This window comes from Castor canadensis, chromosome 13 (genome assembly GCF_047511655.1).
Source record: "Castor canadensis chromosome 13, mCasCan1.hap1v2, whole genome shotgun sequence".
Lineage (NCBI taxonomy): Eukaryota > Metazoa > Chordata > Mammalia > Rodentia > Castoridae > Castor > Castor canadensis.
In genome coordinates this window covers 3,058,200-3,119,147 of record NC_133398.1, presented here as the reverse complement: position 1 = coordinate 3,119,147, position 60,948 = coordinate 3,058,200, and the positions used below count along the sequence as shown (strand labels likewise).

General features: G+C 55.2%; 2 long non-coding RNA genes across 3 annotated transcripts; one reads left to right on the top strand and one right to left on the bottom strand.

The window, feature by feature from the left end:
- Nucleotides 1-24,913: 24,913 nt before the first annotated feature.
- LOC141415752 (uncharacterized) lies at nt 24,914-30,846 on the top strand. 2 transcript variants are annotated; one of them, XR_012440707.1, is made up of 4 exons: nt 24,914-25,338; nt 27,698-27,831; nt 29,528-29,672; nt 30,713-30,846. It is a non-coding gene; the product is annotated as an uncharacterized lncRNA (long non-coding RNA). The 2 variants fall into 2 exon arrangements; XR_012440706.1 differs by lacking the exon at nt 27,698-27,831 and having other exon boundaries at nt 24,920-25,338.
- A 606-nt stretch (nt 30,847-31,452) lies between these two features.
- On the bottom strand, nt 31,453-41,230 carry LOC141415750 (uncharacterized). Its single transcript, XR_012440705.1, has 3 exons — nt 40,868-41,230; nt 34,898-40,404; nt 31,453-34,776 (listed from the first exon to the last, which is right to left on the bottom strand). It is a non-coding gene; the product is annotated as an uncharacterized lncRNA (long non-coding RNA).
- Between the last annotated feature and the right edge of the window lie 19,718 nt (nt 41,231-60,948).

The following is a 60,948-nucleotide window of genomic DNA, read 5'->3' as shown; positions in this document are numbered from 1 at the left end:
TAAATTTTTGCTTACATCTTTGTGGAATGTAAATACTGTTGCTTTGAACACTTTGCTAGCTTGCTTTACAAAATCAGTTGTTCTCTCCTCCTTCTCTTCTTGTGTACTATAATGCTAGTGGAGTCATTTTGGTTAGGGGAGTTTTTATTCATCCCTCCTGGCCAGCCCTGGCTAGTTTGGTGCTTGCCAATGCAGTCCCTGGGTCCCTCACCCAGCATCAGGAGTCACCATGGTATTGCTCCATCACCACTCAGGGCACAGAGGAGACAGTCCTGCAGGCAGAAGGCTTTGAGGTGCTGTCAGCCTTCCCCTGTCCCCACACTGCCAAATCCTCAGGTTGCAGGCTTCCAGAATTTCAACCTTGGGACCAGGGGTGCCAGGTTTTCCTTGCCCCCTTTCACAAGGCCTGAGTCCTCACTGGCCACTGTGTCTCTTGACCTGGAGCCCACCAGGCTGTGATGTTCCCCCTTCTACCCCTGGCCATGGGGAGGCTGGTCTTGCTCTCAGCCTCCCATGTGTCAGAGTTGCCTCCTTTCTGTGCAGGTGTCATGCCTTGAGTGTTTGGGTGGCCATGTCACCTATGCTTCAGGGATGTGGCTCGCTTTGCCTTGGCCTCCTCAGTCCCAGGTGGACAGCCCTACTCCAAAGCTGAAAGCTCAGTGTGGTTTCTGGAAATAGCAGCTTCCACGCTTGGACGATGAATATGCTTAATAAATATGACAAGACGGGGGAGCAGTCTCATGAGTGACCTTCTGGTCACCCTCAGACTCAGGGCACTCTTGTTCCCCGACTCTGACCTTCCTCCCTCAGGCCCTGCTCTGCCCAGTGACCTCCCTGTGTTCCAGTCTCATCTAAAACACGCTCCCTCAGAGAGGCCTGCACTCAGTCCCCTCAGTGCCAGGCCTCTGCTCTTCCAGTGTCAAGGTCAGCCCAGACCTGGGGCAGCCCAGAGACAGCCTCGGGGGCGGGCCGGAGGGACAACTGAGGACTCCATATTTCACATCCAGACACTGCATGGTTTCCCTTTGCCTTTGCCATGGGGCCATGGCTGCAACAACACTGACTTCATTCTTCCCCACTGCTGGGCACCTGGCCTCACACACCTGGTCAGTGTCCACCCTTCCTGAGTGCCCCTCGCCTTCTCCTCTTCTTGGCCCCCTCTGAGGGCAGCAGCTCCAAACTTGGAATTCGGGCCGTCTCTGAGGGGTGCCGAGTGACTTCCTGCTTGAAGATCTTCTAAGTTTATGGAATTTCAGAACCGCTCTGTTAATGAGGACGGGGTGACCTTTGACCCTCCCATCCTGTAACAGGAAGGAGGGGGGCAACAAAACATCCTTGGTAGGAAGCTCTTGCCTTTTGCTCTCTACCCTCACTCTGGAAAGTTCCAAGCCTCCTGGGGGTCTGTGAGACAGCCTGCAGGGCCTGGGATGTCTACCAAGCGTGAGCTCCCTGGGGAAACAGGACAGGGTGCTCCTGCCATGGGGCGCTCAGGTGGAGGTGGGAAGCCATGGGAGGTGGCCACCTCCAGCAGGACCCGGGGAGGGGCGGTGGAGAGGCCATCAATTTAAGAGTTTTATTTACCTTGAACTGCTCAGCCAAGCAGACACATTACTTAGGACTGGAATAAAAAGCCATTCACTTTACTTCAATTGACCATTTAGTTCAATTTGCGTGTTACTGCAGGTAATTACTCCCGTAATAACACGCGGTAATCGGCGCTGACTGGGAGCCGGGCGCTCCGTGGTAATGCCGTGCACCATATATACTAATTACCCATGCGTTGCCATGGTTATCCGCACGGACGCCGTGTTAACGACACCCTGGAAACATAAAGCAATAGCGGGTTTTGAATTAAATCTTTGTGTTCTCTTGGAGCTAAAAGTGCATTTCACATAAAATAATCATGAATAAAATGAAACCATCTTGGCCGAGTTGCCAGGAAGCTGATTAACTGAACTGCATCAATGCGACTTTCCCCGCTCGAGAATCAGAGCCTCCCAAACAGTGTCGGGGTTGCTAGGCAACGCCCCGAGATTACATCACTCACAGGGCCGCGCCGCGCTGCGGGCCCATGTCCTCTCCGCGTATTTACAGCGCCTCTGTGAAGAGGGCGTGCGTTCCCGAAATTACTTCACTTCTCTCCTGGATGAGTATGAATGGTTGGCGGGCCTCCCAGGGTCGCAAGAATGAGAATTTGGGAATACCTGTGTGACACTCCCGGGGGCGTGATTGATGCGCCCTTTCCACCAGGTGACGCTAATGGCTCCAAATGAAAAGGGGTGCGTGTGTCACAGGGATGAGAGGGCTGGAGCTGGTCTGCAGAGGCTGCTGTCTTCTGGCCAGTGAATGGGCAGTCGGGAGGCAGAGGGGCAGCAGTGCTGGAGCTGGGGAGAGTCCCTGCCCCTCCCCTCCTAGAGCTGGCACGGGGGACAGGCAAGGCAGGTATGCCGCCTGGAGTGGTGCTGAGTGCCCCATCGTGGGAGACATTCACAGGGAAGCTGCAGAGAGGGGTGGAAAGGCAAAGGGCACGGGGTTGGCCTGGCTGACCTCTCCCTGATCTGTCCTCATCTGCTGGTTCCTTAAATGGTCCTGTCATTTGCCATCTGGTCCTGCCGACCTAGTTGGTCCCCCCTGTGACACCATCCTCTGCTGGGTTCCCTCTGTTCTGTAGCTCATTCCTACCACAGGGCCTTTGCACTTGCTGCCTATGTGTCTGAATCCCTCCCCAGATGTCCTCGAGGCTTACTCTCTTACTTCACTGGCTCTCAGCCCTCCTGAAACCCTCCCTCTCCTCCATCCCGCACTCTGTGGCCATTGTATGAGTCAGAAACGAAGCTCTTTATTTACTCAGGAAGTTGTTGATTCCCTGGCACGGAGTCCAGCAAACCACGGAAATTTCCATCTTGTTCACGTCCAGGTTCAAGGTGGAGCTGTCAAATTAGTAACACAAATTGGAGTTGGTGTTGTGACAGGTGAAACACCTACATGGGCATTTGGGCCCAGGGGGATGGACATCATTGGCCCCACTGCTGTCTTCTGGCCAAAGCAGGACAAAGACCTGCTGTCCTCATCCTTGGGAAGTGGATCGTGGGTGACTCAGTGATGCTCTCTGTCCTTGGTGCCACACCTGGACCCAGGGAGGAAAGGGCACCTGGGCACAGGAAGCCGATTTGCCTGGGCACTCGTACCTGTCTGGGGAGACGTGCAGTGCTGGCTGCTGTGTGCCAAGTTCTCTGAGAGGCTGGATGTGGCTCTTGGCCCCCATGGCTCTTGCTGGGGGGATGTCCTCAGCAGTGACAGCCCAGCCCAAATGTCAGGGAGCTTGACACCCACACAGGGCACTCGCTTCCTGTGTGTGGATGGCGGGTTAGCTTTCAGGGTGGGGCTTGGTCCGAGGTGGGGTGTGGGGATCCTGGACCCCTCAGGGAGGGCCCTCCTCAGGTTGGATCCTCAACGGAGGGGCAGATGGCAGAGCATGGGCCTCTTCTCACTCCCTGTCCCTGGGCTCGTGCCCAAGGCCTCAGGGTTCATGGCCCCATGATGCATGGGTGCCACACTGACGTGGTTCTTGTCCCCTGTTGGCTGTGCCCAGTGTAGTGCCGTACTGTTTTTGGTTGGTTTGGGGCGCTAGAGATGGAGCCTGTGGCCTCCACCATGCTGGCCAAGCCCTCTACTACTGGAGCCACACCCCCCCCAGCCATTTTGTTTGTATTTTGTTTTTGACACAGCCCTAACTTTGCCTGGACTGGCCTCAAACTCACAATCCTCCTACTTCTGCCTCCAGAGTAGCTGGGATTACAGGCATGAACCACCATGCCTGGCCTACCATGTTCTTCTTGAGGTATGTCTGAGTTCCCTGTCCTCAGGCAAGTCCTGATGAGCACACATTGCTTGCTGAGCCTCGAACCCTTGGCTCCCAGACCAATAGAGTACAAAGGACCATACGGCTGCTGACTCAGAGTTGTCCACTTCTTAGGAGCTCAGACGAACCTCTGCCATCTGCAGGCCAGGCATAGGCCTCTGCCATCTGCAACCGCCAGGATTGCACCAAATGGGACACTTACATGCCCCAAAAATGACAGCAGTATGGACTCCACAGAAAGCCACCAACACGCTTACTTTTCTTGTTTGGACCCCATGGAAGAAGATCTTACAACAACTGGCTGAGCCCAGCTTGGGGATGGGGCATCAAGAGGCCCTGGTACCAATGGTGTACGGGAGGTCTTGGGAACTGGGCTGACAGCTGGGGTCCCAGGCTGTCCTGTGACATGGTCGGAGAATGCCAGGCCTCCTGATTACCAACAGCTGTGCACAGTTGTAATCGCCGCTATCTCTCCCATGGTAGCCAGATTGCGCCTCCCCAGTGACTTTGGAAACCGAGCCCCAGTTTCCTCATCGTGTCACCCATGAGCACACCACAATTCCATGCACGGGGCTGAAATGCTCTACAGGGGTCAAAGCAGCCCGGCGAACGCTGACTCTCCATTTTCCTTTGTCTCCTGGACACTGCCAGCTCTCTCCTAAACCTGCTTGGGAAATGATTTTGCAAGGAAGAACTTGGCACGTGCTGGCTTGTAAGCAGGGCAAAGATCCTTGGGGTCTCGTCTCCCGGGTCTGCAGCCACTGCCAGCATTCCTCCGCCCGGGGCCTCCAACAGGCAAGCTTTTGGCCTCTAGTGGGCCAGGGGCCTTGATCAGCCCCAGGGACCCCTCCCCACCTCCTCCGTGGGCGCTCACCTTTCCCATTCTGAGCCAAATTGTTCCACTCATTGGAGATTTCCTGTTCTGTCCTGGGCTCTGGTCCATCGTCTTTTCTGCCACAAGCCAATCCAACCACGTGGCCAACTAGACCACAGCCCACGGAGGCCTCCCTTGCCCGGTGCTGCGCTGGGCACTGCTTGGATTGACAAGGCGAGGTCCGAAGGGTGCCTGTGCCACCGGCCAGAGCCGGTTCTCAGCAGTACTCAGAGGCTAGGGGAGGCGTGGGGACCGGGTTGGGGGACAGAGTGAAGACTGGGAAGTTCTGGAATGAGGAGGGGGGACCCATAATTCTGCTGCAGGGAGAGCAGTCCTGTGGCTGGTGCCCTAAGGTGGCAGGCCGGGGCTGAGCAGGGAGCTGGGTGAAAGGACAAGGCCCTGAATGACACAGTGATTGACCTGTGGTGGTGATGGCCCCTCTCAGGGCATCTCCCAGCCAGGCTTGTGCCTGCTGTTCTGCCTGTCTTGCCTTGCACCCACCCTACAGATGAAGAAACTGAGGCTCCAAGAGTCCATCACTCATGCTGACCATTAGCAGAGTTGGCTTCCAGGTTCCAATTCCTCACCCTGACCTTTCTTTGCTGTGCAGACAGAAGGCAGGAGGTGGACCAAAGCAGCCCCCGCAGAGGGGAAGGTGAGTCAGGGGTTCTGAAAGCCAGCTATGCCTTACTCTCCTGTCCTCCTGGTACCTTCCCACTAGGTCCACCTGGCCAGCGTCCGAGGATGGATGCCCCAGGCCTATGGGCGTCAGCAGTGTCCTCTGATCCCCCCAGAGATTACAGCCCTGCTGCCTTCCAACCCCGGCGTGGTCCAGATCACCCCAGTGAGGGTGGCACTGCTGGTGCCATGGCAGGAATCACCAACCACAGCTCATTCTGGACCAAGCACAGCCCAGCAATGCTGCCAACACTGAGTTAATCTGCTGAGTGGAGGAGGCAGTGAGTCCAAGACCCACTTTATAAATCACGTCTGTGCTGCGCTCACACGCGCTCGCGGGATGATTAAAAGCCCCCAGGGCTTCAAGTCGCCAGCTGCAGGGACCAGGGCAGCTGTGTCCTTGCACGCTGGCCAAGGACATGCCCTCCAGGGCTGTGAGGGCCAGGCTTGTATTTGGAACAGTCTGTAAGGGTTTTCTGTGTTTGTTGAGTGCCTGCTCTGTATATGGTGGAGCTAGTGTGGGGTGATGGCAAGACCCAGGTTCAAGTCCAGCCTTGCCCCGTGCTCACAGGTGACCTTCCTTGTGCAGTTTTAGCTACGAGAGCCTCATTTTCCTGATCTGTAAACAGGAAACCATGTGACAGCCAGGTGAAGGTCACAAGGACGGAGCAGGCAGCACAGGCTGAGCCCCAGGGAGCCTGGGGGTGCTGTGCCTCTGGCTCCACTGTAGGGGGGTCTCTGTGACCCTGGCACAGATCTCTAGGTGAGCATTTTTGACTGCCTACTGCATGCCTTCGTCTGCTGTACTCTGTGTCAGGAGTAGGAGAGGGGGTGCAAAGACAATGGCCTTGGGCCACCCTCCTGGGGGCAAGGGTTCAATGGTCCCAGCTTCCGTGGGCACATGTTGGGCTGTGTGAGGGCCTGGAGGGATGAGGAAGGATGTGGAGTGTGAGTGGCATAAGCTAGGAAGGTCCCCTCCACGTGGCACGGGACCACTTCTTGCTGCAGTACCTAGTGGGAAAAAAAGGGACTTTTCATTACTTTTGAAAAGGATTAGGAAGTTCTACAAAACCCAAGAAGAGAATGGTGGAATGTGTGATCTCAGGGCAAGTGTGGCAGTGCGTGGGTTCCAGAATTCCCTGTCTGGCTTTGCATCCTGGCTCTGCCACCTGGCAGCCATGTGCCCTTGGGAAAATCACTTTACCTCTCTGTGCCTCAGTGTTCTGGTCTGGAAAGTGGACATATCGACAGCCCTTGCCTTCTAATGTGGCTGTGGGGATGGCAGTGTCAGCTGACTTAGGACATCACCACTGCAAGGCTCCTTTCCCCACTAAGCTGGGAAGGTGTAGCCTTCTTGGGGAGCAGAAGGTTCCCCTAGCCGGAGCCCGAGAGGAGGCGCTCCTGAGCCATGCTGAGGGCAGGTGAAGCTAACAACAGCAACCCTTCCTGAGCCTAGCAGAGGCCAAGGATGAGTGAGCAGATAGCTCAGTGGTGACATGATAGCTGTGGCAAAGGTCGCCAGAGGGTTTCCTGTAGGAAGCTCACTTCAGTGCCAGTGGCCCATCCATGAGCCCCTGCACTGTGGGGGAGGGAGGAACCCAAGGAGGGGACCAATCTGGGAGGTGTCTCAGACCAGGGAGCCAGAATCCTGGGCCTGGGGTGCAATGGACCTCAGAGAATGTCCTAGCTAAGTACCCCCCCCACCCTCTAAGGCCCAGGTCTCATTTCTAGGCTCTGCTGGTGCTGCTGTCAGCACCTCTGGAGAGGTGAGAGGTGCGGGGAGGGCCCCACTCCAACCTGGGAGGGTGGTGGGCGGCCCCACTTGATTCATTAGCTCCTGGTGAGACACAGCTGGCCAGGGACCTGGTTCAAGATGGGGGTCACCCTGGGATGCCAGACTTTTGTGTATGTAAGGGGGTGGCTGTCTCCCAGCCCAGTCTTCCTGCCAGGCCCCCAGGAGGGGAGGAGGGCAGGACAGGAAGGGAGGGAGTGTGGGGCCTCCCCAGCAGAGAGCTTTATTTGTCCTTCACTTGATGTTTGGATGCCATGAGGGCCCTGGTACCAGTCAGAACTACCTGTGGAATGGGTTTGGAGGTGCTACCGATTCCAGGGAGGCTGGCCTCAGCAGGTGGGCCGCACGAGTTGTTGGCACAGTAAGAGCTCATGATGTGATAAGGTCATTTTGGTTTGCTTTCCCTTCCTTCCTCCCTCCTTCCTTCTTTCCTTCCTTCCTCTTTTTGGATACAGCATCTCGCTACATAGCCAGGTTGACCTGGAATTCAAGATTCTCCTGCCTCTGCCTCCAGAGTGCTGGGATTATAGGTATGAACCACTAGGCCTGGCAGGACGAGGTCTTAGAGGTGGACTTGGGAGTCTGGGAGGAGGTATCTGGCTCTACAGTGGGAGCTCTGAGGCTGACTCTTAAGAAAGAGCCTGAAGAGGTGGCTGGAGAGGGGAGAGGACACACCTCTTCAGCGGTAACGCTCACAGGTCACCTGGCCTTGCTGGGTAGACTTGGAATGCTCAGTTTAGCGACCGCTCTGCAAACAGGCTGAGTGCAGCGTCGTGGGTGTGGGGAGGTGAGGACAAGGGATACAGTAGCTGCACTATGGAGACCCTCAGTTCCTGTGGGGTGAGCCCCAGGGGTCGAGCTACTGAAGACAGGGAACAGTTCCACAGGGGAGTGGCTGAGTGGCCCAGCGTAATGGTCGGCAGAGCTCTGGTGGGGTGTCTCTTTGTCCCTGTGTCCTGCCTGTGAGTCCCCGTATCCAAACCCAGGCTGTTAATTGCATTCCTCCTCCCTGCTCCACCAAAGCCCCCCCACTGCCCTCATCACAGTCTGGATCCATGCTCCACCAGGGGTGGGATCTCTGGTCTCTTCACTGATTCCCAGGCCCACCTAGGAGGGACCGTGGTGTGAGAGACAGAGGGATGACAGGGTGCATGGAGCCCCCTGCCTGGCCAGGCTTTCTTTCCCTCTTCCAGGCCATGGTTATTTCCCGAACTCCCGATTTTTCATTAAAACAGCACACAGGCTTCTGAGCTGCCCAAGGTCACGGGGCTTCGAGGGGAGCTGAATGAGGCCATTATGCTGGCCTCTAATGTCCCTGCAGCCGGGCCACGAGAGCTGCCTCCATCAAGCACCCAGGACACTCCAATTTCCGCCTGTCCCGTGGCGATCGTATCAGGGCCTGAGTGATCTCTTCGCCGGCGGGCGGTGAGATGCAAGGGCAGCAAGCTGGCTGTCCCCCTGCATCACCACCCTTGAGCCCAGCCATCCTCTCCCTTGGGAGCAAAGAGGGAGGCACCAGCCCAGCCGAGGCTATCAGGGGCTGAGAAATGATGGTGTAGAGCCATCTCCCCGCATCTCACCCTTGCCCCATGTGAGTTCAGGTGCAGTTCACCGGCTGGCTGGCTGCAAGTGACCTCTCTGGCTGGAGGGGTTGGGGCCGAGCAGGTGCAGCTCAAGACCCCACACAGGGTAGGTGGGTGAGGAGGGGAGGGGTGTGTGCGTATGTGTGTGTGTGTAGCGCCCTTAGGTGTCCTTAAGACCCCAGGCCTCCCTCACCCCGTTTATGAAAGGCCCACAATCACGGGGTGTTGTGAGTGGCTGAGCCTCATAGCACCCCCTGGCCTGTTAAGGACAAGAGCTGGAGGCCAGATAGCATAGGGTTGGGGGACAATCTGGGTCCCTGTCCCTCTTCCCTCAGAGATTTTTACAACAGCCTGCACGTCAGCACACATGACCAACTTGCAAGGGGCTGTGGTGGCTGGGAACCCTTTTATTAGAATGTGGCAAAGCTGAGTATGGTGGTGTATATGATGCTCCGAGTTCAAATCCAGTGCCCCCCCCCCCCACAAACCTGCTGACTGAGGGCAAGTGGGAGACACCCAAATGTCCCTCTGCTGGGGAATGGGGAAACTAACCTGTGACAAATACTCCAAGAGCAACAGAGGAGTGGGGAACACAGGGACCCTAGGCTGCCTTGCACTGAACCAGGTGGCACTGGCTGCACCCTGGGCAAGCTCTCGCACAGAATCTGGCTGCCATGCCCGTGGAGGGGGGCCCTGGTAGCACTGGTGGCCAAGGAGATGGGAAGCTGTGAGCGTGCTGACCTGAATGCATGCGTTTGTCAGGCTCAGGACTGTGCTGGAAGGGGCGAGTTCACTGCAGGGGACGATGCATAATGAAAACACCAAGCTCTTTCCCCATCACTAGGCACAGGCTGCAGCACGGGTGGCCATGGACACTAAGAAACCAGTGTGGCCAGGACATGTCCCTTTGTCCCTTGCTGGGTCTCTGGTGCTGCTGGTTCTGGAGCCCAGGCAGAACTCTTAGGGTGGGGTTTCTTCCCACAGTCTTGACTACCAGTGGGCACCACGGGGTCATGGGTACCATAGGGCATTTGCCTCTAAGGACACCTTGCAGTCCTTCCTGGCTGGGAAGAGCAGCCAGCGGGGCCAGCCACTAGGCAGGCGTACTAGGGCTGGATGACAGGATTGTGTTAGGGATGGCCTGCCTTTCTCTTGGGATTTTCACCAAATTTGTAAACAAACTAACACAGGAAAGATTAAACCCGCAGGGGAGGATGATGGGAGCCAGGAGCTGGAAACTCAAAGCCACACAGCACTGCTGTTTTTCCTTCTGTGGCAGTCAGGCGCCTAAACAATAGCGGGCTGATTAAACATGGGGCTTCCCCAAGGGAGAAGGGCCCCCTATGTCCCCCCACCCAGCCATAATGGATATCACAGTGGGGCTCTGGGGAGCACCCATGTGTCATTTCCCAAGGCTGGCCACCCTCTCCCTCTTCCCCAGCTTGGACTCCTTTTTACTGACAGCCCTCTGTGAGTGCATGTGCCCTCTGGGGGCTTCTGTGAATGGGTCTCCTCCTCTCTGGGAATCTTGGGGCTTTACTGTGGCCCTAATGATACAGCTACTCACAGTGGGTCCTGTGTTTTCCAAGCGTGTTGAACTAGTGGCCAAGTTAGGCCAGCTGCCTATTACTCGGTTACTTCCTCCAAGAGAGAATGGGGACTCCCAGGCTCTCTGAGAGGCAGCCTCTGGCCTGCTCACAGCCTCCAGGGTGGTGGTCAGGGGAAGAGGAAGCAGATGAAACCAGCCATGTCCCAGGACCTGTGTGCTGGCTCTGCACGTCTGGAATGTTCTCATTTGACTGCTGAGGAAACTGAGATCCAGCCCCCTGCCTCCATATCATTCAGGCTTGAACACCCCCTAGAGGCTCTTGACCTTGGTACTTGACCCATTCTTCCAAGGTGGCCTGGACCAAAACTATCAGCATCCTTGATACAGCCTAGTACTGGCATATTGTGACCTCCCTGGTGATGTGGGGGCTGCTTGGGCCACTGGATTGACTTGTGGCTCTCACCTCCTTGGGCCAGGGGTGGCTTCCTTCACTGCCTGAAATGAAAATTACAGGCAGTATCACCTGGCTCACACATAACTTCAAAGAAAAAAATCAATATAATGTCCTGACTGTAATGCGAAGGGGAAATTAAAGAGAATTCACTGATAATAAAATAGCACATATCTCAATATGTAAATGCCTGACCGATCTCCACCAGGAGCCCAGAAGCCTCTGAGACTTGTCCCGGTGATCAGATCCCTGCTCCTGCCCTCATCATGGACAGGCATGAAAGAGGGTTTATTTTTCAAGGTTCTAGCTCAGGTCATCAGAAAGTCTTGTCTCTTACCTGATCCACTGGCAGGGCCAGGCAGTGCTGTCTACAGGGCTGGTTTGTGATTAATGAAAGTCATTGCAAAAACCCCAAACAGCACTTACTGAATTTCCAAAATGCCCCGTGGGGCTGAAGCCACCGAGGGTGGAACCATCCCAATACATATGGTCTGGGGTGGCAGAGGGCCAGAGAGGTGCTCCTGCTTGCGGCCTTGCAGGTCATTGAGTACAGCTTGTGGCCAGCAGTTGTCTGGAGGGTGGACAGTGGGCAGGGCAGCTGCATGTCTAGTGAGAGGCTGGGCCAGGGCCAGGGATACAAGCACTCGTCCAGGCTCCAAAAATCTCCGTCACAAGAGAAATAATGTTTGAATGTAATATCTTTAAAAAGCAAAACAGATCAAAGTTTATGCAAGATGTCCGAAATGAGGGACAGATGGAAGTTTAAACAAAGAGGGTCGGTTTTCCTGATTTTGCCTTCTGCCTCAGGCTCCCCGAAGGACTCTCTCGTTCGCCCAGCACGATCCTATAGCCATCCCCACCATCTGAATACCTACCAAACTGCTGGCTTTGCTTTGCTTCTTGGGTCAATGTCTGGCACTCAGAGCCCAGTGGCTTGAGGCAGGAAGTACCTCGTCAAGTTCCGAGAATGACAGGGGCCCCCTGGACCATGTGGGCACTGGGCCTCACAAGTACCTCTGGGATCTCCCTTGGGAAGGTGAAGAATCCCTGCAAAAAGTGCCCGACTCTGACTTACCTGTTTATGGCATCTGCTGCTAACCTGCTTGGCTTGGTTTGCAGCCTCAGGGTCCCTTCAGTTGGTCACAGAGGTGAAGGCCCAGTTTGGGACGTCCTATAGGGCACAGGCCTTAGTTGCTCTGGTAACCGGTTCAACTGTCCCTCACTCAGACCCAGAAAACCCAAGTGTCTGAGTGTGAGGCCTGGGTGTGGATATCAGTCTCTCCAGGTGACTGTCCAGCTAGGATGCAGAGCCACTGTGACCTTACCTGGCCCGCCCACCTTTGTGTCTGTGGCAGAGCTTTGTGGCTATGGCAAGTGCCACCACCGAAATGGCACTCCCTTTTTCCAGGGATTTGTCACTGTGTGATCCTTCCATGATGCTTTTCCCACTTTCCCTTGTTATCATCTGAGATTGGCAAGCTGATACCTGTTGTAAAAGGAAGGATGGCATGAAGGTTCTTTCTTGGTCTCACCTTGTGCCAGGACTTCCCAGGTGTGTTCTCAAAGCCTCCCTGGGCAGCCCCAGTCACCGGAACTTGCCTCATTTTACAGACCTGGAAGTCCACTGACAGAGGAGCCAGGTTGCCCAGCCCAGCCCCTTGCCAGGACCTAGAGTTGGGTCTGAAGCCAGATCTCTGATACATACTCTAGCCCTGCCCCCACTCTGTGTGTGACCCTCTGTCTCCTTCAGGGTGAGACTTTCATGTGCCCTTTCCTTGTCACCCAGGGCCAGTGACGCCCACTTAATCCGTCTGGCTGGAATCACCGCCGGGCCCCTCACTGTGGTTATTGCATTTCGCGCCGAGTTGCTCAGATTTACTGGGTTATTGGCTCATTTTTCATTTTGCATCTGTAGTAACCAGACTTGGAAATGAAAAGTCGTGTGGTGCTCAACTATGATGAAAGAGGGTGGAGTGTGATCGCCTGCAAATCTGAGAGGGCTGTTGAGAGGCAAGGGGCAGAGGAGGGCAGCCACCGTGACCAGCCAGCCTGTGGCTCCAGGGCCTGTGGCTGGGGCCCTGTGGCTAGGACGCGTGGCTGGAGTCCAGCCACACAGAGCCACAGCTTCCCGAGTGTGCCTGGGAGAGGCAGTCCCACCTGGCAGAGCTCCTCTGCGTGTCAGAACGTTCTATATGTGTGGTTGTACAGGGGAGGCACATTATAACTGACGTGGATCTGTGAGGCATAAAATAATAGGACTATTTTATTTTGGGGATCTGTCAGAAAACACAAACAGCGCAAAGAAGCATGAAATTGCCAACTTGAGAATAGCTCCTGCTAGTTTTCAGTTACCCTTCACCTCTCCCTGCCTCCCCGCTCTGTCCCTTCCCCTCTCCCTTCAGCAGTTTGATTATTTTGGTGCCCAGATGTATTTGTGCAACGCCCTTGCCTCTCTGGAGACTGCATGGAGCCATCTGAGGCCTCCATCGGTGTGTGTGTCGGGGGGTGAGTGGGCATCAAAACCTCTAAAAAGCCATTGCTCACTCCTGTACTCAGGAGGCAGAGATCATGAGGATTACGGTTCAAAGCCAGCCCAGGCAAATAGTTTCCAAGACTCGGCTTCGAAAAAATCCTTCACACACACACAAAAAGGGCTGGTGGAGTGGCTCAAGGTGTAGGTCCTGAGTTCAAACCTCAGTACTGCACACACACAAAAAATTGATGCATGATCAGATTTGGGGGCAGGCAGCGGGGGGAGACATGGGCTAACCAGGGTGCCCTCCTGTCAATCTCTGTTTAAGAGACGATGCAACTCGTACAAGGTCATAAGGAACTTGGTAGGTTGGGATGCGATTCACACTCAGGGGCCGGACCTTGCAATTCCGGCCATTACTGCAACGCTATCAGGGGCTTCCAGGAGCGATGGGGTGGGGCTCTTCGGTGGGCGTGCCCCGCAGTAGGCGGAGCTCTGTGGTGGGCGTGCCCTGCGGTGAGTGGGCCATTTATGGGGCGGAGCTCTGCAGTGGGCGGGCCGTTTGTGGGCGGGGCTCTGCCCTGTCTTGAGGTCTTGAGCAGGACTCCTAGGGACAGGACGTCTGGAGTGGGAGTTGGGGTGGGGGAGGGCAGCAGAACTGGCTGCTGTCTCAACAGTTTTCAAGGCTCCATTTTGGAATGGGGAACTTGTCCTCTGCTTGAGCCTCAGGTTGCAGCTGGTGCCAGGAGCCAGTGCTTGGCTCTGATGGCCAGGGTCTGTGGTGAGGTGGCCATTATCCAACACCTGTCCTTCACTGGCCAGACCCTTGGTAGGGACCTGGGCATGACGAACGGATGGACTTTGCCCCTTGTAGTACCTCTTTTGGGCTTCTTGTGGACCTAAAACAACTCTAAAAATAAAAACAAACCCCTCAAAACATCCTCCCTGGACCTGCTGCTGGGGGAGAGTGGGAGGCCCATCCTAGGAGCAGAGGAGGGCTGTGCACGCCGCTCCCGTTCTGCACGGAAGGAACTGCGGTGAGAAGGCAGACGGCATGAACTTTCCCGTGGTGTACTCTGCACTTGCAGGGTGGCTGCGCTGGAGGGGCGACATGAGTTCCTGCACTTCCAGAGTCCTTAGCAGGAGTGTTGCTCGCCAGTCAGGGAGTGGGTGGGTGGGGGTCCTCAGACAGGTACATGACTGCAGCATGTCACAGCTCCTCAGAGCCTGGAGACCTGAGGCCCAGCTGCCCACCAGGTAGCAGGGTCGGTCCCCTGTGCCTAACTGGCTTCCCTCTGGCTTTGTTCCCTGGCACCTGAAGCCTGTGTTGACATGTGGCTGCACTGTGTGGGATGGTTGCTTCCACGTGGCAGGAGACAAAGGTTCCTCGGCTTCTTTTATCCTTTTTTCCTGGTGACAAAAGCCCAGGGGGTCAGGCCAGTGAGTGGTTGGGCAGCAGGGATGGCGGGGCGGTGGGGGCATGAGAAGTGCCGAAAAGGGAGCCTAGGACCAGCCCCATGTGTGGCAATCCCTTGTGCTGGGACTGCTCGGTAAGGCAGGCCTCTCTAGGCAGAAAGCCTTACACCCTGAGAGCCCTCTCTGGGTGGAGTGAGGGGTGGGAAGCCTGGGTGTCCAGAGAAGGCAGGAACGGGGTATGGCTGGAGGAAGGTACTCAAGGAGTGCCCCCCCAGCCCCCACAGTCTGGGGTGATGGGGTCTCTGCCTCAACCCCTGTGGGTTGGATCACACAGCCAATATGCCTGACAGTCTGTCCTTAGCTGTTTATAACATGTCCTTTGTAACGGCTCTCTCATTTGACCAAGCCTGCTGTGTCCATTGGCTCTGGCCCCTCGAGTTCTCTGCTGTCACCATCAGATGGCAAGGGGACCCTGCAGCTCGCACTGCTCAGCACGCAGGGTAGGGGAGGCTCGGGGTCTGGTGAGTGTCCCCTGAATCAGGTTTGTTGGAATGAGTTTCCTTCATTAAAACTGTTTTTATGGAGGTGAAATTCACACCACATAAAATCAGTCATTTCAAAGTGCACAACTCAGTGGTTTTCGGTACAGTTGCAACGTGGTGCAACCCTCACTTCTTTGAATTCCGGCACCTTTCCATCACCCCAGAGAAACGCTGTCCTGTGAGGCAGCCAGCCCTCGTTTTCCCCTCCCCAGTGCTGGAATCCATTCTGCTCTGCCTAGGGATTTGCTCATCCTGGTTATTCCATATAAACGGGTGTGGTGGTGCACACCTGTAATCCTAGCACTCAGGAGGAGGAGGCAGGAGAATCATGAGTTCCAGGCCAGCCTGGGTTACACAGCAAGACTCCCCTGCCCCCCAAGAAAAAGGAATTATACACTATGTGGCATTTTGTGTCTGGATTTTTTCACTTAGTGTTATGGTTCCAAGGTCCATACGTTATAATATGTGTCAGAGCTTCATTCCTTTTTGTGGCTGAGTAATATTCCATTGTATGCATGGAGCGCTCTTTGTCCTGTGTCTGTCAATGAGAGAGAGGGTTGGCCATTGTAAATCGTGTGGTTGTGAGCCTGCATGTACATGGGTTTGTGTGAGGCCATTTTCAGCTCCTCTGGCTGTATATTTAGGAGTGGAATTGCTGGGTCGTATGACAGTTCTGTGTTTACCTTATTATTTTTTGTGGTGCTGGGGGTGGAACCCAGGCCTTATGCATGCTAGGCACTGCTGTGCCACTGAGTTCTGCTGCACTTCTTCAGTCTTTCTTTTGGATGACATGTCTCATGCACACCTCACTTTGGCCTCATACTGCCCTAAGATGTAGGTGCTCACGTGACTCCCATTTGAAAGTTGGGGAAACTGAGGTTCCCTGAGGTCGGGTGACATCCTAGTGAGTGATGCAGCTAGGACACGGGCTCCTCCATTGCTTCCTCCCAGCTGAGCTCTTTGCAGAAGCCTGTAGAAGGGCAGCCTGCTGGCCCATGGCTGGGCACAGGGCTCCTTCACTCTTCTGCTCCTAAAGACACCGAACTGTGTCCTAGTTCTCTGTGGCCCCTGACCACGCACACAGTAGGTGCTTTGTAAATCACCAGGTTCCAGCTCGTCCCAAGATGTGGTCTTGACCTGAATAGTTCAGCTCAGCAGCTGCTGTGGGGGCCTGACACCTGCTGCGGTGCTGGGTAAACTGTGGGTCAGCCCAGTTTACAGCACCTCCTGTGACTTAAAGGAGAGCGGTGTGTGTGGGGAATGGGTGCTGCAGGGGGGCCTGGATCTTACCTCTTTCCTGGAGAAATAGGTCATTTTTTCTCTCTTTCCTCCACCCCCATAGCAGAGCAGATGTTAACTTTCCAATAAATGGGAAAAAATAGACGAGAGACATTTAGCGAACGAGAGCTGTGCAGGCCAGAGTTATCATTCTGATTTCAACTGGGACTATAAAATTTTATGAGCTATTAAGTTGTCCTAAACCTCCTTTAACATACAAAGCCGAGAGTCTGTGATTACCCATTAGGAAAAGTGGGAGAAAGCCCACTGCTCCCTGGAGATGTGTTCAGTTAATGAAACTTTGAACTCACCGTGGGGTCTGCAGCAAAGTAGGGATCTTGTCTTGGGCAGGCAGCTGCCCTGGACACGGCCCTGACCTTGGCTGTGGCTGGACAACAGGGCTGTGTCAGGATGGGTGGCTCACCTCGGAACCTTGCAGAAGCTCTGCTTCCTATCTGGGGTTCTGTGACAATAAGGTGCTCCGAGCTGCCTGGTGGAGCCCGGAGGTCAGCACTGCCCACCCAGCACACAGCGGAGGGCCCAACGGGTGTGCTGTGGCCTGCGTGAACATGGGGCCCACACTCTCCTGAGTAGTGGGGGCCAACAGAGGGTAGAGTGTGTGCAGAAGAGGCTGGGCTGCTACCCCAGGAGGCAGGGGTCGGGGACCCCTGGGTGGGGAGGATGGCACTGATCCTGTCCTTTGCTGAGTGCTGAAACCCGTGAACTTGGTGCCCCGGAGGGTGGTGAAATGGTTCCTATTTGCAGATGAGGCATGGACCTAAGAGGCACCTGATCCTCCCGGGTACCTGGCTTGTCCCTGGACACCTGGGGAGGTGTTCTGAGGTGTGAGGTCCACGAGCACCTGGAGGGACACTTGCCTGGGGAATGACATAAATGGGGGCCTTTCGGGGGTCAGGCCCCACTCTGAAGTAGAACTCATCTGAAGGCCTGTAAACGAAACCTCACAGAGATGCTCCCCAGAACATTTGCAGAACCCCAGCTTCCAGAGGGTCTCCCCTCGGACCCTGGGCTGAAGAGGCCTAGCTACAGCAGCTCCACCACCAGGGCTTTTTGCCTATGTCTGGTCTATGGCCCACGGGAGGGGGTGCCTCAGAGCAGAGCAGAGGCAGGAACTGACACACCTTTTTGAGCAGAGGGCAGGGAGTATACATTTTGGCTCTTGCTTAGACCAAGGAGGATGGATGTGAGAACACCTTGGGGCTTGGGGTGTGGCCCAGGCTGGGTCCCTTCACCTCCGAGCCGCAGTCAGGTTTTTCATCTGTCAAATGGGTGAGAAGATCTTCCTGGTGGGGTCCAGGAGATGAGGTGAAATCATGGCCACTGCTCTGCAAAGGGTGGCTGAAAGGAAAAGTCATGGAAGACTTTGACTTCAAAGGGGAGCTGTATAAATGACAATGTATGTGTGTGTGTGTGGGGGGTTGGTTTTGCCTTTTGCTGGGGGAGAAGAGTGGAAAGGGGTGCTCAATGTGACCTGTCCCTGTTGTGACAGAGAGGTGAGACCAAGCATTGGAGGCATGACTGGGACACAAACAGAGGAAACTTACAGGAGGCCGGAACCACGCCCCTGCTTAGACCTTTCCTGCTCCCGACCTGAGAAAGAGGGATCCCCGCTCACAGTGCAAGCCTGGGATGGGGGCTGCCAGGCCTCACAGCCTTCCAGGGTGGGCATGAGCTTGTGGCTTCACTGATTCTTGGGAACAAGTGAGTGACACCTCCAGGACAGGTCCAGGGATGAGAAAGAGTTCATCCCTGAGCCACTTCTGCAAGCAGGGCTCCATTAGCCCCTGGCCTCCAGTCCCTGCTCTGTGGCCATTGTCCCCCAAACCTCAGGAGCACTGGGTGGCCGGGAGGCTTGGTCTGGCAGCCATCTATCTGCAGAGCTGGCGCCGGAATTCAAAACCATTGCAACAGAGCCCTTGGGCAATTCCCATGGGGGCTGTGCTGTCTGCCGGAGCAGTCTTGCGTTGTTGCAGCGTCTGGAGTCCTTTGTGTATTTATGTGACTGTCTCTAATCCCCTGGCCTGGGAGCATGCATGGCCCCTGGCCGGCTTCTCTGCCATGCTGGGCGGCTGCTGCCCCCAAAGGGCAGCCCTCAGCCACCCTGGTGCCTTTGGAGGGAGAGGCCTGGGTGATGCAGCCGGACGTGGTTCAGTCTGGATTTGGGGGGTGTGTGGGGTGTCAGCCTGCAGAGTGAGGCAGGAAAGCAGCTTGCTGTGTGGAGCCTGTTCTGCCAGAGGCCAATTAGCCTGGTATGTGGGACCTGTGGCCTCTGCCTGCCTGGCGATAGGGCCATGGGATACCCCGCTCTGCCCTTGACAGTCAACTCCCAGAGTCCCACGACCCAGGGACATTTCCGGGGGTCAGAGGCACCGAGTCTCTTTCTCGGCCTTTGGGAAATGGGGGAGGGTGTCCCACCCCACAGTCTAGGCCTCTGGGATCTCAGTCCAGCCCTGCCTCCAGCTAACTGATGGGCTGTTTGGGTCCTTGTTGCCTTCTGAGAAAGGAGGGGAGTCTTGCAGGCTTGGGGCTTACATAGTGGGCTAGCAGTGGACGTTAGCCTAGATCCCTCCTCCAGGTCTGGCTCTGCAACTCCATGCCTTTGTCTACAGGTGACCCCTTGGAGCCCCATGTAAATAAGTGTGCGTTTCCAGGAAAACGTCACCAACCCGCTTCGACACGGAAATGGGAAGGGTGGGCTGAGTGCAAGCCATTTATTAGGGAGGGAGGAGAAAAAGCCAGAGGTGGAGGTGCCTTTGGGGAAGTTGAATAGCTTGAGGTCTCTGGGAAGAGAGCCCAGGAGGAGGAGGTAGGACCTCAATTTTGGGAGCAAAGCTGGGAAAAGAAGGTTGCCGTGGGTGATGGGGCCTATGAAGGGCTGAGGACAAGCGCTGCCTCAGAACCTTTGTTTTAGGGTGATGGAGCGCTTCGGACAGTCGCAGGCCGGGAGTAGTGGGCTGTCCTTTCAATTTCGGAGGTTGGCACCAGTACCATCAGGGAGTATATAATGGACTGGTGATGGGGCCTAAGCTCTTACATGTCTACTGAATTCCACGAGAAATGCCCAGTAGTGAAGACGGGAGTCGGGGGGCTTGGATTGTTCCACAGCCTCTGGGGAGCTGAATCCCCTCTGGGTCACCTCTTTGCCCTTTAGCTGAGGTTGGCCCTGTCCACAAGGAAGGAGTTGGGGTGTAGACAGTGGTAATAGAAGAGCACTCAGGGGATCTGGTGTACCTGGGCTGGGGTGTGAGGGGAGCTGGAGCTAAGCACATGCATCCCAACCCACTGCTATCAGCTCTCTCTGGGGCCTCGTTCCTTCGTGACTGGTGACCCTCAACCCTGCTGCTCTGACTTTGGGATACACAGATTCCCTGAGAGCATCTCCTTCCCCATCTTCCCTCAGCTGCCCCCTTTCCTTGGGTCTTTCTTAGAGGAGTTGCCTTGGAAATGCACCCACACTGTTCACTCCCACAGGCTCTGGCACTTGATCCCTGCTGGTCCTCCAGGCCCAGCTGCCCACAGCCTCCCCATAGGGCAAGGGCTTGAACAGGGGCTCATGTGGTGCTCTGGTGTCAGGGTGCTGGCTCTCCCATTACTCTGGGAGGTCCTGGCCCAAAAGTCTGGCCCCATCTCCTGGGAGCATCCTTGTGGTTTTGGGGATAGGTGCAGAGGGCACCAGCCCAGAGTGTCCCTGTGCTGATCGTCTGAGGGTAGGAGCAGAGCTGGGACAGGGCCTGGCTCCCTCTACTTTACTGAGGGGCTGACCAAACTTCTCTTGCCTGATCTAGAGGCAGAAGGAACCCAAGGCCAGGTCCAGCCTGACCCTCCCTTTGCCACAGGTGTGGGAAGGGGAGCTCAGGGCCACTCTGCCCGCCCCTGTGCCCTCCCAGGGCCCTTGCTGCTCTGGCCCACGTGGAGAGGGCTCAGCTTCCCGGGCATGGTCTCCATGCCCAGCCGACTGTCTGCCTTTGCCCACCTACCCACCCTGGTCCTGCTGCTCCACACTGGAGCTCTGCCCTTGTCCTCCCTCCCTGTGGCCCCCGGAAATTCAGCCCTTGCACACAGGAGCGGATTCTGGGTTTAAGGCCCATGTGATCACGGGTGCTTCTAGCTGACCTCCACTGGCCTGGAGGTGGGCCCAGATGGGGACCCATCCTGGGCATTCCACTGCCTGGGCACCCACTCCAGGGAGGAAGCTTTGGCATGGCCTGAGGTTGGGTCCCATGGCTGTCTTGGTGGCCTTGGCCTGCACCTTTCACCCCATCTTCCCAGCTGTTAAGCCTGGCCTTTGTGACTCTCCTAGGATGGGAGCACCCAGGAGTTAGCAGACTTCTCAGGGCTAGGACTCATGCTGGGTGTACAGAGCCCTCACAGTGTGCCTGTCATCTTCAGTGTGCCCAGCTTAGGACATGCTTACCCGCCTCCCTGGCCATCTGCTGTTTTACAATTTCCAGAATGGGGCTGCAGGAACCCCACTATGTGGTGTCTCCCTCCCTCTGGGCACTTCAGAAAGTGATTCATCTGGCCTGTGGTTTCTGAGTAGTTTTGGCTCACAGGTAGCCAGAGGCTCAGCCCTACTGGGGAGCCCCCACCTCTGCCGCCAGGAGTCCAAGGGGTAGACAGCCTGGCTTCCCTGGCATTGGTTGGCTTCGTGACACCCACTTCTCAAATGGCCTTCCTGGCTGGGTTGCCTCCTGCTGTGGCCAGGCAGGAGGGTGCTGCTCTGCCTCCTGGGGCCGCCCCTGACTGTGGGCAGGAGGCCAAGGGCTGACCAGCTCCCCAGCAGCTCTGAGGACAGAGTCCACTCCTGGCCATGAGTTCAGGGATCTGAGCTCCCATGGGGAGGGGGCGGGTGGAGCAGGCTGTGGGAGCTACCAGTCTCCCGTCTCTGGAAGATTGTCTTCTGGCCCAACCTGGGCTGGGCTGAGCTAGAAGTCAAGCCAGCACAGGGCTGGCTGTCCTGGCTCTGCCGCCATTCCAACTCCTCTCTGGGTTTCAGGCTTTTTCTGCCTCACAGGGTTCATCCACACTCTGGCATTAGTGGAGCACCTACTGTTAGTGCCTGGTGCCATTCTACTCCCTGGTTGATTGGTTCAGCCTTTCTTATCCCTCTCTTTCAGTCCTCTCTCCTACCTCTCTCTCCCTGTCTCTCCACCCCCAGGTTGGCCTGGTGCCCTGCTGTGGCCCCACTCCCACGCGTGGGTCTCTCCCCCAGCTTGACACCCAGAAGTTCCTGGTTTGTGCTTGTCTGGGGAGGGCTGCTCTGTGCAATGTCACATTCCCACCCTCAGGCTGTTCCATGGAGAAGGTGGTGAGGTTGTGGAGTGACTGTAGGTGGTCTGGCATAGGTGTGATTTAAGGGACAGCCCCTGCGTGGTGCAACTCTCCAACTCCAGGGCAGGGCAGGCTGAACAACCTGACCACAGTCAGAGGACAGGCTGTGGACCTGGCCAGGTTTCTGTAGCCAGCACATCGGTGGCCAGTGGGAGTTGGTTTCTGGCACCTTGCCTGCCTGCGTGGGGCTCCAATCCAATCTTTACTGCGGCCTTTTGCCCGTCTCACAGATGACAAGACTGAGCTTCAAAGAGCTCCACAACGTGCCTAAGTTCAACACTTTGGAGTGGCTGAGCTGGTGTCTGAACTTCGGTGTTGGCACCGTGTGATGGCCATACCGTGCCAGCACCTGGCAGATCCCTGGTAGGGCTCCTAAACCCTGGGCACCATCATTATGGCAGAGCTGTGTCCCAGGTGAGCTAAGCAACAGGCCCTGGGAGAAGGTCCTGGGGAGCGGCTCCTGGGCTCTGCAGATGTCTTGCCTCAGTCACCAGGTCCCCATGCTCCCCACAGACCTTAATTAGCTCTCGGGGGTGCCAGGCTCTCTGCTCCCTTTTTTGTCCTGGGTGGGGGCTCTGCAGCAGCCTGGGCCAAGGAAGGCGTTAACCTGGGCCTCCTCTGTTCTTCTGGGCTGGTTCCAGGAAGAGCTGAAGCGAGGAGGGCTGAGGTGCCCACACGTGTGAACTCCCTGTTTGCAACTCGTGACCACACTGCAGTCACACGCACGGTCAGGCGTGTGTGCACACACAGAGGTGCCTAATGTACATGCCGCCTCACCTACACACACACACACACACACACACACACACACACACGAGTTCACACGCATGCATGTGCACAGGCACAGCTCCCTGGAGCTGCACGCCCCCGTCCTCCACCCGCCACCCGCCACCCGCCACCCCTCCCCGCCACTGGGAACCTCCTTTTGCAACTCTTGCATTTGTATCACAGTCCTTTGTATCGGCAGAAGCTTTCAAAACACTTTAGGCTTGTTTACTGAGCTGTGCAAGAACATTTTGTCTCCTCTCCAGCTCAACCTTCCAGAAGGACCAGGAACGTGCCAGGCCTTGCACTGGGCCAGCTGTGTGCGTGCCAGCAGTGCCCCCAGCTTCTTAAAGGGCCAGCTGGGCACACCGCAGATAGGGACAGTGGGGCTTGGACAGAGGCCAGATGGCCAGCTATTGCTACCCAGAAGGTTGCTGGTCCTGACACAGGGTCCATGGTGAAAGGAAGTGTTTAGGGTCAGAGCCTGGGAGCCAGCACAGAGGTGACTAGAAGCCACCTCTGCTGAGAAAACGGCCCTGGCTTTATTATCATGCCTTCAACTCCAAGCTTAGAGAGATGGCCCTACCTGGGCACCCCACACTCCTACCCCCTGAGATGGGGTTGGAGTCATGGGACGGTGAGACCGTCTCTTCTGTTCCCATCTGTTTAAGGTCAGGCTATGGCAGAGGTACACACGGGGTCCACCCTGCAGAGGGGCCTACAGGGGAGTTGGTGAAGTGATTGTCCCACAGGGGACAGGTTGGCTGCTCAGCCCTAGGTATGGGGTGTTTGCTGGAAGGTAGGGTCCCCTAGGGCCCCCATGTCCCCCCTGCTCTAATTGCTGGTGGTTTGGAGTAGTGACCTTCACCTTGGTCTCTCCCTGAGCCTCTGTGCTTCTAGAGCTTCAGGTTCTAGCCTTTACAACAACCAGCCCTTCCCTTTCCCTTCACCCCGTCCTGCTCCTCAGGCCTGCCACCTCCTGTGCTCATGACCACCACTTGGCCACCAGCCTTCCTGGTGGATGTCACTCTACCATGTGTAGCACTAAGCAAACGAAGCCAGGACCACATGCATCCTGGGGACGTAGAAGGGAGATGGAAAAGCAAAGCCAGCCTGAGAGGTGAGGCTGGGTGAGGAAGCATGCAAAGTGACCACATAATTGGGCCCAGAGTGGCATCTCGAAGTGGGGACAAAAAGGAAAACGTGAAAAGTCTTTTATGATATTATCTGTCAGAGGGTCCTTCCATCTAGGCCGTGGGGGGAGACGCAGTCCAGACTCCTTGGCCCTCGCTGAAGTGGCTGTGCGTGAGGCCTACTGAAGGCTTGAGCTGCAGCATCTGAGAAGGAGGCTCCAGCACACAGTGGAGCTCCAGGTAGGGGTAAGGACAGGGACAGGACACATTTAGGCAGAAGGTATTTGAGGCCCTGAGGCACAAAGCCTGGGAGTGGGGAACCTCCTGAGGACTAGGGCCCTGGATGTGTGAGCAACTCCCAGCTATGGCTTTCCAGGAACTATTGCAGGGACCCTGGAGCCCCCTATAAAGTGCACTCTCAGAAGAGTGGTGGACAGTGACTGGCTCCAACCTGGATACCTGGGAGGGCAGGCCCTGGGTTAGGCCCACATCCTCTGGGCATCTGGGTCTCTGAGCCCTGCCACAGGGTCTCCAGGCCCACTGCCTACCTGGGGCTCTGGCAGAGCTGCATTCTCTATGTACTTCCAGTCGTTTGGTTTCGGAAGCCCCCAGCTGGCCTGCCAGCTGCATTGTCATAGAGCCTTCTCTATCCACATACCTTGTGGCATCACACTGGGAAAGGTCCCAGGCAGGGGTGGGATGGACCCAGGATCCCCAAGCTTTCCCTTTGTTCCAGGTCTGGGTTGGGGTCAAGGTTGGTCTAAGCTCCTGCTTCCCCAGCTGCAGCTGGGCTATGGTGGCCTCTGGTTTGGCTTGGCTGTGGTCCAATGACCCCTGGGATAGGCCAAGGCCCTGCTCTACCCCCAACAGGCTGAAGCTCTCCAGCCTCCTCCCCTCATTGGCTAGGATCAGCTCCCTCCTGTCTTGAGAGGTGCTGCCCTGCCCAGCCCAGGGCCCCCATCCATGGGCTCCAGTGCTGATTCTCGACGGCAGAGGACAGCATGGACAATGAGGTCTGTAGGGACAAGATGCCACACAGTGCTCCTGTCATGGATGGGGCTGCCACCTGAGCACTGTGGTAGCCATGGGGTATGGCATGCTGTGGACATAGGTCAGCCCACAGGCTGTGAGTCAGTGGCTGCCTCCTTGTATCTCAGTTTCTTCATTGGGAATAGAGAGGAAGACTTGCCCAGTGGCTGCTAGGGTGACTGTCACACACAAAACGAGGCACCATCAAGGATAGCCATCATGGCTCTTGTTGGAAGGCTGGGGCAAGTGCCTGTCTCTGTCCATGGGAGGTGGAAGGAGATGGACAAGTGAAGCCCACCCCAGAAGGCAGGAGCTCTTCCGCCTCCTTCTCTGGGAGTCCGCTGCTCTGGGCTCTGGGGCCAGTCTGGGAGGGGCAGAGCTGCTGCGCCAGGCTCTATCTTTGGCCATGGTGAGGGGCCCTGACAGGACATTGCTCCCTGCCCTGGTGATCCCTGCATTTAGGGCTCCCTCCTGGTGCTGCTCAGAGTCCCACTTGCTGCCAGGTGGTAAAGACTTCATTCCAGAGTCGGCTGGGTACCTTTCCTTGGATGCAAGGCCCTGGTAAGGGAGGCTCCACTGCAGAGCAGGCACGTGGGATCCTGTGGGGTCTGGAGAAAACTGGAGGACAGAGAGACCTCCTGCCCTGCCCCCACATGCCTCTCAGGAATGGACCATGGGCAGGGGCTGTTCTGGGTCATTGGCAAGGGGCTCTGTCCCCTCTGGTCTGGCTCACCCTGTGAAAGCACTGGGTAGTGACAGTGCAAGGTTGTAAGACACGGGAAGGATGGGCTGGGGGGTGGAAGAGGCAGGAGGGAATTCAGACACTTCATAGAGCCATGTCCCCATCACTGATCTCCTTGGCCTCCCTGTGTGACGAGTCAACCCTTGGTGGTCACTTACTTCTGGCTGTCACATTTCCAGCCTGCCTCCTACAGCAGCCAGAGGATCTTTCTAGAACACAGATCCATCTGAGGACATCTTTCAGGGTTGTGCAGTCTCTTCACCTCTCCTTGCCCCTGGAGAACATTTAGAGGCCTGGGGTCCCCACCTGCATCTAATTCCTCCTTACCCTCTTCCTGGAGGCCTGGCCCATAGCTGGGTCTCAACCCCCACTGCCTGTACCTCTGTCCCTGCTCCACTCTGCCCAGCACATTCCATCTTCTTCAAGTCCAGCTCAGGTATTGCCTGTCCAGGAGCCTTCCGTGTGCCTGCTTTGACACAGGGGCAGCTTCTGGGATTCTGGTGCCCAGGGATTTTGTTTGTCCTCCTCTCTGTGTGAGCAGTGAGCTCCTGGTCCTGGCCCTCAGCCCAGCATGTCCCAGGCCTGGCAGGTCTGTGATCTCAGGCCCTTGGAACTGGTCCTCTTGCCTGGCTGTGAGCCGTGCTAAGGCAGGGTGGGTGCCAGCCTCTCAACGTCGTGGTCCTCAGAGCCTCTCAATGGTGTTTTCATACCCAGTGCTGCTGTTTATTTCTGTTCCTATGGCAGTGCCCTGGGAGGGACGTTCCAGGGCAGCCTGGGCTCCAGGGCTGAAATTTTCCTCTCCAGGCTCCTCCTCCCACTTCCCTCTCTCTTTTGTGCCCAGACCGGGGCTGGGGTCAGGGTGCTGTGCCTTTCAGTTGGCCATGCCATGCCTGGGGCTTCCTGTTTTGGGTACACGCCACTCCGACAGCACCCTGCTCTTTCTCCCAATCCCCACCACCTAGGTAACCCTCACCCCATCCCGCCAGTTCCTTATTGTCCCAACCTGGAGCTCTAGACTCCCATGTCCTTTCTCAGAGTCACAGGATCCCATGATCCTGCCTGGATCCCTGAACCCACCGTGCTCCTGCCTGACAGCCCTCCCCCCATGCTTCTTTCTGGAGCTCTGGACCCCTCGTGCCCCTGCCCAGAGTTCCAGGAGGCCCCAAGACACTGCTCAGAACTCTGGGAGCTCCTATGACTCTGCCTGCGGTCCTGGAAGCCCTCACAGCCCCTGTCCAGATCTCTGGACCCCACCCCTGCAGTCTGCACACCAGGGGTGTGCAGTGACTCCGGCCTGGAAACAGGGTAGTCGTTTCTGCGTGGTTGAGGGGCAGAGTGTTTTCTAGCTGGCTTCTGTGCTGCTCGGGGCGCAGGGACTGTGTTTGGGGAATTGCTCTTGGCAATGCCAACAGAGGCAGGTTCCATAGTCCTTGTGATGGAGCAAAGTCGCATGTGGTGAGGAGATAGGGTCCAGACCACTGGCATGGATGAGTGTGAGCTTCCTTGCAGTCACAGGTGTACCCTCCACGTGACTGGCCTCATGTGTAGCCCTTTGGGCTGTAAGGTTGCTGTGCCTGTTGGACAGGCAGGTAAACTGAGGCCAGGAGGAGCAGGGCAGAGGCAGGAGTAAGCTTCCGAGCAGACTCAGGACAGAGGCCAGGCTGCAGCCACCCGACTTGGCTTGGGGCTGGGCTCCTGGGCTGTATCCAAGGGTGAGTCACCATAAGCACCTTCGGCCAAGTTGGCTGCACATCTCTCACCCTGGGCTCTGCCCTGAAGCTTCTGCATCCCCAGAGCAGGCTAGAGGCCTGGGTCCCCGGGGAGCTGTGTCCGGGAACCGGAGCCGGCTCTGAGGCCTTTTATCCTTACCACATTTGCTCTGAATTGTCACCCCCAGGAGACAGGGCCGGAAAGCATTTCCTCCAAAACAGCAGAACCAGCTTGCCCAGGCCCAATGGCCACCTGAGTCTTTTTCTAGAGAGACAGGAAGCTGTCATTTGTGCCAGAGTGAGATGAGGGACTCTTCTTCAGATGCTGCCCCTTAAAGTCCACCTCTAGGTCCAAGTGGCCTCCAGGTTGGACTCAGGGCTAGTCCTGACTCCAGAGGAGGGAGGTGGGGGTGGTAGGGTCAGGAGCCAGCATCATGGTCCATCTGCTCCCCTGGCGTGTCCTGTGTAGGTCGTTTCACGCACCTAGCTGTGCCTGCTGAGCAGCCTCCTGCAATACCCAGCCGGGATCAGACTGAACGCATGAGGCCGGCACAGGGGTTCCTGACGGTGGTGTCTGCTGGGCAGTGCCTATTGGCCCGAATGGTGAGCACTTGCTGCCCATTCACTGCCCCGACAGGGTAGCCACAGCCTGGCCTGGTGGGGTGGGGCTCTGTGCAGTTCAGCACATGGAGGGAGTGGCAGAGCTGAAACAAATGTCGTCTGCTATTACAGATGGGGAAACTGAGGATCCCTGACTCATGTACTGGCAGTGGTTGGCCCCACCACAATCACACCTTTGTCTGTGAGGAGTTCTTCCATTCAGAAAAAGGAGTGGCCCTTGAGGCTTGGTGGGGGTGCTGGACGGGGATGGTGAGACTTCCACATGGGGGGCCTTGTGGCCACTCCCTTAGGGGGGGTCTTGAGGTGGTTTCCAGGGAGGCAGAGCTGAGTGCAACTCTTACCTCCCACACTGCTGGGGTTCTGGATTATACGGCTCTCATGGAGTCTGGAACATGTGGCTTTGGAACCCCAGGGATCTGGATTCAAATCTGGTCTGCTGCTCCTTCGGAGAGGCAGGTCACTTAGACCCTCAGCTTCGCCACCAACAGTAGAGGAAAATCACATGTGCTCTCTGTGACAATGACCAGGGTCAGAAATGACCCATGTCATACCAGGGGGGAGCATTGGTCTCTAGGACAACCCTGTAGGGGCAGAAGCATCCTCAAGACCCCTGAATTTGCCCACAGGTCTCCCCACAGCAGCAGGCCAGCTCTGCCACCAGCAAGCAGAACAGCTTGAGGGTGGCAGGGTGAAGGCCCGGTGACCATTGCCTACAAGGCCATTGTCTACACTGTCCATTTTTGGTTGGACAGCTTGTAAAACAAGCAAACTGGCCCAGTGTGCAGGGTGTGTGTGTGTGTGTGTGTGTGTGTGTGTGTGTGTGTGTGTGTCACAGGAAGAGCCTGAGCCCCCAATGGGCCCTTCAGGGAACAGGTGGGATTGGTTGTCACATTCCTTCTGGGGACAGAACACTGGCTCCCCAAAGCCAGGGGTCAGGAGGGCCTCCTTCCCTGGAGCAGCTCCAGAAACCAGTTCTTCCTGGTCTTGTCCTTTGGGCTCCCTGACTGACCTCGAGGCAGGAGCCCCTACTTGGTTGGTAAGGCCAATGGAGGACAGGCCAGGGTGTACTCAGACCCTGCATGGGTAACCCTTCCCCTTTGTGGGAGCCAGTAGTGAGCAGTCATGGGGGGAGCAGCTAAGCTAGTATGGCCTCGGGGTCTGACCAGATCCTACTCAATCTGGGGAGCCTGCCCTTTGGGTGGGGTCCCTATCTCCTCCATGACACCTTCTCTTCCTTGCCATCCCATCCCAGCTCGGGGGGGCAAGTGACTTGACTGCTCCTAGGGGTTTGCAGCTGCTGTTCAGGCCCTTTCTGCTCTGGGCTGTCGATCTGCCACGTCAAAGATGTCCCAATGACCAGGAGTCCTCCGGGGTGGATGTCCCTGGGGGCTCCACCCTCCTGCATCCTTAAACCATCACGATTTCCTGGAGGAAGGAGAGCTGCTGGTCCTTAGGCGCTTGGCTCCACACTAGACAACTGGACAGCTTACTAGCTGGTTACCTCTGTAGACTCAGTTTCCCCCACTGGGGTAATGATTTGAGCTGACCCCAGGGTGAGGACTAGAAAGAGACTAGGGTACTTGTTATGATCACTCACAGTGATGAGCACCTGATGGGCTCATTTCTCAGATAGGGAAACGAACCCACCCTTAGGCTTCTACTGCTTTGCGTCTTTCAGCCCGGCAAAGGGCAGCCCCGAAGGAACTAGTTAAGTGACGTCATCATCTACCAAGCAGCGTGTGAGCAGCCTCGCCAGGCCATGACGATCCAGTCAGGAAGAAAGCGTGGGCCGTGGGTGGAAAGAAGTTGATTAAAAATTCACAGTGAGTCCATCCAAGTGGGGAGGGTTTGGGATGCCTGAGGCAGTGACCAGAGCTACCTGGTGACGGCCTGGCCTCCCAGGCACATCCTGGCTTAAGGCCTGTTCCCACCCTCTGCAGAGGGGGTGCGTGTGCATGTCAGGCTGGGCTCATGGCTCCACGAGGTGCCCTGTGGTTTGTAGGCCAGGTAGGGACCTGGTTAGGAACTAAAGTCCACCAAGGGCCCTGAGATAGAGCTGTGGGAAGGGGCCCAGGAGAGCCAGGTAAGCCCACTGACCCCTTCCTGACCGTGTGTCTGTGGCCAGTGTCCTCATTCCCTCCATCTCCCTTTCTCCCTTCTAAAATGGACTAAGTCCTCTGAGTGGGGTGAAGGCAGAGCCTGTGTATGGAGTTGAGGTCCTCTGAGGGATGGCTACTGTCCCTCTCTGGGTGGCCCTGGCCTCAGCAGTCAGCACGGGTCAGGGCTGTGAAGGTCAGGCATGGCTCCCCCTGGCTTTCCGCAGCCCACTTGCTTAAGGGCACTTCCCTGACGCCGCTGCTCCATGGGGTTTGGGGCCCTGAACTCTGTGCTCCGACACCCATCATTTCACTCCTGGGCTTCAAAGAGTACTGGGTTCAAGCATGCCCCTGCCCACACCTGAGGGCACCCATGCTGCTGAGGGCTCAGAGCCATAGTGGAATATCTGAGGAAATGGGTGACTTGCTGGAGGACCAGGGCCCCTCTGCTCACTGCTGCATGTAGATTTGACTGCTGTGTGTGGTTGGGGCTTGTGTTGTAAGAAATGGCACATTTGGTGGGGGGCAGCCGAATGTTCTTCTGTCTGGGGGTCTCGGGCAGGGGCTCAGCTTCCCCACGTGCTCCCTCTCGGCAGCAGAAGCTGGAGCTGGAGGTTGGACCACAGCCACGAGAGAGTTCAGTGAGGGAAAGCTTCCTCCTAGCGAGGCCAGCACAGGGCTTGATCTCCCCCACTCCCTTCAGCTCAGCGAGGGCTAATTAGGCACCTACTGTGTGCTGGGCTTAAACTGGCTCTGCATTTCTGCAGGGCACAAGGACACCAGGCTTCCCTGGGGACAGGACGGGAGGGGAAAGGAGCTCCACAGTGGAGGGACCTGGCCAGCACACCTCAGCCAGCAATGAACGTCCCCATCATCTGCAGTGAGTCATGTGAGAGTGTGCTCCCCAACGTGAGGGACGAGAAGGCACTGGTCACCTCTGCAGTCCTCCTCCCAAGAACCCATCACACCAGGCTGACCATGGATATGGCAGAAGTGCAGCCAGGGAGGTTCTAGAAAACATCTGACCAGATGACTTGGAAGGGTCACAGTCATCAGTGACATGGAAAGCCTGAGAAACTTCACAGCCAAGAGGACCCTAGGGGACACATGGTGAAATGGAATGTTGATAGAGAAAGGACACCAGGTAAAACTGTGATGGACTTTAGTTCCTAACAATGCATCCACGTTGATTGGTCACTGTAGCAAATGCCACATGAGAACGTAAGGTGTGGCTAACGGGGACACTGGGTCTGGGGACATGGGATCTTTCAGTACTATCTTCTCAATTTTGTTGTCAATCTTAAACTATTCCAAAAAGTAACATTTATGAATAAAAAGGGAAGCCTGGGGCCAGCACGTTTTTGGGTGGGATCTCTGCCAGCCCTTTTCTCTCTGTGATCAGAGCCGGTTCCAGGCGCTCCTGTGTGTCCCACCCTCACTGCACGTGTGACCTGTAGGAGCTTTCCTGGGAGATGAGCCTCAGCAAGGGTGCTGGAGAGCGTGTGACACCTTCCTTCCCCCGCCGCCAGCCCAACACTTCTGTGTGGACAAAGGGACACAACTGCCTTAGGGTCCATTCAGGATGCCCCGTTCCCTCCACTGGGTTGAGCAGGGAAGAGTGGAGGTGGAGAGTGAGGGTTTTGAAGGTCACAGACTTGAACTGGAATCTTAGCTGAGACCTTGGCAAGGACCTGGCTAGAGCATAGCATCTTACCTGCATCCTACAGAGGTGGGTATTACTGCCCCTCCTCACAGGTGCTGGGGCAGGGCGCGACAGTCCCCGCCAGGCCTCTCCCTCTCCTGCTGCCCTGTGAGCTCTCGAGGGTGGCTGCAGGAGCAGCGCTGACCACACTCCAGGTGACAGTGCGGTGCTCTAGAGGGGGGCTGGTGCCCAGTCCACTGTAATCACACCAGGTCTTGCTCACCCTGGTTTCTTTATGCTTTGTAAAGTGAGTTTTTCCTCTTCACTGGGGGATGACATCTGTGCAGCACAAGGCAGAGGACGGGAGCGGGTCTCTGGGGTCTGCCTCTCTCTCGGAGCCCCCCTCCCACCCCTCCTCATAGCACAGGGTGACAGAAGCCCACTTCCCTGGAGTTCTGTTTTTTGCCGGAAGCTTCCAATCCAATGAGCACATCTCTGTCCTTCTGATGCGAGCCTAAGGGCTCTCTGGGAACAAGGGGACAGTGTCATTATTTTCAGGCATCAGCTTGCCCCTCTTGGCTACTGCTTGGAACTGTCCCGAACATCTCCAAACTTCACACCTCCAGGGCAGTGGGTGACCTGGTGTTACCAGGAAGGCAGTATTAGTGTCCCCACCTAGGGGTCCACTTGGAGCACAAACTGAATGGCGGGAGACCTGGGCTCTGACCTCTTCCCTGCTGTAAATTTTCTGGGCGACCCTGGGTGAGAAGAACTGTGCTGAAGGGCATTTAGCCACCATAGTTCCCAGCTGGGGTCCAGGCAGGTGCCCCGCTGAGATAATCTTCCTGGGGACCTGGTCAGAAAGGTGCTGGAAGAGCAGGAAGGACAAACATGAGGGTGAGGTATTTCAAGACCCTGGGGAGGAAGGGGCCACCTGGTGGAGCTGAGCCATGGACACGGCCCCTACCCTGTCCGAGGCAGAGATGTGCTAGGGGTCACCCAGCTTTTCCCTTTGTCTCCACCTCCCATCCTGCCAGCGCACCCTCCTGGCAGAGTGTAACCAGGATCTGAAAGTCCCACTTGCTGGGTCAGCCCCATGACACCAAGCAGTCAGAAAGAGTGAAGCACAAACCCGAGGTCAAACAGGCAAGGCACTGGTGTGCCCAGTGGTTAGTGTCTATGTAGGACAGAAGTGGGAATTGAGGCTCAGAGAGGAAAAGAGACAAATCAAAGTCACAGTCAGTCTGAGATGGACTTAGGATTTGAACCCACAGCCCAGCCTCCTCTAGCCTAGAGGTTCTGAAGACCTCTCCAAGAATGTGAGGAAGCCACAGACCCTCTTCCTGCAAAAAACAAAAATTCAGAAACCCCATGTGCACATAAATACAGCCGTCCTCTGCATCTGCAGATGCTCTTTGTGTGCAAAGAGTTGGTTGGTTAGATCAACCAACAGCAGATCTAAAATATTTGAAAAAACTTGTGTCTGTGCTGCAAGTGCGTGGCATTTTTCTTGTCCTTGCTTCCTAAACTACAGTATAGCAACTATCTACGTGCTAGTTACATTGTTTCAGGGATGATACATAATTTAGACATGATTTAAAGTGAGCCAGGTGTGGTGGTGCACATTTCTGTAATCCCTGAGGAGAAGGCAGGAGCACCATGAGTTCTAGGCCAGCCTGGGCTACAGAGTGAGACCCTGTCTAACATAAATAAATAAAAATATAAGAAGTATATGGGAAGACATACATGGGATCAGGCACAAAACCCGACCCCACTGTGAAGACTTGAGCAGTGAATTTTGGTGTTTATGTGTCCTGAGCTGGTCCCCGGGGATACTGAGGGGATGTGAAGACCCCTGCAGCCTTCCGCAGCCCTGGTCAAGGGTCTCTCCAGTATCGGGTCTGACTGGAGCATATGCAGCTGCACTGGCCAGTCAGAGGGACTGGAGGACAGGGTCCCACGGCCCCCGCGCCCCCTTCGGAGAGCAGAGCAGGGTCTGCAGAGGGCCTGATGCTCGTGGGCACATGCGGGGCTGCCTGGCCTTGGCTCTGTGGCATGGGCCCGTGGGTCTCGGCAGGTCCAGAAGATGGAGTCTCTGTGACTCAGGGGCTCTGGACCTTTTCTTCCTGTACATTTTCCCCTTCATCGTCTTGAAAATGAACAAAGGGAGACAAGTTTTCCTACACGGAGCCGGCAGGACACGGTGGCCCCAGGATTCAGACATGCATGGGCATAAATCCTGAGAGTCACTCGCTCCCTGGTGTGCCTCAGTTCTCACCTCTGCGACTCGCTGGGAGGGACAAAGGTGAAGGCGAGAGGGCGTCTTGTGTGGACCACAGTCCACAGCTGCTGCTGCGGTGTGGTCAGAAGCACAGGGCTGGCTGCCTGCACGGGCCTCACCTCCACGCATCGGTCTTGGCTGCTTTTGTGCCTCTCCAGGTAAAATAATTGCTAAAGGACTATGGAGTCCTGACTGCATCTGCACTTGCTGTGTGAATGGACTTATTTAAAACACCATCCAGTGACTGATGTTCCAGCTATTACCAAGTAGCGTGCAGTTGATCAACAAACAGAAAAGCTGGAGGCAAAACAGGAAGTTCCCCTGGAGATGCTGGCAAGGGCTGAGACAGTCAGACTCAGGGGGCCAAGGTCTGAGGAAAAGAACTGCAGAGACAGACAGGCAGGAGGACATTCTGTTATTCCCTTTTCATTTGGGGTGTTGGTCACCTTCTGAGGCAGGACAGGAGGCTACCAATGCAGGGAGGCCAGCAGGGTGTTGCTGGGGCTGGGTTTCACTGGGCTGAGACCAGCGTCCATACTGGAGCCCAAAACCCAGCAGCAAAGATCCTGGTGAGGGAGGGAGGGAGGGAGGGAGGTGAGAATAGCTCGGCCTGAGGCTCAGCAGCCTGGGAGAAAGCTGCCTGTGTGTGACACCTCGCCAAGCTGCACAGACAGAAGCAGGGGTTTAGGACTTGCACAGCTCTCTGCCGGATGTCTGGAAGGTTCTCATCAGAAAAGGGGACCAATGATAGCCAGTCCTTAAAAGCACTGCTGATGGGCCAGGAACCAGGACCACGAGGAGCTGACAGCCATAGGCCCACAGAGTGTCCTGCTGCTGGTGTGTCACAGTGGACTTTAAAATGACCATATAGGCAAACGGATGATAAAACAGAGGATGTCACTGGGTACCTGGAATGTATTAAAAACATATTAGTAAAGGTAGGTGGACTTCACATTCCAATCAAAACCTTAGGAATGAATTTATTTATTTTGGTGGGACTGGGGTTTGAACTCAGGGCTTTGTGCTTACAGATCAGACACTCTACTGCTTGAGCCACACCTCCACTCCATTTTGCTCTGGTTACTTTGGAGATGGGGTCTTGCAAACTATTTGCCTGGGCTGGCCTCGAACCATGATCTTCCTGACCTCAGCCTCCCAAGTACCTAGGATTCCAGGCATGAGCCACTGGTGCCTAGCCAGAATAAATTTTACAACAAACAATTACACATTGGATGCCAGAGACACACTTTAAATGTATAGTTACAGAAAGGTTGAAAGTAAAAGGTAGAAAGAGATAGTCAGGAAAACACTGACTCCCCCCATGTCTATATTATACCGTCAGCCAGTGTCAATCAACTTGGAGACAAAACTATTACTTAGAATAGGGCTGGGGATATAGCTCAGTGGTTGAGTGCTTGCCCAGCATGTGCAAGGTCACGTGTTCAAGCCCCAGTCCACACACACCCCTCAGAATAACAAGGGACACTTCATAATAACAGCAAAAGAACCGCACCACAGAAAGCTGTAACAAACTTTCACTCACCTAACTAGATAGCTTTAACTATGGAAAAATGATTAAAATAAAAGGAAAATTAGACAAATCATACTTTTTGCCATAGATCAAGCAGAGGAAATCAGCATGATCAACAAACTGGAACCAATTGACAAATATGGAACACGGTCCCCAGCGTGATTGTCAAGTGTACTGGAACATTTACCCAAGCTGACCACAGCTGGGCTGAGAATGGCTCCTTACAAGTTTTGAATGGCTGAAAACATTCAGGGTGGGTTTTCTTACTACAAGGTACTTGTGTTGGAGCCAGGCATGGTGGTGCATACCTGTGGCTCCAGCACTCGGGAGTTGAGGCAGGAGGCTTGTAAGTTTGATTTTGAGGCTGGCCTGGGTTAATTAGTGAGTTCCAGACCATTCTGGCCTACGTAGAAAGTCCCAGTCTCAAAAAACAAATGAGCAAAAACCAACACAAGAGACAAACAGACACATGGGAAAATCATAACCGTCACCACCACCACCACCACCACAAAAATTCTAGACAATATCCAAATGTTTGGAAATTAAAGTAATAGACTTCAAATCATCCATGGGTCAGAGGAGAAATGATTAAATTAGCAAATATTGTGAGCAATATCATAGTAAAAAGTGACATTTGTGGGATGGCTAAAGCTATACTCACAGGCAAATTTATAACCTTTAGTCCACACGGAAGAAAAGAGGCAGAAAGTCAATTCTGTAAGAATTCGTCGTGAACGCTCTGCGGCCCCAATGCCTGTGTGGAGGCATCGGGATGCTGCCTGGGGGGGAGCTCACAGCGGAGAACCCTCCAGGCCTGGCCTCCCTAACGAGGGTCGCCTCGCCCATGTCTCAGCCTGCACCCAGTGACAGGCCATTGTGGGAGCGAGAGCCTGCCTTCACTCTAAGGGTGACCCTAACTCTGGAGTGTCCCCGAGGCCAGCCGAGATTATGTGCAGATGCCTCGTAGCTCTGCTTCTCCTCTGACCAGTCCTGCACGCCCCCTGGCCTGGCAGGTGTGGTCCTCGGGAGTTCTCCCCATGAACCAGCTGCATGCAGTTCTCCCTCCCAGCGTCTTTCCCGGACCCGAATGGACACAGTTGGTGTGGAAGTGGCCTGGTGAGCAATCCTAACATGGGATTCAGGAGCTGGACAGCTGGTGATGGGTGAAGTAGTAGCAGAGCCCGGCGTAGGACTGGCGAGCTTTCTACAGAGGGAATCAGGGCAGGGGATGGTGAAAGAGGTGGCACCGGATAGGTGCCAGAGCTGAAGTCCTGAAGACTTGGAGGAAACGGCCGTGACAAGGACAGGGATGGGGACGGGGATGGCTACTGCTGAGTGCTGTAACTGTGAAAGGCTGATAGCGATCACTCAACCTGTGTGAGATCAATGTGATGACGTCAGCTAAAATGATAATGCGAAGAATCCAAGATTACTCTTCTCCATAAAACAGTGAGCAAAACTCTCAGCATATGCTTTTTATCAAGCCCCGATATGTCCTAAATTTGATGAAAAACACGAATTTACATATCCAAGAAGCTCAAGAAACCCCAGATAAAATAAACTCAAAGAGAACCACCTCTGGACATGTCGTAATCAAGCTGTTGCGAGCCTAAGACAAAGAGAGTCGTAAAAGTGATAAGAGAGAAGCAGCCCACATATGCAAGGATTCTCACTGGGAGTAACAGTGGCTGGGTGCACTGCCTCACACCTGCAATCCCAGAAACTTGGTAGCTGGACGTTGGGAAGAGGCAGGTTCAAGGCTAGGTTGGGCAAAAGTTAGGAAGACCTCATGTCAACACATAAGCCAACTGTGGGTGGTGCACATCTGTAATCCCAGCTACTCTGGAAGGATCACGGTCCAGACAGCCCTAGGCAAAAATGTGAGCACCTACCCAAAAATAACTAAAGCAAAAAAAAGGCAGTGACTGGGTGAGGAGGGCTAAGGTACAGCCCTAGCTATGGCTAGAGCACCTGCCTAGCAAGTACAGGCCCTGAGATCAAACCCCTGTGCTGCCAAATAAAGGGAGGAAAAAAAAAAGGATTAATGGCAGATATGGATATCAGAAGGTGGTTGATGGGGAGACATGTTTGAAGTGCTGACAGAAAAATCTGTTCATCAAGACATTTGTATCTGGCAAAACTATCCTTTGAAAATGAAGGAGAACTGAAGATATTCCCAGATAAGTGGAGACTGGAGGAGTTTGTTGCTGCCAGAGCTTGTCCTATTACAAACACTAAAGGGTGTGATTTAGCCAAAGCCACCAACCAGGCAGGGACTCAGCTCCAAGGAAGAGATGAGACCACCAGGAGAGTCACTGCACTGGTATAGAGGCATTTCTAGTTTGCAACTCTTTTTGTATCTGATTTAAAAGACACTTGCATGAAGTTATAATTCTCAGTCTGAGCTGATGGGCTCACATAGATAAAGATGCAGAGGATGACAATAACGACATAAAGATTGAGAGGGGTGGGGCACTAGGATCCCGGCAGAGCAGGTGCTTACTGCCCTGGGATACAAACACAGAAGGAGTTTTTCCAATCTTTATCTCCTTGAGTCCTCCAGACCAGCTTACGAGGTGGGAATTCTGGCAATCCATCTGACAGATGGGGAAACTGAGGCTGAAGATACTGAAGCTTGATTCTTTGGGGGTTTTATGCTTTTTTGTTGTTGTTGTGTTTTGCTTTGTTTGTGGGACTGGAATTTGTGCTAAGGGCTTTGCACTTGCAAAGCAGGTTCTCTACCACTTGAGCCACTTCTCCAGTCCATTTTGCTCTGGTGATTTTGGAGATGGGGTCTCACAGTGAACTATTTGCCTGGGCTGACCTCAAACCAGAATTCTCCAAATCTCAGCTTCCTAAGTAGCTAGGATTACAGGTGTGAGCCACTGGTGCCCGGCTAATTCTTTGGAAAATAGCAACAATCCAACGATATGCTGTCTGCCAGACTCAATTTAGACTCACAGCACAATTAGATGAAAGTAAGAGAATAGAAAAAAGATCTTCCATGCAAACCTACTCCAAAGAGAGATGTACTAAAGTCAGACAAAATGGGCTTGAGACAAAATGATTCTGGATGACAAAATGGTTAAAAAATCATAAAGAAAAATCATAAAAACACTAAACATATATGCACCTAACAACAGGGCCCCAAACACATGAGACAAAAACTGAGAGACCTGGGGAGAAGGAGGTAAATCGAGAGGAGTAGTGGAGACTTCTGCCCCTCTTTCTGTCCTCTTGTGGACAGAACGGTTAGAAACACAGGCAGCAAGGCAACAGAAGAGCCCAGGACACTCTGCAGCGTGGACATGGCAGCTGCCTGCAGACTTTCTCCTCCACTGCACACAGAACCGTTCCCAAGACAGGCAGGCTTTAGGGCATGAACCAAGGCTCAGGGCTTTCAAAACGCTGGAATTCATACAACGTACATTCTCTGACCACAATGGGATTAAGTTAGACGTTAGCAACAGCAGGGAATTTGGAAAATTCACAAACACGAGGAAATTAAATATTCTCTTGAATAACCAATCAAAAATGAAAAAATACTCTGAAGAGATGAGAAACAAAAACACACCATTCCTGAGTCATGTGCTCTGATGGAAATTTGTAGCTGTAAACATTGCCTTTAGAATGGGAAGTAAGATCTCAAATCAATCACCTAACCTTCCACTTTAAGAAACTAGAAAAAGTCAGGACTGGTGGTTCACACCTGTAATCCCTGTAATACTAGTTACTCTTGAGGCACAGAGTGAGAAGATTTTGGTTCAAGGCCAGCCCTGGCACAAAGTAAATGAGACTCCACCTTAATGAACAAGGCAGGTGTGGTGTCACACCTGTAATTTGGCTATGTGGGAGGCATAGGTAGGAGGATCGAGGTTCAAGTCAAAAATATGAGACCCTATCTGAAAAATAATTAAAACCAAAAATGGGCTGGGGATTCAAGTGGTAGAACTCCTTCCTTAGCAAGCACAAAGCCCTGAGTTCAAATCCCACTACAGCCAAAAAAGAAAAAAAAAGACACTAGAGAAAGAACAAAGTTTATAACTATGGAGGTGTGACCCTGGGCACCAGGCCATGGCCATTGCACATAGGGCACCCCCAGTCTCTGCTGGCTTCATGAGGGACGGAACAGCCTTAAGAAGACCCAGCTGTGTTCTGGCTCGCAGGTCTGACTGCAAAGGTGGGGACATTGCCAACACCAGCGTGTGACACTGCTCCCAGCAGCCACAGTCTTCTGGCTGGAGCCACCGGGTGGAGTAGCAGCATTTGTACTTCTGTCTCCACAATCTAGGCTCCACGGTCAAGAGACCCTGACTCCTGGTGGGGACATTTTTCCCTAGAGGATGCCGGATGAGTCCTATTAAATGCTACTCCAAGCCGGCTACGCTCCATTTGGGCTCCTTTCTAACAAGAGACCATGCTCGCAGGACTCATGGAGTGACAGAGAAGAATACCTTCACACCCAGGCGACACCCGGAGGCACACTTGGAGACACCTCTCCATGTTCCCTGCCCAACTGTCATGGTCGGTAGGGGAAGTGGAGGCACAGCCTGAGATGCTCAGGCAGCGAGGGGCTCCGGACCTTGAGATGAGGGTCTGGGTTGTGTACCCCAGCAGGTGCCCCCTCAGCTAATGGAGGCGGTGGCTAGAAGGAAGGAGTCCAGACAGAGGGTAGAGCAAGGCAAGGGGGAGCACCACCATTTAGCCTTGGGGCCAGCGCGAGGATCCTGAAGGAGCAGGTGTGAAGCGGGAATTCTGTGAGCGTCGTGAGCTGGAGAATTCAGTGTGGCAGGACACACTCGGGTCCGTGGAGCCACACCTCATGGGCCCTCGGCGAGGAGAGGGGTGGTTGGGAGATGAAGCCACAGACGTGGAGAATGGGTTTGCCGTCTACACGTCTAATGTAAGACTCACTCCAGGACATGTGAAGAACCCCAACCAATCCAGCAGGAAATGCACAGAAGTCTTGCCCAGGCGCCTCATAAAACATGGTTTCCAAGTGGTCCTTAGGCAGAGGAAAAGTTGCTCAGCTTTGTTAGTGGTGAGGGAAATGCTAACCAAACCCTTGTGAGATGGCCCCGCTCCAATGGTGAAGCCCATGACGCCATAGCACCCGGTGCTGGAGAGGACATGACGTGCCACGTCTCTCACTGCTGATGTGCAGCCCACCCAGCCACCTTGGAACACTGGTGGGTGTGGTCTACAGGGCTGGATACGCTTGTACTCCAGAGTCCGACAAGTCCACCACCCAGCAGTATATACTCAAGAAAACCAAAGTCCTCGGCCCTCCAAAGGACAAATATAAGAAAAGTCCTATAGCCACTGTTGGAACCAGACAAAAGAATTTGGTAGAAACTGCCCAAATGTCCACCCTCTATAGAATGGATACATAAACTTGAAATATTTATGTCATAGCTGAAGGTGGACAGACCACAACGACCCTGTGCAGCAATCTGGACCCAACTCACCGACCGCGAGGAGGGAAAGAGGCCAGCCAAAAGCGAGTGTGCGCTCTGCCCTGTGTAGCTGGAGTCTGCAAGGCGCGTGCTAACCCAAGGCTTTGGAGGTAAGGGCAGGGTGACATGTGGGAGCTGATGGACGAGGGTGGCTGTGGGGCTGGCCGTGTCTGCCAATCTGGTGAGGGTCTGCCGAGCTGCTCGCTTTGGGGGTGTGCGTCCCGCATGGTACCTGGTGCTTAGCGGCCACCTGCTTCATGGGGACTCATCTGCTGCTTCTAGCTCTTTGACCCAGCATCCGGGCAGTCGTGGAATTCGCCCATCTGGAGGAAAAGAAAAATTCTCCCTAGGAGGGGGGCAAGGTGCAGGCAGACCCCTTCCTGCCTCTCCATGCTTCTGTTTACGGCATCGTTACTTTTTAATTAGACTAAGCAATTAAAGAAGGGAAGGATTCCATCTTGGCAGGAGTGCAGCCTGGCACCGTCCCCAGACCCACCCAGCCTGGAGTCCTCCCTTCTGGGGACTCCATTAGCCCCATCGCAGGCACCAGCCACTGTGGCTTTCCACTGTTCCCTCCTGCTGCTTGGTGCCAGGGGGCCCCCCACTCTTGGCCCCCTCACCACAGGCCTGGAGGCTCACTGCACTGCACTTTCTTGAGGGACGCTGGGGGATTCTGGGTTTTCAGGTATAATTGCCACAAAGCTGGGCTGTGGAGCGGCTGCAGGGGTCGCCAGCCTCTGGGTCCTGCCCAGTCTGCAGTGTCACAGGGATGGCGGGTGGTGGGCCTGGCTTTGTGTCTTCCAACGGCAGATAAATAAATTGATTAGAGAGCAACGCTCGGGGAGGTTGACAGAGATTATGTGTGTGCACTGGGTGGAAGAGATTTCTCTAAGTTTAATTATAATTTAAGTGCAAAATATGCCTCTTGTGAGGGAGTACCACGCCTTGTGCATAATTACTCCATGATTCTCCCCCAGCCGTCCCCTGACGCCGCCTCTGCACGCTGTGACAATTAATTTGTAGGCTGGTGGTGGGCTAAAACAATATTTAAAGTAATTTGGCTAGATCTCACTTTTAAAGGGAGGGGGCTTAAGGGCAGAATTATGCAAGGGCCTGTTTGATGGCACTGGAGTGGCCCCTGCCTGTGCCCCCCACCCCAGTCAGCCACAGTCCTGCTTCTCCTTGCCCCTGGGCTCCTTCACTTCCTATCCCATGCACTGGGCTTCTAGTGGCTCTGCTCTGGCACTGGTGACACCAGGTAACATGTGGGCCCTGCCCGCAGGAAGCATAAGTCCGGCTTTCTGAATCGGAGCCGAATTTCCAATCACTCGAGAGGTGGAGGACCCAGAGGCTGAGGCTGCAGCAGACATTTTGCTGTTGCCTGAAGTCTGGGCGCAGTAGACAATCCAGAGGGGTGGGCGTGGAGGGCAAGCCCCCTCCTCGGGGAGTTGAATTTCTATTGGCTCAGAAGTGGTCCAAACTGGTAGTGCTGGGAAAAGGAATGGAGTGCAGTTGTGCTGGCCGCAGCCTGCTCCTTCCTTCCCTTCTGGAGGGCATGACTCCAGACAGCTGAGGACTACACTTGGAAACTAGGACAAAATGGGTGGGTGGCCCTGAATGGAGTGGTGATGTAGGGACATCACTGGATGAAGGGCAGCAAAGCCCAGCAACAGATCAGCTGCTTCTTTTGTGTCCAGTGATTCCCAGGACCAGTCTTCCAACGCCCAGGCCCCAAGGCACAGACCCATCCTTTGGAGCCGGGGACTGCTGACAGAAGTGACTTTCAATGTGCTGTCCTCACCAGGAGAGGCCTGTGCTGAACTCTAGCTTTGCCTTGGATCAGAGGGTGGATCTGGGGACCTTGAGGGCTCTGTGCACCATGCTGGGGGCGACAGGGCAGGGCTGTACACCCAGGACTCCCAGGAGTGTTTGGCCACAGCTTCTTCAGTTTCTTCATAACCCACAAGGGAAGAGGGTGGGGTGGCCCTGGGGCAGAGGGCTGGGAGGGGTGGTCCACCCCCAGGAGCTTATGGCGGGGGCGTGGTGTAAGGGTCCTCACTTCTTAAGGTGGTTCCTGGCCTCTGACTCCACAGTATGGATGTGTGGGCAGCTGGGCAGCGCACAAGGGGCACAGTCAGAGCTCGGCGCTGTCCTGCTCGCTACTTCTTGAGAGCCACCATGTTTACTACATCCAAATCATCATAAACATCTGGCTCGTCTCCTTTCACGTTTTGGGCTGAGTTGATATTCCCAGTGCCACACTTGGTAAATATTTCACCAAGTAAATGAATGGTTAAGGGAATGAATGAATGAATCCTGGCATTGCATCCTTGGCAAGAAGTTGGGGACAGAAATCTGAGTGCCTGGCTTTCCCCAAATCTCAGATTCTCAGTCAGTGGGAACAGAAACAGGAGAGGGGAAGAGAAAGAGAGAGAGAGACAGAGAGAGAGAGGGAGAGAAAAGAAGAAGAAGAAGAAAAAGAAGAAGAGGAGGAGGAGAAGGAGGAGGAGGAGAGGAAGGGCAGCTCTCTCCCATCCCGGGCTTCCTGGAGGGAGGGTCACTGTGACCCTCTTCCCCCTTCTGCCTCTACCAGCAGCAGAACAATGGTCACAAAAGAGCAAGGTGGGGGGGGTGACTTGGGGAAGTTGGGGAAAGTCACTTCCCTTTTCTGTGCCTCAGTTTCCCCATGTGGATGATATTATCTCTCACTGGTCTTGAGTTTTCTGTGGCATGTTAGGATCCTATGACCCTGCAGGTCAGAGGGCCCAGGCCCAGGCTCTGACACTCTTACCAGCCCCCGTCAATGACTGCGGTTGGGCTATGCTGGGTGGAATCAAAGGAGCCTTGGGGCCCAGGGAGTAGCCATGACTGCCCTGCGACTCCAGAAGGAAGGGATTGGAGGATGAGGGGTCTTGGGCAGAGCAGGGGAGGGAAGGAGGCTCAGTGTGGGAGAGTAAAGCAGAGGTGCAGCCGGGCACCAGTGGCTCACACCTGTAATCCTAGCTACCTGGGCTGCTGAGATGGGGAGGACTGCAATTCAAGGACAGCCCCGGGAAAAAGGTTTGTGAAACCCCAGCAAAACGCACTGGTAGTGTGGCTGAAGTGGTAGAGCGCCTACTTTGTAAGTGTAAAGTCCTGAGTTCAAACCCCAGTCCCACCAAAAAAAAGAAAGAAAGAAAAGGTACAAAGCCAAAGGCTGTGAGGCCTGGCCTGCAGGGCCTGTCAGCCTTCCATATATTCTGGGTGATCCTGAGGGTAGAGGATGGAAGAAGAGCAATGACTTAGGATCATGTGGCCTGAATGAACGAGCACCTGTCCAGACCTGGACTTAGCTCTTTGTCAAGGACAGAGAGAGGGGTTTGTTTCATGACACCCCACTCTGGGCCACTGCCTGCCGCTGGCTTCCTTTGAGTGAGTTCAGCCGTGGGCCTGTGAGCCGGCGGCATCCATGCATCTTCCTGGGAGAGCTGATAAAAGGGCTCAGACTGAAAATCAATTCCGTAAAGCTGAAATCAATAACAATAATTAATATTAATACTGATGATCCTGCTCCATCGCACGTCGCCCAGGGGAAGAATGGCTTCTAAGTTCTGGCCGAGGCGGCTCTGGGGCAGTGCAGGCCAGAGGCAGTGCACCTTACCCTGGGGACCTGTGTGGACTCATCTTCTCTGCCTTTGGGTGAGCTTTTCCAAGGTCAAGGTCCCCAGATGGTACCCACTGTGTGGGTGCGAGAGTCCTAGGATGGGCAGCAGCCTCGGGCAGCTGCTGGAGAAGGAGCTGCAAAGGGACACCAGGGACACCTCTCTCAGGTCTGCGTGTTCCGGTGGGGGGTGATGCAGGCAGATGACCAGGACAGGTCCTGGATCTGGAATGGGGAGCGAGGGTGCGCGTTGCACTAAAAATGGCCTCTCAGCTCCGGCCCAGCACAAACAGCAGGCACCCCTGTTCCTGCCTGGCATTTGTGCGGCACTTTCTGCTGGGAGTTTCCTGGGCTTTTGTCAGTCTGAGAGGCAGAAAGAGGGTGTCCCAGATGTCAGACACTTCCACTGGGGACTCCTGTCTCCTCCCTGAGAGGGGCAGTCACTAACTCCCACTTTCCAGGTGCACAACTGGGGTTGGGAGGGGCCTCCCCAGGGCAAGGCATTTAGGGGGCAAAATCAGAATGAGACCTGGGGTTGTCGGTCTGCCCCCCTCCCCGCACCCTCTCAAGCACACCAAGAGATGCAGTGTGCATTCAAAGCTGGGTGCAGACCTCTGGTGTCCATGAGAAAAACACCAGGTAAATATTCACATGCAGGCGGGAGGGCCTTGTGCGTGTGTGCGCGCCCGTCACGAGCATTTTAAGGACACAGCTGGGGGCTGGGACTGTGACTCAGTGGTAGGGAACTTGCCTAGCATTCTTCAGGCTCTAGGTTTGATCCCCAGGACCACAAAACAAACAAACAAAAACAAGCCAAAACCAAACCAAAAAAAAGCCCCAAGTAGGAGCACACTAGGAAGTTCTTCATCATAGCAATGTTAAGGATGCATTACAGAATTAGGCACCTTCTGTGTACACGTTGATAATTTGAAGAATTATACATGCCAAAATGTAGAACTGAAACACGGAAATCGAGTAAAAACCTCAGAGAAGGGGAAGAGAATCACCTCAGGAGCCACCGCGTGTCATCGGTCACTTAATCTGAATCAGAGCTTCTGACAGCCACAGCAAGAGAGGAGAGCACAACTGGTTTTGTAGGGGATTGTTTTTGCCAATGAAAGGAAGGGCTCAAGACCCCTAGAAGAGCTAGTTTGCAATCTATTAGACGCTCCTTATAAAAGGAAGGAAGATAAAGGAGAGTGGGGAAGGGGGTGAATTAAGTATGATATATTTCATACATTGTAAGAACTTTTGTAAATGCCACAATGTACCCCCACCCAGCACACCAATAAAATAAACAAACAACAAATAAATAAAAGAGAGTCTGTGCTTCCAACAGGTGGTTTCATCCATGGGTCTTCCATGGGAGTTGGTCCATGAGCTCCTCCAGAAATTAGCAGAGCAGACACCTTAATTTTCCAGCTGCAGATCCTGTGTAGACTTTGCCCAGACAGCAGCTCTGAGGGCAGGACCTGCCACATCACCACATCCTGGGGCCAACCCCTGGACCACAGTACCCAGTGCTGGGCCAACCACTGTCCTGTGACTGTATGGAGCTGAGGACATGGACCCTTCCCTCCATCCCTGGGAGGGATCACAGGGACTAGGGCAGGGGCCACAGCCCCACTGGGGTATTGCTGAGCAGAGACCCCAGGCAGATTTGTGACCATCTGAGCTGAGCTGGTCAAGGCTGGAAGACAGGGCTCCCACTGGAAGGGAGCCTGGACTGAGACTACGGGAGGGGGAGAGCAGCTCAGGGAGGGACAGGGGCCTTGGTGGCCAGTGAGCCAGCACATGGGCTGCTGGGGTGTGTGGGGATCCTTATTCCTCCTAAGAACACTGATCAGGCAGGTGGGTGGACTCGGGCACTTTCTGGACCAGGCCCCCACCATTCCCACTTCCCTGACTCTGGCTGGCACTGCCCTGGATCCCATCTTGAGCAGATGGGGATGAGAGAAGGTGAGGCGACTGCTGCTGGCTAGAGAGGTACGGGGAAGTCCTGCCATCCCGCTCTGGGTGGTTCCTCTACCACAAACCGTATCTGTTGGACCTGATATAAGTCATGTGCTGACACCAGCACTCAGGCCAGAGGGACTGGTGTGGCCTCAGTTCTCTCGAAAGTTTCTGGAGGGCCAGTACCTGGAGGAGAGAGACCCCACAGCAAATGTGCTATGGAGCTGAATCCCCACAGCTGAGCACAACCTGGGCCCTGAGCTGTGGGTGGGGCAGGCTGAGGGTGCAGAGTCTGGTCCTGACTGCGTCCGACGGGTGCCACATGGTAGCAGTCCCATCTTTGGGTCTCAGTGTTCTATCTATGGGGGGGCTTGGTCTCTGGACAGCCTGGGTCTCCTTAGAGATCATGGCTTAGTGCTGACCACAAGCCCAGTCTCCATGTCCTTGCTTCTACTCAGGGGGTGCTGTGGCCCCTTGGCCAGTCGCCCACTGCGGCTGTGTTTACCCTGCTGTCCATCTGCCCCATCATGGGCAAACAGACTGAGGACAGGTAGAGGGAGAGGAGATAAGGCCTGGCCGATGTGGCCTAAGGTGAACAAACTCACCTCATTCACCTCCCATAGGCTTATTTACAGTTACTAAACTTTCATCTGCCCTCCCCAGGAACACAGGGCCCTGGCCACGAGGGTGTTTAGGAGGCCGGGCTCCCAGCCCCGTGAGTCCCCTGTGCTCTGCCGACCAGAAGTAAAATGAAAGCCTGGGCCGGGATGGCTCTGGGCACTTTGCTTGCTCCCACTAGGGAGGGTCCTCTGATGTTAGCGTGTTTATTTTATAGGCGAGAAACCAAGGCTCAGCGCCACAGGCTGTCTGTCCTGGGTAAATACTGGGGTTGGAATTCCGATTCTGGAGTCCAAGCTCTTCCAGAAAGCACTGTGTTGTCTCTGAGTCTAGAAAGAATCAGTTTGGCAACTGGCAGTGCCCCAGGAGAGGTGGGGGCCATTGGAGACAACCCTGAGGCATGTCCTTCTTGCATGGGGCAGGCTGAGGACAAGTGGGAGGGGCTCACCCAGGCCCTCAGCAGAGCCCATAGTGTACATGTGCTCAGGACACAGAAAAGGACAGAGAAGATTAGCACCTGCTCCCAAGGGGCTGCCTCCAAATACAGAAAATAAAACTTAAATACCCCAACAGCAAAGGCTAGCACTTCCTGGTGGCTGTTCAAGGATCAGGGTCTGTGGCTTGACCTAATTTCTTTCTGGAACTTTATACACGTTCAGTTTCACCTCACCATCTTAAGTGCTACCTCTAGTCACAGAAACTGGACCAGGCCAGGGAGTGTACCCACCCAAGGGCCTACAGGAAGCCCACTGGGGGCTGGGAGGGGCCACAGGGCTGCCAGGTCCCCCAGCCCCTCTCCCCTCCATGCCCTGCTCCTTCCTGCGTTGCAGCAGGGACAGAGGTCAACTGTTGAGCTGGGGGACCAACTCAGGTAGTAAGTTCTGGATCTTTCCCTTGAGTGATCACTGATCAGCCATGGTGAGTGACCAGTGACCACAGTGCCCTGGAAGAAGATTTCAGAAAGCAGGGGGTACGGGAGAGGTCTATTCCATGTGGTTCCACAACCACATGGAGGTTTAGAGAGTGGACCCCCAGGCCCTGCCCCTGTGATGGCAAGGGGCTAGAGGCCATTCCTGTCACACGGGGCCCTGTGTCAACACTGGGGGGCCTCCATGCGGGAGCCCAGAAAAGGCCCCATGTGGGCCAGATTGCACATCTGCTCTGTGTGCACATCATGCTCACCAACCCCATTCCAGGAGCCTGGTGGAGTTCACTCTGGACCACTCCTCACTGCACACCATGGGGACTCCCACCTGTGACCACCCACCATAAAGGACGTCAACCCTGGCCTCACCCAGGATGACTTGCAGGGTGCCCGATGCTGGCCTGGCCACTCCTGAAGCACATCTGTGCCTGATCCTTGCTGGGAGGTAGGGATTCCACAAGTGACTGTCTTTGAACACCAGAGATATGGGGAGACGAGGCAGGATGGGGCATTCCAGAGATGAGAGAGAGAGAGAGAGAGAGAGAGAGAGAGAGACAGAGAGACAGAGAGAGATGACAGACCACTGTCCTCAGCAACAATTGCTTGGCCAGTGAGCTAAGGGTGACCATGGGAAATATGCTTTTTGGAGCTGAGCCCAGCATAGATCTGCAGGCACTCCTGGTCCTTTTCCGGGGATCCTGGCCCCCTCCTTGCAAAGAGTCCATTGACCCCATTTTTCATGGCTTTGGTCGCAGGCTGGCTCTCCCTGCCACACAGAGCTACCCTAGTGGGAGATGACAGCAGGGGCTGTATGTATTGGGGGCCACCCTACAGGGCAGGCAAGGCCCACTTCTCTCTATCCTGGCAAAATGTCATCCAGACTCTCCTAGATGCCACCTTCTAGGTCAGGGACCCACCAGCACCAAGGGCAGAGGAAGCTTCCCAAGGCTGGGCTACAGTTCATTTGGCCTCCTGAGTTTCTGCCCATCGACTTCGTTGATGGCCTCATTCGACAGCGTCACAGCACCTGCTGGGGGTCAGCCCCATAAGGCCCTGAAATGGAGGGGTCCTAGACCCCACACTAAGAGTAGTTACCAGCAAGTATCTCCCAGATGAAGTGCTAGCAAGGTGGCCCTGAGGGTGAGAAGGGAGTAGGCAGAAGGAGTTGGACTCAGAGAAAGCAGGGTTGCAAGGGGAGGTGGGACATGAGGCAGCAGGTGCATTTGGATATCCTGGCAATTCAGCAGGGCTAATCCCAGCTGGGGGCAAGGCCATGCCCCCAGGATCCTGGTCAGTGGCTGCTTTCTCCCCAAGCCAGGGAATGGCAAGATCAGGCTGTGGTGAGGAGCGCAGATGGTCCAGACAGAACCCTGGCCTGGTCCTCACCTCCTCTGTAGATCTGTCTGTGGGATCTGCCTGCCACACATCTTGGCTCTGCACTGGGTCCTCAGTGAGTGGTCTATTGGTGACAGTTCTCTGTCCCTTTAACTCAGCAGTCTGGCCTGTTTGAGCTAAACAGGTGGCCTGTTTGTGTCACCCCAGTCTTAGCTAGTTGGGTGATCAGGGCATGCTTCTCACCAGAGTTCAGAGGGCAATCTCAGAGACTCTATCAGAATTCCTGGGATCCATCCTGTATGCCCCCTCTCCATCACCAGGGCAGGCAGCACATACTGAAGGTGATTAGCACAGCTTATGGGCTGACATCAGGGTTTTACAGGAGCTGCATCCACCCTTGCAGCCGCACAGGACTCTTGGCTACACAACCACCTGGCTTTCAGGTGCCTCTCACCCTTTCTGTCTGCTGGCCTAACTTCAGGATATTTAGAAGATTGGGACAGGCCATGAGGAAGGCTTTGAAGGTGACCCTGTGCAGGGGAGGGCTATTGTCACTCAGCAGCTCAGTAAAAGGCAAATAAGCCACTCTGGGGCCCATTTTCTTCCCAGAGCTCTTTGGCAGACCTGGAACCCTGATGAGGGTTGAGGGAGGGACAGGGAGGGGACACGAGAACAGAGAGGGTCTGCTGGCTGTGAGCAGCCTGTGGGCAGCCTATGGGCTTACTGCTAGGCCTGTGAGGCTCTTCATCTAATCACAGTGGGAGGGAACCTTCCTAGTAACCAAGACGCCCTTGGGACCCTGGACAGCTTAAACAGCTGAGGTCCATCTTGGCTCATTCCTGAGTAACCCTGAGTCCCTTCTCTCCACTTCTGGATAGAAGAGGGAGGGTTTCAGCTGGTGTCCTGTGGCAGTGGGAGGCAGAGCCATGGTCCCAGGTCCCCAGGCTCTCAAGCAAGTCAGGGGCAGTGGCTTCCTCCAGCTCTTTCCAACCTAAGTCTGACAATGCTGTGGTGGAGCCTTAGAGAGGTGGTCCACAAGTTCAAAGCCCAACGAGGGGCTGGCAGTCTGCACAAGCCCAGCTCCACTGCCCCCTGGCCAGTCTGGGCTTCAGTTGCCTAACTTCTGACAAGGGGACAGTGGCCTTCCTCTAGCAGAGGATCCAAGCAGGCAGGGCCGGGACTGCCCTGAGTCCACCCTTGGCTTTCTGTGGCTGTAGCCGAGGCCAGCTGGAGGTGCCATTGAACCCCATAAATGATCTTGGACCAGGATGCTGGTGGGCAGGTGACCCTCTGGGGACAATCCCAGGGTATGTCTCACACGGCCTCGGAACTCCCACCCATGGCAGAAGCCCTCTAGGGAAATACTCCATCTCTGCCCGCACCTCAATCCTCGGGGTCTTCTTTAGGGAGACCTGGCGAGAAAAGATGGTTGTGGGCTCAGCCACAGGAAAAAGCAGCCAGGGCCCAGTTCATGAGCTAACTCAAGGGGCAGATGGGGGATTGGCTTGCGGGGGGAGCAGGGAGGGAGTTTTTCCCAAGATCCCCACTGCACTCTGTGATCCCTCATCTTCAGATGCTGATGAATCAGGGTGGCTCTTTCCTGGGCCTGGGAAGCCGAGACCCCCGTGGGCAGTGCGGCTCATGCCCTGTGGATCCAGGTCGGCTCATCTCAACATCTTATTTGTGCAGCGTTAATGCTGTGTCATTAGCAGTTGGAAGCCCTGCAGGAGGTTAAACATTAAGGTCTGAGTTCTGGGAAATGAGCCCGTGTGTGCCAGGGCTGCTGGTCAAGGTTGTGGCCCTTGGCCTTGGCTGGGAGATCCTCAAACAGACAGGTGAGTAATTAGGAGCTGCACCTCCAGAGTCTCCAGTGGGTCCAGGCATGGACCTGTCTCTCACAGAAATTCCCAGGAGCCCCTGGGGTTGAGCAGGGTTTGGCTGGGGGCTTTTCAAAGTTTCTTCAATTTCCAGAGGCTGATCCTGGAAAACCCCTTCCCCAAGACGTGCAGCTCAGTCCCCATTCAGTGGGCCTGGGGACAGTGTGAGGTTATTTTTACTGATCTTAGGAGTTGTTGTAAGGTGGGCCCACAGAGGTGAGGGAGGCAGTTGCCAGGCCTGGGAGGAACCTGGTGGCATTCTGTGAATGAGAGTTCTGGCCACCCCTCCCACATTCTCCCCAAAACATGCAAAAATGAGCACCAAGGAAGGCTGACAATCCAAGGCACAAAGACAATGCACTGCTCTTGCTGGCACACAGCTTGCTGCTCAGGGCCCACCCACATGGGTCCCTGTGCCCTTCGTCACATTTCATAATCTTCTGCCTTTGTGTCTCTATCTGTCCTCAGGGCAGGCACCAGATGGACATGTCTGTGCCCTCTGGGACTGGCCAAGAGACAGGTACTGAGTGAATTCTGAGTAATGAGTGGATGGATGGATGCATGGATGGATGGGTGGATGAATGGATGTATGTACGCATGAGTGGGTGGAGGGATAGGTGGTTGGGTGGATGGGAAGATGGGTGGATGGGTGGTTGGGTGGATGGGAGGATGAATGGATGGGTGGTTGGGTGGATGGGAGGATGGATGGATGGGAGGATGGATGGATGGGTGGTTGGGTGGATGGGTGGTTGGGTGGATGGGAGGATGGGTGGATGGGTGGTTGGGTGGATGGGAGGATGGATGGATGGGTGGTTGGATGGATGGGTGGTTGGGTGGATGGGAGGATGGATGGATGGGTGGTTGGGTGGATGGGTGGTTGGGTGGATGGGAGGATGGGTGGATGGGTGGTTGGGTGGATGGGTGGTTGGGTGGATGGGAGGATGGATGGATGGGTGGTTGGATGGATGGGAGGATGGATGGATGGGTGGTTGGGTGGATGGGAGGATGGATGGATGGGTGGTTGGGTGGATGGGTGGTTGGGTGGATGGGAGGATGGATGGATGGGTGGTTGGGTGGATGGGTGGTTGGGTGGATGGGAGGATGGGTGGATGGGTGGTTGGGTAGATGGGAGGATGGATGGATAGGTGGTTGGGTGAATGGGTGGTTGGGTGGATGGATGGGTCACACCAAAGGAGCTCAGCATGGGGACAGGTTGGAGTCTCTTTCCAGCTGTGAGCCCTTATGCTCTGTCTCACAGCATGATCCCTCCCGCACCGGGGTCATTCCTCCTTGGCTGTTGTCTTTCAGGTCCCCAGGATGCCCACGCATGTGTGCCAGGTCAGACAGAACCTGGACTTTGTCACAGCCCAGCTGCAAGGCCTTGGCCCAGAAAGTGACCTCCTGCTTCTGTCTCCTCATCTGGATTCTGGGGTGGTGGCTTCTGCTTATGCAGGTTGGGGACTGGGTGACCGTGACTGAGGGAACTGGGGATACCAAAGTGGCTATCGGAACTTTTCAAAAATATGGAAACAGGATGTTCCAAGCCAGCACCGCTTCCTACAGTGTTTCAACATCACAGTTTCCTGCCGCTCACTGTAGCAGCGGTCAGCACCCATGTCCTGGGGGCACCCATCAAAAGTCAACATGAGCTGCGGACACAGAGAACTTCGGGGCCAGTCCCAGGAGTGGAGAGCAGTCAGAGACCTCAGCTGCCCCTTGGCAGACTCTCCACCCATTGGGCCGGCCACATCTAGAGCCCAAGTTTCAGGCTGGGACACAGAGGGGATCATGGGGAGGGAGGCAGGTGGTGGGGCTGGGCTTTGTTGGCCAGGCTCAGGTTTCCCCAGAGGTCCCGGGTCTTCACAGCTGTGCACTTAGAATTGAGGGCTTGGTGACCCCAGGTGACACGCCATACGGGAAGTCCTGTGGGTGATCTGAGTCGACATGCTTTGCCTGAGTGGGGATCTGGAGAGGCAGGAGGAGGGGGGAGTCCAGGAGACAGGCTGCAGCCTTTGGTTGCTCCTTGGCCTGTTGTTTACACAGTGGCCTTCAAGCTCAGTTCTCACTTCAGGTCACAGTTCAACTGTGAAATGTGGTGGGAACAAGATATCCCCCAGCAGCTCATCTCCATCTTCTTCTTCCCTTCCTTTTCCCCTCCCCTCTTCTTTCCTTTCTTTTTTTTTTTTTTCGTGGCAGTACTGGGATTTGAACTCAGGGCCTTGTACTTGCTAGGCAGGTGCTGTACCACGTGAACCATGCCGTTTATTTGGTTTTGAGATGTGGTGTCGTTACCTTGTCGGGGCTGGCCTGGATCTATGGGTCCTTCTGCCGTTGCTTGCTGAATAGCTGGGATTACAACTGTGGCCACTGTGGCCAGTTCCAGCTTCCTTTTAAAGTTCCTTTCCTCCTGGTCAGTTCATCCAGCTGCAAATCAGCTTTCATGCTGTGTTGATGAGGGGTGGGGGTGGGACAGTGAGCGGGCGGGATTCTGCCATGTGTTTTCCTTCTCCACTGTAAGAAGCTCCAGTGGGGACCCATGGGACGGCCACACTGGCTGTAACGTGGGCTGTAGTGTCTAGCAGTGAGGAGGCCTTCCTGACTGAGTCCTTGCTCTTACTAGCTGTGTGACCCAGGGCAAGTTACCAGCGTCTCTGAGCTTAGCTCCTTCTTGAGGACAGGGGGATTCCTAACTCAGCTGAGTTGGAGCTGCAGGGCTACAAGGAGCTGGGTGGGAGGGTGTACCAGCTTGGCGTTGTGGGTTATAAGTTCCCACAGACTTAGAAATTCAAAACAGCACATCAGCTATTGTCCCCGGCTCTGTGGGTCAGGAGTCTGGTGCCATTTACCTAAGCCTCTGCCCCGGTCTCACCTGGCTGACCTCCAGGTGATGGCTGGACTCTGCTCTCACCTGGAGACTGGAGTGGGAAAGACCTGGGCTTGCAGCTGGCGACTGAGCCCCGCCCGGCCCGCCCATCCAGTGCACTGGGGGTCCTTGCTCATGACCTGCTCGGTGACACTGTGTTTCTCTCCAAGGCCGTGGGAGAGTCTCTGACTTTCTGTGGCTCTGAGCTGAGACCAGATGTAAAGGCTCATCTCCCTCTGACTATCACAAACCCAGTGCTTAGGAACCGTAATTACACTGCAGGCCTCCCGCCTCACTCCCAGGATCCCCGCATCCGGGGTGTGCAGCAGGAGTGGGAATCCTGGCCAGTGACACTGTCATGGTGATCGGACAGGAAAGTCTCGCTGGACACGGACTGCACGGCCCAGTGGTGGAGTGCTGTTAGAAGGAACACACAGACAGACGAAAAAGGACAAGTGTCCCAAGTGTCCACAGAGATAAGGAGCAGTGTCCAGAGCCATGGCAACCAGGGCGGGAGCAGCTCGCACCTGGCCAGTCAGAGTGTAACCTCTGGGAGAGAGAAGTGCAAGCTGAGTCCTGAGAGATGAGAAGGTAGGGGCCATGCAGATGCAGGGGAGAGGAGGGAGAGCAGGCGGTGCAAAGGCCCTGAGGCAGAAAAGGGCTTTGCGTATCAGAGGAGCCAAGAGAAGGTCAGCATAGCTGAGAGCAGAGAGCTTGGAAAGGGGAGGGAAGATGAGGCTTGAGGGGCAGCCATGTGGGACTCCCAGGGCCACATGTCTTTGTCTGGAAAGAACTGAATTAAATTTTGTATAAATATGTCAGGTACCAACCCAGCCCTCAAGAGGTGTGCAACCCTCTTGATGTGGGTGTGGAACTCCAAGATTCGCTTCTGGCCAATAGAAAGTGGCAAAGGTGAAAGGATTTCACTGATAAAGTTTCTTTTTTTTCACTTTCCTTCCTTCCTTCCTTCCTTCCTTCCTTCCCTTCTTTCACAGTACTGGGATTTGAACTCAGAGCCTACACCTTGAGCTATTTCATCAGCCCTTTATGTGTGATGGTTTTTTTTTTTGAGATAGGGTCTCACGAACTATTTGCCCAGGTTGGCTTTGAACCACAATCCTCCTGATTTCTGCCTCCTAGTAGCTAGGATTGCAGGTGTGAGCCACTGGCACCTGGCTCTTTTTTTGGGTGTACTGGGGTTTGAACTCAGGGCCTGACACTTGCTAAGCAGGTGCTCTAGCACTTCAGCTATGTTCCCAGACCTTTTTTTTTTTTTTTGCTTTAGCCATTTTTTCAGGTAGGGTTTCTTATTTTTGCCCAGGGCTGGCTTAGAACCTCAATCCTTCTACCCACAGTTCCTGAGCAACTGGGATTACAGGCGTGAACCACTGTGCCTGGCCTCAGATGAAGTTTCTAATCTGCTGGATTTAGTTTAATAAAAATGGAGATGAATCTGAGTGGGTCTGGTCTAATCAGGTGAGATCTTTCAAAGATTGTCTCAAAATCAGACATTTAAAGCAGAAGGTTCTCTCTCTCCCTCCTCTTTGCTGTTGGGTTTAAAGAAGCCAGTGTCCATAAATTCCACAGCCACAAGCAAATAGAATCTGCCTCCCACCTGAGGGACCGTGGAAAGGCATCATCTGTATTGGAGCCTCCCACACTCAGCTGCTCTGACTGCAGCCCCGGAGACTCTGGGTGGAAGGCTCAGCAGCGCCACGCTTGCCCTCTGGCTCCACAGAGACTGGAGGTCAAGAAGGGAGGTGCTGAGGCTGAGGTTAGGAGTTTGTGCTGAATTCGTAGAAAATAAACCCAAAGTCTAACTAGTCCCCTGCTTTCTGAGTAAGCGCATGTCTGCTCACACGTAACTGGCTGGTTTTGCACTAGCACCTGCGAAAATCCTGCCTGTCATCCATCTGGCACCAAATAATTATTAAAGTTAATTTATGCATGCAGGCAACAGATGATGAATTTTTTTGGTGGTAGTGGGGTTTGAACTCGGGGCCATGCACTTGCTAGTCAGGCACTGTATCACGTGAGCCACTCCACGATCGCCGGCTGATCATTTTTAAAGCCCTAGCCATAGGTGGGAAATGCCAGGCCTGCTGGTCTCACGCCACACTGCAGACCAGCAGTGTCCAGCCCGGGCCGACTTCGGGATCCTACTCAACACCACTCCAGACAGCTGCAGGAGAGCCAAGGCAGGAGATGGCCACAGTTTGCCATCCTGACCACCACTAAACACCACTAAACAAGGCCTGTGTTGGGCACCACGAGCAGCCAGAACGGACAGGGTAAGACCCTGGACTACTAAGGGGCTGGAAAGTGGACCAAAACTCAGCGTAGACAATGTGAGCCCCAGAAGCCCCAGAAATGGAGGAGAAAGCAGACTGCCGGGGTGGTGGTAGCATGGAGGACAGTGTGACTGGGAAGCTATGTGCTGGGCTGTGGCCATATGGAGCTGGTGATGGGCAAAGGGCTGGAATGGAGCAAGAGTTTCTGAGCTGCTGGCCTGAGCTGGACCGGGTCATGGTGACCAGAGTAGAAGAGCCAGCCGCTGAGCTGAGCCTGAAAGGGTTCCTGGAGGAGGTGCTTTAGAAAGTTCTTGATTGGCCATTTGGTTGTTTTCCTGTACCTCCAGGTGCCACCTAGAGAAGAGGTCAATGTCAGGGAGGGTCCTTGTGATGTATGGTAGCACAGGCCACCCTCATAGGGCAGGGGAAGAGGAACAGTAGTGGGTGAGCTAGCCGCCCTCACATACTCCGGTCCCTTAGGACTTCTGAGCTTGCTCCCTGCTTTCCCGCCTAGGGTGATACCACACCTGCCCATAAACATCCTGGTCCCTGACGTTTCCTGGCAGATGGACCTTCCAGGAGTCCAGCCTCACCTCTGCACGGCGTCTGTCTGCCTGGAGCAAGGTCCCACTGCTTCCCAGGGTGTTGAGCTGGGTCAGGTGGATGGGCAGGAGACAAGCCTGGGGGAGGGGACGGCCCTCGGCACTGGCCCTCCCCGACCTGCTGGGAGCCAGGTCCCAGGTCGCTGGCTTTGGTGGGGTCCAGCCTTGCCCCGCCCAGCAGTGCTCCTACCACCTTTGCTTGGATCCACTGCCTGGCCACAGCTGCCATGCTCTACAGGACCTGAGATGTCATGGTCTGAGACTGGGGACTTCAGGAGTCCTGGAGTTTGGAGTGAGTCTGTCCCGATGCTGGGTTCTCCCTTCCTGTCTCATTCCTCCCCAGCCGCCTTATTGGCTCTTTCTCTGGGTCACACAGCACCAGGCTATAGGGGTAGCATGGTCCCTTGAGAGCTCATCCTAGTCCTGGACAGAGGGACATAGGTTCTAGGGCACAGTCCAACCTCCTGGTCCTGCCCTTCGACCACTCAGAGCTCTGGCTCCTCTGAAGGGGCAACTCCTGCCATCTGCCTGTCCAGGCACTCTGTCCCTCTCCTCCTTGGCCTCTGGGTAGTTCCTCTTATGCATGGTGTCTCACAGGCGCCACTTCCTCCAGGCAGCCCTCCCTCGTCACCAGTCTGGACCAGGCCTAGCCAGTCCTGCCACAGCATCCTCTCTGATGGGCCTGCCTCACCCTCTCCCATCCCTGCCACCAGACAGGGGACAAGGACCTGCTCTCCTTGCCTCCCTAGGCCCAGCCCGGGACTGTAACAATGCTCAGGGGTAAATGTGCAGAGGTCCCATCCCCACTGCTATGCATGGCCTTCTGCCTCAGCTGCTGGGGAGTGGCCATGGGCTACTTTTAGGATGCTGTGGCTGAAAAGGGCTGCCTGGGCTGCCCTTGAGGCCCGTGAGCTAAGGAGGGACAGGCTGCTTGCAGGCAGCTGGAGTCTCCTGAGTGCCCACCAGCAAGGCAAGGACACCTGAACTTGGCCGATTATAGCACTGGGCCTCCCCATAGGTCTGCAGGAGGCTGGTGCTGTCCTGAAATCAGCATGAAGGCCCAGCTGTGTGCACCCCTCGGGGCCACCTGTGTGTCTTTCTGGGATGGGATGGTCCCTGAGGTCAGGCACACTTGACTGTTTTCCTCAGGCTGCCTGTGTGCTCAGGAAGGACTTCAGAGCTTGTCTCATTCTGGATTAGAGTTCAGAAGCCCAAGTCCCGGCCTGCTGGACCCTTCGGGCTCACTCTGCGGTCCTGGGTCCTGGTCTTGGGCCTTGGTAGTCCCATCTGTGAGGTGAGGTCTTCTCCTTAAAGGAAGGTCAGCCTGTGTGAGCCTCATACCCAGGCCCAGGACCCACGGAATCCTGGGATTGAATCCTGCCTGGGCTGTGTTCTTTCAGGGTGGCTCTGGGTGAGTGACTGGCTAGCGGGTGTGATGCCCTCCCCCAGCTCACTGTGGGGGTATTAGTAGGTCTGAAAAGAGCAGTGGAGCTTTGGTTCAGAAGGATGGTTCCCTGGGGGCAGCTGCCCTGGCAGGGAATGAGCAGCTGGCATGGTCAGTAATCAAGCAGAGCTTAGAGAGCCTTTCTAGGAGATGTCAGGTCACATTCAAAGAGGCCACAAAGTGACCTCAGAACCCACAGCCTCAGCATTGACCTCCCAGCCCCAGACAGCACAGGCAGGCCTCCCTGATGTCCCCTGCTCACTGCTCCCTGACTCAGGCTCTGTCCCTCTCAGGAAACCTGACCCTGGACAGCTTGAAGGCAGAGAAACTTGGGTTTGATGTTTTGAAGAAGTGGCTTTTTATCAGAAAGCCCTCTGGGAGTCTGAGCCCAACCAATGAAATTATGTCTGTTGATTCAAGGAGGCCCGAAAACTGGGGCTGACGGTTATTGAGATGTATGGCTTTCCTGAGTCTAATTGCCTCAGATCTTTTTAACAGTTGGGCTAAGTGGTGCTGAGGAGGACAATGACTGCTGGCAAAAATGACTGTGGCTCTCTGTCCTGTCTCTCTGTCCCTGGGTGTCCTCCCTTCTCTATCTCTCTCCCTCTTTTCCTCTCTGCCTGCCTCTCTCTTCTTCCAGGCCCCCTCCCCACTGATTGCCTGGGGTGGGGGAAGGCACCCTGCAGAGTGCAACTGCTCATTTTGGGGAGACCTCTGGAGGGAGGGTTGTCACAGGCTATGGAAGCTGGCCCCGAGTGCTTCCTGCCCCATGCTGTTGGTCGGGTGCTGGGGGAGGTGGTGGTGGGGCGTGAGAAGTAGGACCACGTGTAGCAGGGCAGGGCTCTCACTTCCAGGGGGTGGCCTGCAGTGTCTGAGCTCCACTGAGCCTCTGGACTGGGGACTATATGGAGGACAGGCTGTCAGCAGGACGCTGCATTCAGCAGTGCTTAAGATGTGCATAGCAGGTTGTGCCTTGGTTGGCTGAAGACCTGCCCCATGGAGGCAGATGTGGAGCCTGGGTACCACTCCGGTTAAACACAGAATAGCCTCCTACCGGTGCCTCAGTGGGAGCCAGCAGCTGTCCTCAGTGGCAGGTAAGCTCAGCCCATGACTTGTGGCTTGGAGGTGGCGGGGCTTCTGTTCAGGGTGAGGCTGATCCAGATGACAGACCTCTGGTTACCTCCCTCATGGCACCCATGCCCCAGCATGCCAGCACCTCTCCCTCTGGCCACAGCCAGGACTCTCTCCCAGTCTGGTCCCCAGGTGGGCTGAGGCTGGCTGGCCAAGTCCTCAGCGTTTGTAAGGACAGGGTGCTGTGGTGACATCCTTGGACAGCCCCACGGCGATGAGCCAGGCGGCCTCCTCCCTAGGCTGACTGTTCTCAAGGTCGTGCCTCTTGGAACCAGACAGAGGTGAGAGTGGAGCCAGAGTGGAACCCAGGGCCACCCAGACCCCCAGATAGTAGAGATGTAATTGTGCCATGTCCTGACCTGGTTTCCTGAGGGCTGGGTTGCCAGTGCGCAGATGTGACCTGGGATTCCTGCATAGTGGGTCCAGCTAGGGAGTCGATCAGGAGATGCTGACCCTCCCAGCCCCCACAGGCACTTGGCAGAACTACCCAATTTTCCCGCACAGGTGGGATGGCTCCTCAGCCAAAAGTTGGTAACTCTGCGTCCTGAACACGGCACTGGGTTCTCGCACCACTGACTTGTGCGTGGCTCCCTCACACCTGTGACAGAGAAGGAGACTTGGGTACAGTACTCAAGTCCTCTGACAGAATTAGACCACTCCCTGCCTGGAGTGACTCCCCCGTAGGGCATGGCCTCGCCACTCCTGAGCTACTGGGTGCCTGTGAAGGTGGTGAGACCAGCCTTCTGCCTTGGGGACATTGTGTGTGGTGTTGGGGTCCTTCTAAATTCCTGCCTTCTCCAAAAGTGTGCTGAGCACCGACTTTGTCTCGGGAGTCCGTGGCGTGGTGGGGGGTGGAGGCAGAGCACAGGTCTCTCAGGGCAGGGTGTGTGAGGACCAGTGCCCACTGCGAGTAGGGAGGAAGGGGAGCCTAGAGTTAGGAATCGGTTCAAGGGCTGGAGCTCTGGGCACTGCTGGCTGAGAGGAGCCTGGCATATGGCGGGAGGAGGAAGGCAGGCCTTGGGGGAGAGGGCACAGGGAGGGTCTGGCTAGGCTGGTACAGAAACACAGTGGTGGGGTCACATTGGGGAATGATATCCTGGGAAGCTGCCAGCTCTTGAGTGGTAGAATGCACCCTGTGGTGGTCGCTGCCCAGTTGCCAAGATTGGGTAGCTGGGAGAGAATTTCCTAAGTCGTCCGTTCCCTAGCTACTGTGGCAAACATGGCTAGGGAAAAGAAGATGTCAAACAAAGCATCCCCACTGGCCGTGAGGAACACTGTGAGGTGAGGCTGGGTGTCTGGACTGGACTGGAGCACGCGTGTGTGCACGTGTGCGTGTGTGCACGTGTGCACGTCCCTGCCCAGTATACACAATGCACACAATTGCCTCCAAAGAAACAGGGATATTCTTTAGAAA